Below are 72,089 nucleotides of genomic sequence, written 5' to 3' on the forward strand. Positions count from 1 at the left end.
GGGAGGAGGGAAGGCTGGTCCGTGAGCTTCTGACCAAGGGGGCAAGAACACGTACTCGTGGAGACGGGCTGCTGTCCCAGCAATGGGTGTCACCACCATGTGCAGATGGACTCCAGGGACAGACATGAATTTCCAACAGTTCACACCTAAGGAGGGAGCACCCTCTGCCAGCTCTTGTGCAAACCTGTCAGGACTGGGAGACAGGACTCCCTTTTCTGGGCAAGCGGATGAGTGGCCTTGCTGCCCTTTTGTGCATCTCATTCCCTCTGTCTGGTACTCTCCCCCTGCAGTCTCCACTTGTTCCCTGTGCCCTGTCCTCTGCTGGGAGATTAAATGCCACCTCTCCCAGGAGGCCCTCCTTGATGCCCCAGGAGCAGGGCAGAGCCCTTGTGTCTGGTCTCCATAGGGCTCCTCCTGGTTGACTCCTTCCCCTCACAGTGGCCTTCACACTTGGTTGGCTCTGTCTGTATACTTGACCAGAAGCTCCATGAGGGTGACGACCATGACCATCAGCTTCATGGGGTGCCCCCAGCGCTGGCACAGAGCCAGGCACAGAGGATGCACTCAATAAATATTTGCCAAACGTACAGGAAATGAATGAATGAATGAATGAATGAACAGACCGAGCAACAAATGCTGCAGGCCTGGTGCACAGCCTCTCTCCTTGAGGAGAGAAGGGGACCCAGGGGAGAAAGAGACCACAGGCCACTTCTGGGCCACCGGGGCAGTCCACGCTCTCCGCTCCTCAGGGCACAAGCCAGGTGAGAAGTTTGCTCCGTGAAGACTTATGTCAAATGTCACTGTCTATGCAGCCACCCCCAACACCACCCTTCACACCGTCCACGAAGAACTAATCCCACTCCGTCTCATGGTGGATTACCTGGGTCCCTGTCTCACCCCCACCACCCTGTCTGGGACCTCCAGGGACCCATATCTGACCCAAACCGAAGGCTTTGCACAGAACATGCAGCTACAGATTCTGTGAATGGACTCCAGGCCCCCCATCCTGCCCTCTGTAAACCCACATTCCTTTCGACTGCTCTGCCTATTTGGTATATTCATACCTGCTCATGCAAACATCCAGCCAGCCATCCATTCATTCATCGGCATTTCCCGACTACCCACTGTATGCCAGGTACTGTGCCAGGCTCTGCAGGGAAGGCTCAGACTGTTCACCATCAAAGGGGCAGATGGACCCAACACGTCAGCCACAGAGATTGTGATAACATCTGTGTACTCTTCACTCACAAAAGCGTCAGGAGACCAGGAGGCTTCTGAGGGCAACGACCACATCTCCCTCGAGGCAGGACTATTGTCTGGAGGTCACTACCACTCCTTCCCTGGGCCTCCTCCACTCTGAACCTCTGCTGACACCTCTCTCCCCGACCCCAAGATCCCATCACCCCACAGTAAGGAGTGAGGGGGCCAACTAGAGCAGAACAGAATGCCTCCTCTCGGCAACATGCACCTCACGGAGCAGCCTTCCCACGCCTAGAACAGTGCTCACACAGCAGGCCTGGGGGGTGTGTGGGTGTGTGTGTGCATGACTCCCCCAGGGCAGGGGCACTGGCCTGCTCTCCCAGCGGGCACCTGCCATGCAGCAGGGCTGGGCACCACAGACAACAGCCCATCCTGCCTGTTAGGGCAGGGTCACCACCCCCTCCACTGCCTGGGACCACACCTGCATCCCAGCCCAGACAGCTCCTGACCTGGAGGGCCCTGGCCCCTCTTGGAATCACAGCTTCCCACGTGTCAACCAAGGAGGTGGCCAGGCTGGCCACTACCCTCGGCTACTGTCTCTCCTCCTGCGTCCTCATTTACGCTGCTGTGGCCCACCTGACAGGGAAAGGACCTCCCAGCCAAGCCCTGTACCTGCACTATTCCCCAACCACAGAGAACGGCTGGAGTTGAAGACGAAGCTCACACTTTCTGCTCTACCCAGAGGAACCTGTTAGAGAGCAGCCGAGTTCTGCCAAGGAAGCCAGGCTGCTGGGCAGCAGCTTGTGTACAGCAGGTACAGCTGGACCCAGCCAACCAGCTCCACTTACTGGGGGACCGTGGACCCAAGCCTGATGCCAGCCTGTGTCTACCTGCTCTTCCTGACCCCATGGGCTATCTCCACTTAAGTACAGTAGGCAAAGATCAAACGGCACTGTTTTCCCTGTGCCACAAATAAGAGTGCAGGCCGAAGATTTCCACTGAATGGCCACTCCAGCCCCCAGCCAATCTCACTTCCCACCACTCTCCTCCACCTTCTCCTCGATTGCTTGGGGAGCACATCTCCACTCCATGAATGAGATTTGTGCCTCCCTTCTCTCTTTTCACAGGCATGCTTTTAGAGGGAAGAGATGCATAGACAGTAGGAGGGTGGCAAAGCTGGAGAAACCTCAGAGATCATCTAGCTCCTGGTCACTCAGCCTGATGTGCCCATTTTATAGATAGGTAAACTGAGGACAGAAGATAGGTGATGACCCCCCTAAAGTTACATAGCAAATTAGTAGATATGTGTCTGTATCTTACTGCCCTTGGTTACCTCCTAAACACTCAAGAAATTTAGTAGAAGCTAAGTAAATGCTGGCTGGCTGGCTGGCTGGCTGGTTGGCTGGCTGGCTGGGTGGATGAAAGAAAAAATAATGCACAACTAAATAGATGTATAGTGTAACCAACAAATTCTGGAATGTCCTTGCCTCTACCCCCTCAGCAGCCAAATGGGGACCAGCAGCTACCAAAAGACTTCAACAATATAGCTTCCTCCACCAGACCCCAAACTCACCAATCTCTCTTTTTGTTCATAATTCCTTCTCCAATCAGATAATATAAAATTAGACGCTTGATTATATCATGTCCTGTGTGTATTGACCCACCTTGGGGTCCTCACAATAAGGAAGTCTGTTAGCCTGGAGCCCGGCGTGAAGCTCATGAACCAGCTGCTGCTGAGTCTCTGCCCGCCTCAGGGATGTGAGATCCTCCCAGGAGGCACATGCAGGGCGGTCAGAGGCTGCAGCCAGCGGCACCCAGGACTGCAGAAGTTCAGGATCCCCCCACGTCTTTCCTGAGAAAGCAAGAAGAGCAAAGGTGGAGTGGGGCCCAAAATGCTTCCATTTAGAAACACTCTTCAGGAGGCAGGAGAGAATGTTTCCATTCGCTCGTTCGTGTGTTCGATTTGCATCAAATTACATCAAGCTGATGTGATGTAACATGACATCCCCCCATGAAATGCATAAATCAAGGCACCCCATAAATTTAAAGGAATAGAGCTCTTTTTCAGAAGTGGCTAATTACTCATAAACAGCAGATATTTTATTGCTGTTAAAGTCAGTAGCAGGTTTTTAATAGCCAGAGCGTTTTGTAACTCAAGCTTTTCATAACACAGGCCTGCGGAAGCCAAGTATTACCTGTTTGTAGCTCCCTCAAGTGTGACAAAGATCTTGCTGAGGTAGACCACCTGTGGAGGGGGTTTCCCCACAGCCACGCCCAGCTGGGTGTGTTACCAGCTCCTGCCACCACAGCTCTGCTAGGCGGGGGACCTGGCACTGAAGCCAGCCCTCTGTCTGGGAAGGGGCTTCCCGTAAATACCACTCCCATGCTCAGGACTTTTATTGGGATCTGGGACATCTGCACACTCATGGGGACGGTTTCCTGCCCGTACCACTGGGGAGCAGAGTTAACCTGGTGCAGACTCTTCCACCAACTGCAGACGCTCGTATGGACACTAATCTCTCTCCACCCACACTCACCACTCTCCCTGCATGAGGGAAGCCCTCTCTTCCTCCTCCATCCTGGGGTTTGGGTGGGATGTAGCCAACCCTCAGATCCCGATTGTGGGATTCATGTGAGCGAATCAGAATATTCCCAACCCAGGCCTTGGTGATAGGTTCAAGGCTCAGCACAAGACCTAATTCAAGCCAATGAGAGTGAGAGCTAGGGCTTGTTAGTGAGCTACAGGCACTTCAGACACACTCCAATGAGGTCTGGAGCTTGGGCAGCCATTTTGCTACCAAGAGTCTGAAGCTGCTGGAGGCGGGGTTGTAGCACCCTGGGACAAGGCCAGGAAGGAGGCAGAGGAGAGAAGTCAGCTGCTAAGTGATATAATTTGAGCTCCTGGATTGAATGACACCTGAAGCTGAACCATTTACATACTTTGCAGTTACATCTCCTGGTGCTTTAAGCTGGTTAGGGTTGGATTTCCTCTCACGTGAAACCAAAGGAGTTTGGGCTGATAAAAGACTCTATCCTCTCTTCCAGAACCCCCCACCCCCACCCCTGGCACCTCTCAGCTTCTATTCTGCTCATCCAGCCTCCTCCTGCCCAGGATCATGACAATTCATTCCCATCTTTGCTCTCTTCCATTGAGTTCATTCAAATCTAGACCAGCCAGGTCCAGGAGGCTCCACTCGCACCCCAGAGTCCTGAGCCACACACTGGCTTGGGCTCTTGTAGAAGTGTCTGGTGTGAAGGGAAGAGGAAAACTGAGCCTTCTCCTGTGTGCCCTGGATACAGACTAAGCCTCCACAGTGGGCACCAAGCATGCATTTCTCACCCTGCCCAACCATCTCCTTGCCATTTGCTGAGGGATCTGGAATTCCACCACTGGGTCTTTCCCATAGGGTTTTTCTTGTTTGCTTCAAGGAAAAGTGATTTTATGTGTTTATTCATGATAGTCCAGAAGTCTTCAGAAGGTTTGCGTGGATTTAACAGGCTCTCTCTCGGCAGAGCGCCTTTGAGCGTGTTATTCCTTCTGTACCAATCCTCCTCTCCCCATCCTCACCTTGGCTAACCTTTTCTTCAGATCTACAGCCAAATGTCACTTTCCCAGGGATGCCCCCCAAATTCCTTAGATTCCAAAGATGCCCTGTAATGGGGCAGAACTCTGAGTGCTCAGCCAACTGTAAAGTGCTCAGTAAAGATGCCTACTGGCTATGGGGCTTCCCCGGTGGCGCAGTGGTTAAGAGTCCGCCTGCCGATGCAGGGGACACGGGTTCGTGCCCCGGTCCGGGAAGATCCCACATGCCGTGGAGCGGCTGGGCCCGTGAGCCATGGCCGCTGAGCCTGCGCGTCCGACGCCTGTGCTCCGCAACGGGAGAGGCCACAACAGTGAGAGGCCCGCGTACCGCAAAAAAAAAAAAAAAAAAAAAAAAATGTCTACTGGCTGATGAAGGAAAGCGAAGCCCTAGAGTATTCCATGTTTTGTGGTTTACAAAGCACCTCCTCACCCACCATTCCTCTTGCTCACTCTGCTCACCCTGCACTGTAAGGATCCCTGGCCCCCTCTTCACTGTACAGAGAGCCCCAGAGGGACCAGGCTCCCACCCACTGCTCCTGTTCCAAATGCAGGCCCCTTGCAGCCCACGGCACACATGTCAGGGATGCAAGGGCATCCGGACATGTGGGGTCTGAAACGGGGCACCCCGGAGCAGGCGGAGTAGTAAAGGGAGAATGAAAATGAGCTGTGGCCAGGCCTCATCTCCAGCCATCCCTGTGGCCTGAAGACAGTGCCCCTGGGCTGGCATTAGCTAAGCTCCAGAGTGGCCACCAGGAGCCAGCCTTCCCCATCCCCAGCGTGTACTCAAGCAAGCAAGGAGGCAGCCCAGGCCCCGGCAAAGCACATGGGCCTAGGTGAAGAATGTGTTGCCCAGGCCCTGGGAAACTTGCCCCACTGTGTCTGGCTTCCAGAGGCCACACTCAGTTGGCTGGCAGGGAGTCTGACACCACAAGCGCCTGGCCTCCCCTGGAATCCCAGTCATGTTACTGCTTGTCTGCCCGCCCACCTGCCCCCACCTCCCCGCCGTCCTTTGCAGCGACCACTCCCCTGCCCTGTGCCCTGCCACAGCTGCTGTGGCTGCCAGCCTTGCTGCTGCTGGAGCCCCCGGGAGGGAGCCCTGCCCCTGCGTACCCTTCACACAGGCTGGGCAAGCCCTCGGTGGCTGGGGACAGATGAGCAGGCTCTGCAGCGCCTGTCATCTCACTCCAAGAAACCCAGCTGGCCAGGGACCCGCGTGTGCAACCTCTGATCTACGAAACTGCTTGTTCACCCCCAGCATCCCTCGACTCCACAAGCTCCAATGCCCAGCAGTGAGAGAGAAAAGGGATTTCCAGATCCACTTGTTCACTCGTTCATTCATTTAACCTGGCACAGAAGAGCCACTGGTTCAATTTCTACCTCCCCCATTAGACATAAACTCTGTAAGGGTAGAAGCAATGTCTTCTGCAGTTATTGCTATATCCCTGATGCCCACCTGAGTGCTGGGGGCACCCAGAAGACCTTTTGTTTTGTTTAACTTTTTACTGTGAAATATACAGAATACTCTTAATAAACATTTATTGAGTGGATGGAAGAACAAAAACATGGGTGAATGGATGGATGGAGGATGGAATAATGGATGGATGTTTGGGTGGATGGATGGATGGATAGAAGGATGGATGGATGTTTGGGTGGATGGATAGAAGGATGAATAGATGGATGGATGGATGGAGTGAATGAGCATCTTTCATGTATTAGGTAATATGAGGACTGTGGAGATGAGCCTGGACAGGTCTCCTCTAGAAAAGAACAGAGTCTTGGCCTGCTACCAAGCTGAGAGCAGGAAGAGTACAGTAAGTGTCCCAAGGGATACTTGTCCCAAGTGTCATACAAGGAGGTGTCAAGAGAATTCAGAGAAAGGTGAGGGGGGAAAATATCAGAATCCATCATATTGCTTGACATCTAGTAAACCTCTCTGGCAATAGGGCCCTTAGGTTTACCAGGCATCCTTAGTCCTTTCTAGGAAAACTAATAGTCCTAATGAGGAGAGGGGCTGCTCTCTCAGGGATCTTTGGTGTACCTTCCTGAGGCTTGGATCCATTTTAAACCTCTGGGATCAATGTGTCTGTCTTCAGGGCTTTTTCCTCAGAGCTCTGTTTCCTAAAATCCTAAACTCTCCAGTAGCTCAGGGTCCGCTCACCTGTTTCAGAAAATAAGTAAAACGAAAACAGCTTAAAAGGGCTTTCAGCAGTGCCCCAATTGCAGGTACCACATACCCCTTCCCGACGCTTTTCGCCACAGAGCTGCACTGCAATAAACCACCTTCTCATTTTTGCTGTGTATTTGTACCCTTGCTAATATTTTTTTAATTAATTCACTATTTTTTACTTTAATGCATTTAAAAGGAAACTATATCATTACCCTAAATGGAAATTTGTATCACTTGCTCTAAATTAAAGGTAATTATAAAAATAAATAAAATGAGAACAATGTTATTACATTCTGGCTAAACACTGCTGCCTGCAGCAGGCTCCGGCCTGAGGCCTGCTCTCTCTTCCAGAGGGAGCTGACAAAGGTAGAGGGTGTTAGGGAGGCACAGGAGCCAGCAGGGCTTCCCCCTGGAGAGCTGGGGGGCAGAGAAGTGGAGGCCTCTCACCCTGGGACCCCAGTTAGTTAACGTGGTGGTCCCTACATCTCCCGAAGTTGCCATGGACATCCCAATGGTTGGTTTCTCCCAGGTCAGCACAGCCCTTCCTTTAGCCAGTGAGGACCTTCTGATCAGCGTGGATAAGGACTCCCTTAAGAAGTTCTGTATTGGGAATAAATTGACCTTTCCTCCCCATTCAAAAAAAACCCTTAATTTGAAAACATACTCTTCCCTTCCCTGCCTCCTGGGCCCTCCCCATGCCCGCCTTTGACCTTTATTACCTCCAAAGCCCACAGAATGCCATCAGGGTCAGAGGTCTGCCTTATCTTCCTGGGAGGACGGGGTGCTCTCACTCCCCTGAGACCTCGGGCCTTCCCGCTGCCCTTCCCTGGGGACCTCATCACACGCGATCCCTGCTCCCCTTCAAGTTCACGGGAGAGAAGAGTCCTGTCTGTTGCAAACACCAGCTTCAGCTCACAAGGGAAGGAGAGACAGTGAAACCAACCAAAAAACAAACACATATGATTGACATATTTGTATTAAGCATGGTCAAAATCTCCTGGCACCCAGAACCTGGCCCAAATGGGTTAGCCACAGACTTTCCTCCGAAAAAGCAGATAAAGACTGAAAATAGCAAAGCAGTTCTGGAACTGGATCCTGAAAATCTACCTTCGTTTTCCTCTTTCAAGAGAGGAACATTTCAAATATCGATGAAATCTTTATAAGAACAACTAAATAGATGAGGTTTAGCTTCACAATGAACCGCACTTTTTTCCTCAAAGGCTGAAAGAGAGAATTCAGGATGTTTTTTTTAAAAGATTTTGTTTTTCCTGATTTTGCCCGAGCTGATGCTTCTGACGCTGGAGATTATCTGTGCAGCAGCCGGGCCTGTTGTAATTAACACACAAGTAGCAGCTCCACTTCCTAGTAATATATTTTCCTAAGACTTTGATGATGCTGAGAGATTTTGAATCCCACATTGCAGACTTTGAAGAAAATGCATTGGATAAAGACACCTTAGATGAAATTGAAAATAACTCGAGTTTAATATGCTGCCCCAAGAGCCTTGTGGAAAGAACGGGTTAAAGATATCTGAGTGCGCTGTGGATCAGGCTGTAGGAAAGTTGGTCTTGCGGGTCCTGCCAAGGCGTAGAGCTGTGTGATTGGGTCTTCTTCTTTGGGGGAGTTTTGGCCCCTGAGTGTCTTCTTTGGTCTCAAACATAAATGACTTCCTTAAAGGAGTTAATTAATTCTTAAATGTGCACAGAGCCCATGAGCACAAACATTAACTTGTTAAAAGCATTAAGCCAGATTCTGTTCTCAGCCGCTCACAAGCAGTTCCCCGTGACATCTCGGGGAGTGTCACATGCAGGCTGGGTGCCCAGCACACTTGGTGCCCAGCTCCTTCGAGCACCAGGCCATGACTCATCTTGGGGCCGGCATCACAGTCTGGCCTCTGCTCCAGCCCCAATAAGAAGCATCTGGGGAGAACTCTGTCCCCTCCCTGCTCTGCTTTCTTTCGTCTTCACTGAGCTCACCGGGCCACCGATGGCTTCTCCGTGCCTGGCAAGGACACGGAGGAACAGAGGACACGTTGGGAGTCCTGCTTGGATGGGGCGAGCTGCGCTGAGCGCGCCTCAAGCCAAAGCCTCCCCAGATGTGAGCACGTCAGGAGAGGGAACACATCGCCTCTTCTCGGACCCCGGCCAACGGCGCCTTCCCCAGGACGCCCCTGCCCTCCTCCTACCCAAACCTCACACTGTTGACTCACTTACACAGCCAGCTCTCATCTTATCTTGTTCACCCAAGTTTCCTTTATGTTGTCTGTCTTGGGTGCAATGTGACTTAGAACAGCAGAAACAACATTTATCGCTTAAAAAATAGGCCACATACACAGTACACATACACACGCACACACATGTGTATGTGTACATATGTGTGCATCTTTCATGACAATATCTGCTGCTGGTAACAGAAAAGGAACATTCTTATATATACTACTGGAAAGGGTGTAAGTTGGTAGTATTTTTTGGAAAGCAGTTTGGCATTATATATCAAAAGTCTCAAAAATATTTATAACCTATGACTCAGTTTTCCACTCCTAGAACAAACCTACAATGCTATCAGTGACGAAGACAAAACTGTGCTGAAGTGCTACTTATCGCAACAAAAGACAGAGTTGACCCAAATGTCCAAGAGTGGGAGGATGTTTAAATTAACACTGCTACAAATACTGTGCATTGAAATCATGCTTTCAAAAAATATTTCAGAGGTTGGGAAAATGCTCAGGCCATAATTTTAAGTGAAACAGAAAACTACAATTAAAGCTTGATTCCAATTCTGAAAAAGAAGAATATATATGTATATAAAACAACAAAAGGAAATGTAAGAAAATATTAACAAATTATTATCTCTGAGGGGGGTGGGATTATTTGTCTTCTGATGACTATTGTATATTTTCCAAATTATTTCATGGGCATGCATTGTTTCTCTAATTAGAAAAATATAAAAGTTATTTTTGAAGAGAAAGCTGAAATGAAAGAAAGCCCCCCTCCATTCAGCAGATACCAATCTTCAACACCTTTTTAAAATTTGGGGGGTAACTGGCCATAGATATTTAGTTAGGTTGGAATGAAATGAATGAGATGGAAGTGTTTTAATTGCATACTTTTGATTAAAATGTGATTCCCAGAAGCGGTACCATAGTGGTGGTAGTATGAAGGAAACAGGTAGTTTTCGAGTTGGTCCACTGTCACAGAAAGCCTTTCCTACCCATGCCACCCCCCTCAGAGGAGCACCCCCTCTGTCTCCCATCTCTGCCAGTCCCCAGCCGCAGTGCCTAGCGCAAAGTGATGTTCCAAAACATAACAGAAGTGAACAAACAAAGATGCATTCTCCTGAAGCAGTGGACACACACTTTCCCTTCTGGGATATTTGGTGGTTCTGTAGGTCTGGTACACCTTGTTGTAAGTCTTGCTCTAGGACTGGAAAACTGAGTCATGGGTTATAAATATTTTCGAAGTATCTTCTCTCATGGGATATTTGGAGTTTTACAACAAACCCCAGAAGACTAAATAAATAGTTCCCTTAAGTTCAACAATCATTTACTAGAAGTGTCCACCATTTAGATTCAATGGAGTAAAGGGCATTAGGTTGATTTCCTCTCATCCATGATACACCCACAACACAATGTGAATATATGAAGGCATATCACCAGGAAAGGCTGCCTTCTCCAGAGAAGGGAAGAAATTATACGGTGAGTAGGTCGAGGATGGTGTCTTCATTTTAGGAAGGATTATCTCCCAGGAACACTTCATAGGCATCAGAAAGGATGACACAATATTCAGAAATCTATTGTAATAGGCCAGAGAACAAAAACATTTTGGCAGATGGCAAAAAGGCCTCTAACAAAGTTGGGTATTCATTTCTGATTTTTTAAACAAATGCTTGGTAATACAAAACTAAGTTCATCAAAATACGTATCTCAAAACAACCCCAAAACATGGCTTATGGTAAAACGCTAGCAGCATTTTCATCAAAATCTAAAACAAACTAAAGATGTAAAGATGCCCCGTCACCACAGTTCTTAAATATTCTTATGGAAGTTCTAGTCAATGCAACTAGCAAAGAAAATCAAGTAAGAACTATAAATATTGGAAATAAGTAAAAATTATCATACTTTCCAATAATATGTTTGACTCTCTAGAAAACTCCACTCAATATTAAAACCAGAGAGTCAATATTTTTAAAAAAATATCAGTAGTGGATTGTACCAAGGTGGCAAACAGTCACATCTACTCTCCTTCTCTGCTACTTCAAAGCCCTGGAAACGGCATACATTTTTTTCATGCAGAACAATTCCCTCAGGGCGTTAGAAAATAAGAAAAGGGGTCATCAGCATGCCGGAAATTTTGACGTATTCCCGGAAGATGGAAAATAGATGGGATCATATTGATAGGAGGACACCAAACACACTACAGGGAAACAACTTGAAAGAAATGAATTGATCCAGAGAAACTCAGGACTCTGAGTGAAAATACAGTGGCAGAAGAGAGCCTCATCCCCAAAGCCAAGAACCAAATGCTACCCTATAAAGGCATGAAGCTCCTGGCCTTAAAATTGTCCTAGAGTGAGGACAGGGGCTTGAAAAGAAGCAGAGAAGAGCTTCATTTCTGATAGAATAAAGAAGAAAATAACAGGGCAGCCCTGCTAGAAAGGCAAGGACTCCACGTCTCGCACTGCCAGAGTGAACACGCGCTTCCTTGCCAGTGGATGGGGACAGGGTGGGGAGGAAGGCAGGCAAGTCCCAGGCTGCCCACTTTCCTGCCTGCCTACCCCACAGTGCACATCCTTATGGGGGGTTCCACTGTCCTGGAGTCCTCCTCACTAAGAAGCCAGAAAGCATCCCTCCCATTCCACGGTGAGGCCTGTGGAATACCAGACCTACAGAGCCTACAGAACCACCTGCCAGCTGCCTACACTAAGTCATTAGTCCTCTTCTCATAAACACAAGTGACAAAAAGCTTACTAGACACATGAGAGAAGCTCAAAACACACAAAAGGAAAAATCAAGATGAACCCAAAAGAAACGAAAATAATTTAGAGAACAGGAAGAATTTAATTAAAAATTCTCATTAATATATTTAGAAAAAATAAAGAGAATATTTCACCCTTTAAGAGAGAAATGACTGCCTGGAAACAGAGCAATCAGAGAAGAAAAAAATAAAGGTGCTGGAAATACAAATTTTAATTGCATATATTATTTTAAAAGTCAACTGAAGTTCTGAAAAAACAAATATACTTGGTCCAGGCCATATTTCTAACATGGAAGATAATACTGAAAGCACACACACACACACACACACACAAACAAAAAACAAAGAAAGAAATGGAAAGTGAAGGAGAAAAATTAAGAGACATGGAGGTACAATCCAGAAGGTCTAATATCCATCTAATAGAAATTCTGGAAAGAAAATAAGCCAATAAAGAGTTAAGAAATGATGATGATGATGATGATGATGATGATAGTAGAAAAAGAAAATGTCTGTAGACTGAAAAAATAAAAAAAGAAAATTAACTTTGAAAGAATCCCTCAGGCACTGGGAAATTTTCTGAAGAAAAAAAAAAGTTTACATACTGTCACATCCAAAGAAACTTCCAGACTCAGAGAAGAAGACAAAAATTGGAAAAATAAAAAGAGAAAGACAGAAAGAAAGAAGGAAGGAAGGAAGGAAGGAAGGAAGGAAAGAAAGAAAGAAAGAAAGAAAGAAAGAAAGAAAGAAAGAAAAGAAGAGAAGAGAAGAGAAAAGAAAAGAAAGGGAAAAGAAATAGCTCATCCAGAAAGGAGTGAGAATTGGTTTGTCATCAGACCTATCATCAACATTAGATGTCTCAAAACCATCAAGGAATATTATCAAGGGGCTGAGGAAGTTATTTTGAACCTAGACTTCTATACACAGCATCGAGTGAAAGATAAAATTAACACATTTTCAGACATGAAAGGACTCAGACACCTCTGAAGGAATTAATACAACAGAAGAAGGAAAATTTTAAAAGAGGGGTGAACCAAATGTCAGTCAACTTTTATATTTAAGTCTAAATAATGCATAGTGCATAATGTTTAAGAAAAAGTCTAGAATTAAAATCATAGATCATTTTAACATAAAAGGAAGGGGGAAAGAGGTGGGACTGGGACCAGATGACAGATCAGATAAAAAGTAAAAGCATGCAAAACTTCTTGTTTTGTTGAAAGGAGGCTCTGGATGCTGAATGTCCACATACATGCACACACACACACACACACACACGTTTAAATGTACATATTAGAAATCAAGTGTTACCACTATATGACTAGATCTCAGGTATACAATTTCTAAATCAGAAAATAAAAGAAAATATAACAAAAAGAATTTGATCCATACAATAAGAGGGAGAAAAGAATTAAAATAAAAAATTTGATGTGACATGGTAACAGACAACATAAAATAAGGTAGCAGGAATAAAACCACATGTCAGTAAACTTAATAAAAATGTTAATGGGTTAAAATCATAAAAGAGAGGGAATATCAGATATTGGATTAGGTTAAATATATGTCCACAATTCCCCAATTTTATACTCTTTATGTGAGAACCAGCTTACACATGAAGGTTGAAAATATAGGAATAGAAAAAACACATATGAAACAATGTTAGCAAAATAAAAATAGGTATTGCAATATTATCAAATAGGTATTACAATATATCAAAAATATATAATTTAAAGCAAAAATACTAAACAGGTAACAGAGGATTCTTATGTCAAAAAAGGGGTACAATCTCCTAGAAAACTGCAAGAAATCATCATGGTTAAAACTTCTGTGCACTTAACAACAAAGCTTTATGCATGATGCAAAAACTGGAATAATTTAATGCAACTCTAACAAATCCATCAAGGGAAATTTTCCAATATCTTCCTCAAATATTCATATGAAAAGTAGATATTTTTCAATAAATTTAAAAATAAGAGTAGAGTGACAGAATTCCATACCCAAAAGAAAATGTGAAATCTTTACAAATACCCATGAAACATTTCAAAGATGTTACATGTATTAGAACACACATACTTCAATAAGGTTCCATAACATAGAAATCATATTAACCACATTAATTAAAAGTAAAAACAAAGTGATGACAAAAAATTTTTTTCTAGGTGGTGGCTAAAGCAGTTCTCAAAAGAAATTCTGTAACTTTAAATGTAATGAATAGAAAATGAAAAGAATTGAAAAATGGACTAAGTCTTCAATTCAAGAAGCTGAGGGAAAAAAGTAAAAATAAACCCAAAGAAAATAGAAGGAAGGGATTAGTAAAAATAACAGTAGAAACTAATTAAATAGAACATCCTCCTCCCCTTGCCCTCTGGGGGGGTTGGGGGAAGTCTCACTAAAGGCTGGTTCTTTGAAAAGACCAAGAAAACAAACTTGACAAAGTGGATAGGAATAAAGAGAGAATATACAAATAAACATTAGTACTGAGAAAGGGGAAATAAATTCAGATACAAAGCAGACTTAAAAATTATAAAAGAATACAGAACTTTATATCTTTAATTTGAAAATCTCCATTAAAATGAATGATTTATCTATAAAAATGATCAGATATAACTCAAGGAGAAGTTAAATACCTGAATAAAATAATAAAAATAGCAGAAATTTAAGATAATGAATAGCTACATCAAAAAAGAAAGAAAATAAAAGGCCCAGTTTTATGCTCATAGTTTACTAGACCTTCAAAGGAAGGTTATCTCTATGTTTATAAACTGTCCCAGAGCACAGAAAAACAGAAAACTCCGCATTTCATTCTCTGAGACTAGGATAGTGCTACTAGGTATAGCATAGAAGAAAAAGAGAAAGAGAAGTAGAAGGATGAGGAAGAAGAGGAGAAAGAGGAGGAAGGAGAAAAAAGAAAAGGAGGAGGAATAAGCCCCCAGACTTGCTGGGCACTCATTGAGCAGTAGGAGGATGAGAAGGAGAAGGAAAGGGGGGATGGGGAGGAACAGGAGAGAGAGAAGGGAGAGGAGGGAGAGGAGGAGAGAGGAGAGGAAAGAGGAGGGGGAGGAGGAATAAGAACTACTACTAACACAATTACTACCTATAGAAGCTATAGGACAATCTCATTTATAAACATCAATGTAAATACCCTAAATACAATATCAGTGAAATGAACCTGGTAGTACATTAAGATAAAATAGTAATTCATCAAAGAACAACCACAGTTTACTCCAATAATTCAAGAATCCTTCAACAACAGGAAACCTATCAATTCACCATATTAACATCTTACAGGAGAATAACCATATTATATCAACAATGTCCCAAACACTTGATAAAACTTAACATTCCTTCCTAATTTATAAAGAGATACATGGCCTACATCACACATTATGTTTGATGGCAAAATATTGGAAGCATTTCTGTTAAAGCTAGCAACAAGACACTGTGTCCTGGAAGTCTTAGCCAATGCAAACAATGTGATTTTTATAGAGGAAAAAGAAACTATGAGATAAAATTATTGACAAGGAACAGACAAAACAGTCACTGTTAACAGCTCAAAATGACTATATGCAAAAAATCCAAAGAATGAAGTACAAAACTGTTGGTACTAATAAATGTTCAATTAGAGGTCAAAGATAAGATCAATACACTGAAAATTATTGTTTTCTTATACATTAAAAACCAATTATAAATTATCAGAGGAAAATTTTAAACATACAAAAATAAATATAATAAGAAATGGGCAAGACCTATATGAAGTAAAACATAAAACTTTATGGAAGTGCATAAAATAAGACCTGAATAAATGAAGAGATATACCATGTTCATGGATGGAAAGATGATATTGTAAATATGTAAATTTTTATGAAATTAATCTATAAATCAAGCCAAATTGCTGAAAGGATCATCTATCAAACTTAGCAAGTGAAATCTAAAACTCATCTGAAAAAAACAATGTGATAACTGCCAAGTACACTGTAAGAAAGGAGAATAAGGAGAGGGCATGCAAACTATCAAGTCAAAATATAATAAAACTATAGTAATTGAAATAATAGGGTCATATACAGGAGTAGATAAATAAGTCAAGAGACCAGATAGAGAACTCCCAAAGAGACACGTGGTTTAGATAAAGTTAATGACTCATATGCAGTGAAAGAACAGAATGATGAGTAAATGTACTGGGACAATGGGCTACCATTTAGACAAATACGTCACATGAAATACTTCACACAAAAATACTTTTAAAACTAAGAAGTCGTCTACAGATATAGAGAACAGATAGTGGTTGCCAAGGGTGAAGGGGGTGGGGGAGAGAAGGGCTGGGAGTTTGGGATTAACAGATGCAAACTATTATATATAGGATGGATAAACAACAAGGTTCTACTGTATAGCACAGGGAACTATATTCAATATCCTGTGATAAACCATAATGGAAAAGAATATGAAAAAGAATATATATATATATAACTAAGTCACTATGCTGTACAGCAGACATTAAACACAACATTGTAAATCAACTATACTTCAATAAAATTTTTTTAAAAACTAAGAAGTCATTGATAAAAATGTAGAATTTTTTTCATAATCTTTAGTAAAGAGGACTCAAATGCCATTATTCAAAAGACAGCAAAATTTTTTACACCTTCTTCTGCCACACACATACGCACAAAATATGGAGATTGATATATAAAGCGCTCCTTTATATCATGAAGGCAAAGAACAAATATACAATAAAATATATAAAAATATAAAGAGGACATTTATAAAGGAAGTCATATAAGTGGGAAGTATATCTTTATGAAAAAGATAAGGAAAATTCATATAAAATTAAAATAGTTTTGGTGTATCATATTGCCCAAAACTAGAGCTTTATTTCCCCACTGTTAGCAAGACCACTCTCACTCACTATCTACAGAAAAGTAAATTGGTGCTCCTTTTTTAGAAAGCAATTCAGCAATATGCATGAAAATTTAACTTAATACCACCTATAGTCATCTCTAACATAGAAATACACATGTATGTTCCAGAACGTTTACTGTAGCATTTCTCTAACTGGAGAAAGAATGAGAACAAGAACTCCTTTATATTTGATGTGTATTTATGTATATACAGACAGAGATACATCAAGCCACTCATAATCATTATCTGGGGAAGGGCGAGGAACTGGAGTGGAGATGAGAGATTTAAATAAGACTTTCACTTTTCATTCTATATTTCTCTAATGTAATTCTTAAAACTTGTTTTATTTATGTAAAAACAAAATAAAATAAAAATAGTTTTCCTATATAGTCTTATATATTATTTGGAAAATATAATTTTAAAATCTCATTCGTAATAGCAAATCCTGAATATGTATATATGTGTGTAGGGTACAGATACAAAATTTTGCCCTAATAATATAAATACTTGATGGATTAAAGATTTATATTAGAAAAGAAGACCATAAATACATGAGAAGGTAAACTTAGGAGTATATTAGTATACTAACATAATAATGGGGTAGGAAATTATTTTCAAAGCATGACACCAAAGACAGCAAAGGAATAGATTAAAAGGTTTGATTACTTAAATCCCTTCATCTCATTAAAAAGCACCATGTACAAAATTAAAAGGCACATGAAAAACTTGGAAGAAACAATTACAAGATATGTAAAAGACAAAGGGTTAATATCTTTGATGTATGAAGAGATCCTACAGTTCAAAAGAAAATTCAACTACCCAGAAGGAAACCACACAGAGGGCGTGAACAGGTAAATCACCAAATATAGACATTTCATTAAACATCTATCTATCTATATACAGATACAGACATAAAGGTATATAGATTAATAACTACCTAAAATATAGATATACATATATATTAAGCTCAAGAAATGAAAAGTAAAATGAGACATTTTCCATATCAAATCGATACTACTTTGCTAAATAATACTCAGTATTGGTATTGGTATAATAATATAAGTATTGGTAGAATATAAGGAAAGAGGCACTGTTATAATTTGTGTATGTTGGAGGGGGGAGGTACTAATTTGATATAACATGACTGAAAGCAGGGCAATTTGGCAACAGGTATTAAAATCTTTAAATGTGTATTCCCTTTCACCAACAATTCCACATCTAGCAATTAAACCTAAGGAAATAATTAAGAATGTGTACAAAGATTTAGCTAAAATAATGTTCATCAAAGTGTGATTTATAAAAGTGCAAGTCGATTGTCCTTCTTCCTGGCCTGCTGCCAAGGGAAGGAGAGGAAAGGGTGGGGAGACCAGGGATTAGGAAGGAGAAAATTAGGCAGGATGCCTCCCAAGTATGACTACATTAGAAAAGAGAGCTCTGCAAGATTAGGAGGTCTCAATATGCCCTTTCAGCAAAACAAGGTATAAAAGTTATGCTTGCAGGGTAATTTGAACCTGATTGGTGGACCTGTTGCAGGCTGTTCATAGGAAATAAACTCTACAAGTTCAAAACTTCTGACTTTTATATTATTCATTCATTCACTCATCCAGTCAACAAATGTTAATTGAGCAGCTACTCTATGCCAGATACCATTCTAGCTATCACAGATGGAAGGATAGATAGAAAGATATGGATGTATGTATGGACGGATGGATAGTTAACAAATAACAAAGAAAACAAAAACAGATTGCAATTCAGATATGAGGCCACACTGATGTCCGTCCTTCACTTCCTTCCTCCACCCTACCAGTATCCCTCTCTGCTGCTGAAATTGGTAGAAGAGAGAGCATCTCCCAGCTCTCATCAGAGGTCAAGAAGATTTTGATGGCATTAGAAGAGGGTGGTGAAGTTTTAATTCCTGTAGAAAAGGCCACAGCCTGGAAAAGGAATAGAGATGGGGTATTGGAGAGAAGGAGGTAAAAGGATGAAGGTGTGACGGGATGGGGATGGAAGGGAGAAGAAAAGGTGGAGGATTGGCCCACATGGGCACACTCTAAACTGGATACCATGCATTCATCAAAAATGGTACAGAAGAGTGTTTAACACCCAGAGAGAGTTGGGGCAGTGAAGACCTTGAGGGGCCAATTATACTAGGGTGTGGACTTTCACCCTCTCCCTCATGGTCTGGATGGTTTGGATTCAATCATTGGAAACCTAGAGTGAAGAACAGATTTAACTTCCTCTAAACCTGTGTGCACGCATGTGTATGTGCACATGTACACACACCCACTCACAAGAAAAAGGACACAGTCCACCTCTCTTGTATCCCCACCTCTAACCCAAAGGCATGCACCTGAGACCCCGCCAGGGCTGGTAATGAGTCTGCTGAGGCAAGCATTCACAGTGCACACCAGGTCAGGCAAAACAATGCCACTGATTCCATGACTGTCACTTTCCTTCCCCCAAAGAAAGAAAACTCCGGTCACCCTTCTAGGAGCCAAAGACAAGGAGCCCAGTCTTCACTTCAAATGAGAAGAAAAAATGAAAACCACCTAAATGTCCACCCACAGGATTCAATTAAATAAATAAATCATGGTAAAGTTATGCAATTGTGTTTGCACTCATCAGAAAGGGTATATAGAAGAATGTATTAAATTAAACAGCTGATTATAAAATGGCATAGGGAGTACAATCCCACCTTGTGTACAACAGCAAAAGAAAATAGGCATGCATAAAATAGTCTAGGAGGACACACAGCGAAGAGCCAACATGGGTGATCACAAGGGATTCCATCCTCTTCCTGCTGCTCGTCTCTATCTTCTGATTTTTCAAAGTAAGCTTGCATGTAAGGATAAGAAAAATTAGCAAAATGTATACAGAAATGAAAAGAAAGAACACCCTCTGTAGACGTTCAGCATCCAAGCCTCCACATAATTCATCTGTTGGTCACACAGGGCATGCTAGGCCAGGAAGATACAGAGTGGGGGGTGTTCCAGTGGTTCTTTATCCAGTCACCTGCTGTGTTCTAGGTTATAAGTGAGTCAAGTGACAGGCGCAAGAGTGGCAACAACTGCTGCGAAAGCCAAGTCCTTTCTCACCTAGGACACTGGCAGGTCTGACATGATGGTTCCCCAGCAGAGACCCCGGGGGTGGTAAAGCCCTCTGTCTTCTCCATCAGGCTCCTGTTGGCCACCACCTCTTTCTAGATGATTTAGGAGACATGTGTTTTTTTCCAAGGTTCTCACCATGAGGAACCTAGTAGCAATTTATGGGGAAACACCTACAAATTGTGGTGGTCCCTGATTTAAGTAAGCACATTCAGTACAAAACCTTGTTTGTTGGAGACAGTCATGCAGTCATTCAACAGTCATTTACCAAGGGTCACTGCATCAGGTGCCGAACCCTGAAACCTGTGCTGGCCCTGGCACATGGCCCAGTCCTGAAAAGGAAAACTGGCAGCATAGTTCCTTTGTGTAGAGACAGATCTAGGAAATGACCTCTGTTACCACTAGATAATCCAAGTTTCCTCAATGATCAGAGCTACAAATATGCACTTCCTATCTCAGGTATTTATAGCCTTACAAATTATCCTTCTCCAAGAGCAGAGCTCTCCTACATCAGTCTGCTGTCTCCTGGCCTGGAGCAAAGGGGTGTGGATTTCACAGAAAATGCATTTGAGAGGCCATCCCAGCCCCAGCAGCCCAACGCCAGTTGTAACTTGTGCCCCTGGCATCTGCTCCCTGATTCTTCCCTGATCCTCTAACCACTTAAGGCTCTCCTGCCTCCCACTCCCTTCTGTTTGGGCTGTTTTTCTCCCAGCCCAGATCAACCGCACCCATCGTGGTCGATCGGTTGTCCACTTTCCTCCAAGCTTCCATGAGGTTATAAATTCACATGTTAGAAATGTTTGTTCTCTTCCCATGAGCCCTGCGCATCACACATGTTTCTCATGTAGCAAGTGCTCAATAGCTCCTGACTCTCTCCGACAGGGATTCTCCAGGGATCTGACTGAAGCGTGCCTCTTGGTGGGCATCTGCACATCCTCCCATAAGTAGTGCCAATTTCCAGGGGCACAGGTGGAACCCACTTTGGGAGAACTCTGATGATGCTGGTTCTGAAGAATCTGCCTTCTAGACTAGAACACCACACCCAGGAGCAGCACCACGAGGAAGGCTGGCAAGAGGCACGCGAGAGAGAAGCATAGTCTCGATGGCTCAGTGCCCTTCAGGAAGCTTCCCAGAAGGCACTGGTCTGCAGGCTCATCAGCCTGTCCAGCCTGAGCTAGGACATGGTTTCCCGAAGTTCCTTTCAGTCCCATGACCTTAGGAGTTCACATCACTAGAAAGACTTCAAGGTCAGGGATCAGCAATGAGGATGACATAACAGGGACGGCAATAAAGGTAACTAACAACACTTCTTTTATTGCACTTAGTGCTGTTCTAAGTGTCTTCAATTAATTCTCATTACTCAATGAGATAATTTTACTATCGCCATACCCATTTTATAAATGAGGAAACTGAGACATGGTTAAAAAACTTGCCTAAAGCCATGGATCTGATAATGGTATCACTGGACCCATCTCCGTGCGCCATGAATCTACCCTCTAAGCTGCCACTACTCAAGTGGCCCTGCAGTTGAGGCAGCTGGAAGTGAAGGAAACCAGTGGATCCCTCCAGCCTGCCGCCAGTAAGGAATCCGCACCTGGGCTTGTCTCCACCTTTTCTCAGAGAGTTGGGGCTCCCCAACCAGACTGGGAGCCCCTGGAGGGCAAGGCAGCCTCCCAGGCGCTCAGACCCAGGTCTGTGCACATGGTAAGCTGGCCCTCCACAAGGCAGTGCTGGCCTGGAAGTCATTCCACAGACCTTTTTTTCTGCAAGACTAGCAGCAAGGAATGTAGGAGAGAATAAATAGTACGTCATGGTAAGGAGATTTTAGATGAACAGCCAAAAAAAGGGAAGCCTGGGCCACTGGAGGGAAAGGCTGAAAAGGATTAAGTTGCCTGAATTCACCCTTAAATTCCCATGAGTTCTTCAGCCAAGTGAAGATTCCATTTACGTTAAACAGCAGATGTTCATTGAGAGCCTACTACGGACCATCGCAAAGGCACCAGCAGGCTCCCATCAAAGGCCTAGTGCAGACCCTTGCCGTCAGGAAAGCGCTGCGAGCCAGGGACAATCAGAGATGGACCCAGAGCCAGGAGACTCTGGCCATGAGAAGTGCAGCCAAATTCAGAGCCAGACGAGGCTGCAGGAAGCAGTAAGTAGCCTTCTTCCTGGGGCTTCAACTTTGCATCACGCAATCCTTTCATGAACTTCAGTGAAGTGGAGAGTAACTCACTTGAATGTACATGCACCAACCCTGGACCAGCCTAATAGTCTGGTTTTCAGCAGCAAGAAGAAGGAAGTCCCCATACTCTGCAAGGTCTCCCTCCTGGACCTGACCAAAGATGGTCCTGATTCCCGAAATGCTGTAACTGGGAGAGTTTCCTCTCTGCTTAAGAAACAGAAAAAATAGAGAAACACATTCTTGCTCAGCCTTTGACCTTTGGCTCTCACTTTCCTTCTTTCAGCATTTTTTTGGGAAAGAGTTTGTATTTTCAAAGAGCTGCCTTGTCTTCTTTGCACATTTTCATGAAATGACGTAAAGAGGCAACTTCTAAAAAATATTGTAATGCCGGAAAACGCAGGCCCCCTGAATGAGCCCGGCTGTTTGTCTATAATCACTTCAACGTCTGAGATGCCCAGACCACATATGCTTCAGAGGCTGGAACTAACAATATGTTCTTGATGCCATTTTAAGCAACTGCCAGAGAGCATCTCCCAGCGCCGCTCGTCAGCGGAGGTGCACGCCCGCCTTCCCTCCTCCCTCCCACCCTCTCTGTATTGAGCACCCACAGAGCTGCCAGCAGTCCGACCAGAGGCCAGAGGAGGCAACACCGAATGTAAACATTTATCCCTGGACTGCATGGAGTCTGCCACGTCAGGCTTCGGATTTGGGCCTCACAATAAAACCTTTGTGTCTGCAATCAGCAAAGGGGTGAGGGTTCCCTCCAACCCTGTCTGCAGGAGGGTAGGTCAGCGTAGATCAGATGTTTAAACATTTTTTAAAATTATTTTTTAATTTTCAAAAATTAACAGTCACACACACACACACACACACATATTTGTAGTAAGTGATCAAACTGGTGGAGTGATGTGAGTTGGTATGTTTTTGGAAAAGGCAGCATGAGAACGTCATTTTCAAACTCACATCTACAGTGGTTTGCATGTGTTTGTAAAGTAACACAGGAGACTGTTGAGGCTTCCTCGTGAGAAGGGGAAAAGAGAAGGCAGCTGAGAGAACAGGTTGTTTCAAATGACCATAGTCCCCACACACTTTAAGGACGAGCACTACCTCCTAGAAGAGTAAAACGAAATATTCTTCTAGCCATGTTGAGGCTGCCTTAGAAGTATTATGCTGTTACAGATTTCAAAAGGTTAGCTTCAATGAACCTGACATCAGTATAACCCAAAATAACCCATTCAAGAGAAAAGTAAGAAATAATTGCTGTTTTCTCTTTTTTTTCCCCTCCGCTATATTGCTATAATGATTTTGCATAACAGATTGAACAAAGCGCTGTTGTGACAGGTGGTAGAATTCAGCTAGTAAGCACCGAGACAGGGTTCAATTTAGTTTGTGAATCCTTTAATTGTTGTGCAGCTAATTAAAGAAGGTTCTTTACACTCGCAAGTGTTTACCGTTGCTAGTATGCATACATGAAAAATTAAATTGTGCCTTCAAGGGCTGAGAACTATAGAAAAATCATGGCTGAGGCTGCAACATGCTTACCAGCTCAAAATAGCTGCTTTTCACAATTGGAATTTGTAAAACTTTTTGCTAAGCAAATATAGAGCTAATTAGAAGTGTTCGTTGGACCAATTAACATTTAAATAAATAAGCCATATTGCACATTTCACAGTCTTTATTTAATGATGCTTCTAACTCCTTGGAAAGCTTCTCTTAAGTACAAATAAGTTGTCATAAAAATGAAAGATAAAAATAACCCCATAACAGTATATGCTATTTTTTTCCTTTTGCCTTGAAGTCTTTTACAAAAACTCTGTACCTATTATTGAAGAAGAAAAGGGGAAAAAACACACACACCTACCACCCACAAATCTAGATCTTCCTTTCATCTTCTCTAGCTACCTTTCTCCTTCTCTGAATAGAAACAGAAAAACATATTTTATTACTATTTAAATTGTTATGATAATTCTGTTTATTTACAGTTTTTACCCCATGATAGAAAAATCTGCTTTAGAAAATCCCACTTTAATCTGAGAACATGCGTTAAGCAAGGAAAGGAAGGAAAAGGAGACCAAAAACAGCAATGTCTGGGGAGTGCGGCAGAGAAGGTGGTCTGGGGAGTCCCTCACACATGCTCACGTGCAGGGCAATCCCCCATGGGGTGCTGCACCCAGTTCTGGGGCCCACATCCATTCCTAGGGGAGGCCAGAGGCCCTGGGAGCCTAACCCGGACCCTGGAGTCCTTCTTTCTTACTCTCAAAGACAAAGATACAGAGATCAATGGAACAGAATAGAAAACCCAGGAGTTGCCCCAACATTTTCCATTTTTTACAAAGATGCAAAAGCAATTCAGTGAAGGATAGATAGTGTTTTCAACAAATGGTGCTGGAACAATTGGATATCGATAAGCAGAAAAAAAAAAAAAATACTTTGACCTAAATCTCACATCTAATACAAAAATTAACTTGAAGCACATCACAGATTTCAATGTAAAACATGAAACTATAAAACTTTTAGAAGATAATATAAGAAAGAAATCATCAGGACCTAGGCCTTGGGCAATAGCTCTCAGATATGTCACCAAACGGAGGATTCATAAAAAGTAAAATTGATAAACTGGATCTCATCAAAATTAAAAGTTTTGTTCTGTAGCAGACCCTGCTAAGAAGATGAAAAGACAAGCTACAGACTGGAAGAAAATATTTGCAAACCATGTATCTGACAAAGGACTCACATCTAATATATATAAAGAACTCTCAAAACTCAACAGTAAAAAACAAATAATAGAATGAGAAAATGGGCAAAAGACATGACCAGGCGTTTCATGAAAAAGGATATAAAGATGGCAAATAAACCAAGAAAAGATGTTCAAAATCACTAGCCATTAGGGAAATACAAACTAAAATCACAAAAATATACCACAACACACCTACTAGAACAGTTAAAATTAAAAACAGTGACAATACCAAATACTGGCCAGGGTGCAAAGAAACTGGATCTCTCACACACTGCTGGCCCACATGTAAAATGGTACAGCCCCTCTGGAAAACAGTTTGGTAGTTTCTTACAAAATGAAACATACACTCACCATACAACCCAGCAACTGCACTTCTGAGTGTCTGTCTTACAGAAATGAAAATCTATTTCGACGCAAAATCCTATACTCTGTTGTTCATAGCAGCTTTACTTGTAAGAGCTAAAAGCTGGAAACGACCAAAATGTCCCACCAGAGGTGAATGTTAAACAAATGGTGGGTCATGCATAGCAAGGAGCACGACTCCTTGGGGTAGGGGTAGCACGAGGGAGATCTGTGTGATGATGGAACAGTTCCGTATCTTGATTGAGGTGGTGGTTACAGAGCCTACAGATGTGATCAAATGGCATAGAACTATGTGCACATTGCAGCAATGTCAATTTCCTGGTTTTGCTATTTTAGGACAGTTACACAGGAAATAAGCAATGGGGGAAACTGAGTAAGGGTACATAGGACTTCTCTGTACTATCTTTGCAACTTCTTGTAAATCTATAATTATTTCAAGAGAAAACTAAAGAATGATTTTTTTAAATCATGTGCTATTTTCTGTTTATACTTTCTAACACCGTAGACCTGGTCTATTTGTAAACTCTTAAATCCATGTTGAGAGCCAGTCATCTACTCTCTCCACTGGGGGATTCTTCTCTCTCATGTCCACTTATTTCTGAACATAGGTTACCCTCTTGCGAGGATGAGGGTCTTCTCAGACCCCTTTCTCCAAGCCCTAATACCTTGGTCTTACTGTTGAGTGGCTTCTAGTACAGAAACCAAATAAACAAAGGTCAATTAACACTTAAATAAATGAAGCAGATTAGTAAAGAATACAGAGAACACCAAAATCTAAGGAGTCAGATGGAAATGACAATATAAAACAAAGAACTGAAAGCTGGTTTTTCTTAACTTTTTGTTTGGGGATAACGGTAGATCATAGGCAGTTATAAGATATAATACAGAGGGGTCCTGCATACCCTTCCCCTAGTTCCTCCTCCTGGTGACATCGGGCAAAACGGTAATACAGCATCACAGCCAGGAAACTGACATTGATACAACCCCCCAACTTTATTCAGATTTCACCAGTTTTTCATACACCCATTTGGGGGGGGTGTATATGTGTGTGTGTATTTAGTTCTATGCAATTTTATCACGTGCGGTTTTGCTCGACAAAACAGACAAGAGATGAAGCTAGCTGGAGAGCCCCGAGCCAATGAGAGTTCTTTCCAGCAAAACCCTCCCATTTATGGTGCAAAAGATGAGTTTAGACATTGTGAGCATGATGTGCTCATGGATCATGAGATTTAGGAGAAACTCGGGGACAGGAGCAGTCCTTCTAATCATCTAAGTCTCAAACCCCAATTGTCAGCCCAGTCTGTTAGCCAAGCGCTGAAGTAACAAGTTCTAACGAACTTTAAATGCTCAAGTTTTCAACCTTAGGGCCCTGGGCGGTGGAATGGCCACCCGGGACCTCTGGCTTCTGACAACAAGCTGAGGAGTAAGAAGCAGGCTTGCAGGAAGGCCAAGGCTCCCATCTGGCTGAGAGTCCTGAAGCCCTTTAAAGATTGCCCCCCACAGAGCAGAAGGGAGGCAGGACACATCCTGTGAAAACTTTCCCTTTTCCCTGGAACCACTTCTAGATTCTCTTCTCAGAAACTGCTGCTCTGTGACAATTGGCAGTCTACATAGAGCTTCGAAATGAAAGATGGATGGAAGAGAAGAATCTGAAGACACTGCCAAAATAAAGTAAACCACAAATTTCTAGAACTTCAAAATGATCCAAAAAATGTAAGTCAAATTGGACATTTTCTTTCAAACTGGTTATTTTATGAACCCTAGAACACAGATCATGTGATCTCTCACTTGGAAGAAATCTGACAGTCCAAATTCCCTCCTACAGATAAAATCACCCTCCTGGGTGAGGGTGAGGGCAGTTACCCAGCATCTTTCTGAATAACAGGCTGGCATTTTTTGTGACTGCCATTTTTCGCTTGATGAGAAGTCGTTTTTAAAAACATAATGAAATAGGCAGAGCAGAGAAGATATTTAGGGCAGTGAAACTGCTGTATGACAGTTTGTAGTGTACTGTACTGCAATGGTGGATACATTCATCTAAACCCATAGGATGTACAACACCAAGAGCGAACCCTAATGGAAACGATGGACTTTGGGCGATAAGGATGTGTCAGTGTAGGTGCCTCAACTGTAACAAATGTACCACTCGGGTGTGGGATGTCCCAAGAGCGGGAGACTGTGGCTGTTGGGGGGACAGGGGGTATACGGGAACTCTGTACTTGCCGCTCAGTTTTTTCCCGTGAAGCTAAAACCGCTCTAAAAAGTAAAATCAGTTAACAAAAAAAAACATAATGAGAACAAAAATGTTAAGTGATCTTAAATCTTACACTCCAAATAAACTTGAACTTGCATTAAAATAATAAAAGGTTCCGGGCTTCCCTGGTGGCGCAGTGGTTGAGAGTCCGCCTGCCGATGCAGGGGACACAGGTTCGTGCCCCGGTCCAGGAAGATCCCACATGCCGCGGAGCGGCTGCGCCTGTGAGCCATGGCCGCTGAGCCTGCGCGTCCGGAGCCTGTGCTCCGCAACGGGAGAGGCCACAACAGTGAGAGGCTCGTGTACCGCAAAAAAAAAAAAAAATAAATAATAAAAAGTTCCCAATAAACTACAATGGAGAGAGGCAGATCCTTTAGTGCATCTGAGACTCAGCAAAACGCAGAGACACAACTGTTCAGGAAGCATCTCATCACGGCAGAGGCAAGGCTTGATGTCAGAAAGAACATAGTACGAAAACGTCATCACCAGTGTCACTGAGGGGAACTTGCGGGCTTTCCCAGCAAAGGGTGCTGGGCAGGAGCAGCCCTCCTCAGACAGATAAACCAAAGGTCTGGGTGACAGGCCTAGGACTAGAACCTTCATTCAGGTCAATAACATCAATACAAGTAACAGTCTCACCGTCGGCCAACTTTGCACCAGGCCCTAACCGTTCATGTGCTTTATCTTTATTTTTAGGGGCAGCAGAGCTCATGAGCGGCTGAGCTGAAATGAGGACCAGATGTGTGTGACCCCACAGCCAGTGCCCTTTCCTCCAAGTCGCAGTGTCTCCCCAGCACTGGCGTGTGCGTGTCCAGTGCATTAATGAACCGTGATTCTCTTGTGGGAAGGTAGGGCTGATGTGGAGAGAAGTGACTTCTCACGTGTACTTTCCAGGCCATACTATTTATAGGCAGAGCTAACAATTACCACCCAACATGGCAGAAGAGGAAATGTTGTGTTTTCCTTTCTCTTGGAGGGGTGGGATGGCGTGTGGTGGTACATAGGGGCCTGGGGGCAGGATGTTGAAGATGGCATTTCTGCTGGTGCAGTGGAGCAGACCTAAGAGATACACCTGGGCCCGTCACACACCTGGGGATACATGTGATGTGGGGCAGGGAGGTAGCAGAGAAGTAGGGGTGGGAGGGGGGTTATTTAAGGAAATGAGCATTTACAAATGCAACTCTAGTAATGACATACCCACACACACCTAACCACCCATTTGCACACACAATTACCCAATTTGCACAGGTTCATAATAGATAAGTAGGCGATAGGTGGGCACACCTGTGGGACTGGCTTCAGAAAATGAAAGTAATCCTCTCATATACAAAGGAGGAGATTAAAGTCCTTTAGGGAAAGGTCTTGGACCACCAATTAGATAGATATCCAAGGGCGTCTGGTGTGTTGAAGGCCCTTGTTATGTGCGGTGACCTCCAGTAAGAGTCACCGAGCCTAAGAGGTGTTTGCCCATCTGATGGCTGGGCTGCTGCACTCTCATCTGTGCCGACCTTCCCTGGCCTGCACCTCCTGGCCCCAGCCAGCTCGCCTGCAGACCCCTATTCAGCTTTCACCTCCAAACCGCAGGCTTTGTCTCCTCCACCACTGCCCCATACAAACGGCCACCACACACCCAGGCTTCCACTGGTTTCCCTGCCTACATCCTGCCTACGTGAGCCCTTAAACAACCCTTCACACGGCACAACAGCCACCCAATGCTCTGCAGATAGAGACCAAAATCCTGAACATGTCTGCAAGGTCTATGGGCTGCCTCCACCTCTCTCCAGCTCAGCGCACAATTCCTCCTTCCTCTCTGCCCCCCAGCCCCACTGCCCACCTTTCAGTCCTCAGATTCACCCAGTTCCCTCTGTCACAGGGCCTTTGCACTGGCCAGTCTGTCTGCCTGAAATTCTCTTCCCTGTGCTGTGCCTATTTAGCCCCTACCCAAGAGATACCGCTCCCTGAGGCACCTGCCAGAGTTGTGATTTTGCATTTCTTCATGTGATTATCAGATGAATATCTGTCCCTTCCTCCAGCCTGTAAGCTCCATGAAGACAGGGACTGAGGCACATTCCCAGTGTTTGAGGATGAATGAACTGCTGAGTGAGCATATGCATGAATGAATGAATGAATGGGACCCTCTTCCTTGAGGCTTTTGCCTGTGCTTCTCATGTACCACCTGTGTATTTGCCATGATAATTGTTCTCATTGCTTCCTCTCTGATAAACTGTGAACGTGGTGTGAGCAGGAACCTGGGCCAAGGGATGAAGTTCCATCTATGCTTGTTGAATGAATGAATGAATGAATGAGAGAATGGTGAACTGTTGTGAGCCTCAGAATTGGTCCTGTTGCTCCGTGCCTATGACTGATGTGATGCTCTCGTGTACAGTACTTCTCCCCAGAGACACCTTCGCATGGTAGGTGTCCCATATATTTGTTGACTAGGTAAAGGAATTAATGCTATCACGCTGTGCCACACAGATAATACAAAAGCGGTTTCCAATATGTCACTGAATGTTTAGCACTTACACAATAACTGACATAACCACTGCAGTAGTTTTATTTGAAGTTACCAAGCAATTTAAAAATTAAATGAGCATGCACCCTGTCATATTTTGATCTAACTATGCACTAGTTTTCAGGACAGAGGAAAAATAGTTAATTACTATTTGGTACCACAGCCCTCTCCTTCCTTCTACTGTAATGTAATGTAGTCAAATAAAGAAGTTACTCTAGTGCAATTTTCATCTCTAGAAATAAAACAGCACTTATAACTCTTTGGGAGTTTAATCTTAGCTCACTTAAGAGCATGTATCTGATGTACTGGTAAGAACAGAGATACCCTGGAAAAATGGGAAATCACACAGAGGCAGAGGGTAGGCTGGGAAGCAGCCATGGCCGGGCTCCTCACGGAGCAACCGGATAACCACAGGTAATTACTGCCTGCAGTAGCTCAGGGCATGACTTTTACATCTCAGCCCTCCCAACCCTTCGTTACTACCCTGAAATGGGGCCTTGCACTGTCTCCACATGGGCGTGAACTTCTTAAGGCTAAATTCTGTGGTCTCCTTAATGAAATCCCTGTGTGGCTGCTTCTACCCTCCCTTTGTATTTTAGATTCAACCGCAAAATCTTTCTGCCCCCTCCTCTCCTGCCCCCCGTGGATTTGTGGTTTCCTTCTGGTTTCCCTGCAAATTCTGGATGACACCCATCGGGTCCCTGGGGCTCCTCAAGGGAAGACTCGAATTCCCTGAGCATGGGCATGGCTAAGACATACCCGGGCTGTGGGAGTGGAGACATCCCCCAACCCCCGCCCCAGGTCAGGAAGCCGGAACCTCCTTCCTCCCCAGCCTCCAGACAGCTGAGAACCGCAGCCTGAAAACGACACGCACTTGCTCATCTCTCCTGGTATATACACTTTTTTGGGAAATCCTTAACCAAATAGAGGCTAGAGGGAGAACACAGGATTTATAAGATATGCCACATCAGCTAAATTAATACTGATTTGTCCTGGGGCACAATTACAAGGTTTAAGGTTACAATGAGACAATTACGTTCTAAGACAGCTTGAGAAGGGCTGGCAGAGTTGAAATCAGAATAAGGGAAAGTTTGGTGGAAGATTCCGTTTCTAAGTGAATTAGAAGAGGTGTTTCTTCTTCCTCTGAGTTCCTTAAGCTTTTTCTCTCTTCCTCTTGATCTTTCTCAGACCTTGGTCTGTTCTGTGTTTTATCATTCTCTACAATTAAGCCCTGATTTGGGGGCCAGGGGCCCCTCTGCACCTGGGATCAGAGATGGGGGAGACATTGCATGGCCACCCGTGTAGGAGTTCCTTGGGGACGAAAGGGCAGAGACACGACTGTGGGGAAGGGATTCCAAGACTGATCAGAACGACCTGTCCGGGTACATGCAGGGGCCATGGCTGGAACCCTGCTCCGGTAGAGCTTGACAGGGACTCCTGGGTCCCCAGCATGTGCTTCTGAAGACACAAACGTGGTACCTAGTGAATAAACATTAATGCCGCCAGTGCCCAAGGTCATACAGTGCCTGAGGTTTACAAAGCACTCTGTTGAGAAGACTTACAAAGCTCACAGAGTAGGGACTTCTGTTTATTCTGACAGGGGGATGGGTGCTCCCAGGGGTCCAGAGCCCCACTGGTGCAAAGGGGGACAGGTGTAAGTACTGGGTGTGGGGAGGAAAAAGAGCTTCGGTTTCCCTGTACCACAATTAGAATCTTCCAGGAAAAGCCCACATCTGCCTGCTCGTCCTGTCCTGTCTGTGGGGATCTCCGGCTCTCCCTGGGTGTTTTTAAGGCCGGGAAAGACACCAGGCCCAATGGGACTGGAAGCATGACAGCCCCCTCGAACGACAGGGAGGCTAGTCTCCGGCTCAGGCGCAGAGTGTGGGATTCTCTCTCCACGGGCCCAGCTGGTGAGTTGGGAACAGCGAGGGGGAGACAGGGGCAGGGGCCGGGGAGTGTGCAGCCTTGGGACGCACCCAGGTCCTGAACCTCGTCCCCTCAGGCCTTTCCCTTTGTAGAGTCAAACTCCAATGTTCCACTTGCTGGCATTTAAAAATCCTGCGAAGGCACCGCACGCCCCGTGACCCTTAAAGAGTATTTTATTTAATGCCCTTACTCCTACGGACTCAGGCTGCCTTTCTTCTCATACAAGCCTTTTTCAGCTTGAGAGCTTATTAAAAGGGAGAGAAGAGAAGTCTCCTAGCAGTTTTCACTTTATAAGTTCCAGGGTACACTAAAGACAGCTGAACTGAGGAGTAAAGTAGAGAAAAAAGCAAATTAGCCAGATTCCCTCCTCTCATTTCTGCTCAACACAATCTCAGCCCCTGCTCGGCCACGCATAGGAAACGGAGTCAGTGGACAGTAAATGCTTAGTGATGAGTCAACTCCCACAGGGCAGGGACCGCGGTGAGGAAGGTCCCTCACGGAGAATCCCTGAGGCCCTGAGCTGGCTGTCTGGGAAGACAGCTCAGAAAAGGAGTGGGGGTACCCAGGGGAGCCGGGACCACAGCAGCCGTTTGAGAAATCTCAGGGAGAACAGCAGAACTGTGTGCCGTGTGCCCTGGCCAACCTTGTTTCCTCTCTGATTCTGCCGGAAACATCTTTTCCTAGACACCTTTACAGCTCAACTTGGAAAACATCACAGCAATGCTCTCAGCAGCCAAGTGGTCCTCCTGGAAAGCAGAGTCGGAGGAACCCACGGAACTACGTGCTGTCTGAATGGGCCGGCAGCACCCCCTTGGGCAGGGCACGGGGGGCGGCAGGGAGGGAATCCATGGGGACTCAGGAGCCAAGGGCACCGTCACTCATCCACTGTACAGGACGTTTACGAGCCCACACCTTCAGTGATCCAGTCCTGTGCCCGGCTTAGCCCAGTCTGGAACGCCCACATCAGTGAAAAAGGCAGAGAGCCCATCTGTGATGAATTTCACCGTAATACAGCCCTCAGGGGCAAGTCATTACTCATTTGATTTGTACTGGACAGGTAAGAGATTTCTGAGCTGGGGAGTGTGGACAAAATAAAAAACCACCCATGGGAAACATGCATCTTGGGACAAAAGTAATTTTCTTTACAATGATCTTGTGCCCAGAGTAGAGGAGGGGCAGGACCCCCCTCCAAGATACCCAGATCCAGCAGGGGCCCCGCGTTCACCCTCGGAGCAAGCGTTCACCCTCCAAGGCAGCCCTTCCCAAAAGGTTCCACACACCAGAGCATCAACAACTGCATGGGTGACCTTCCGACAAGTCCTTTTGAGTGGAACTTCTGCACAAACCAACCCTCCGCCTGGGAGTCGTAAAGCGGGGCACACAGAGCACAGGCACACCGGGTGGTCCCACATCAGAGGAAGGGAAACAGGAGCTCCCGTGCAGTCCTGCGTTCCTGGCTCACAGTGGGGGACCCCGACTCCCTCCTTCGCCACAGCACTACCCCACCAAGCCCTCAGACCTCCTCAAGGGGCCACGTTTGTTTCAAGGGGAGACTTCCAGGAAGCGGAGCCCCGCAGTCCATCACTCACTACATAATGTCCAACCGCCAGCTGTCCTAAGGAGGCCCGGAAGGGCCCAGCACAGGATTTTAATCACGGAATGTGGGGAAACCCATGATGGAATCTCTGTCTTCCCATCCGTGACTACAGACTAACCAGGAGGAAAAAGCACCTCCGCTCCACCCCAAGCCTGAACAAACCTGGAAGCACAGCCCTCTGCTTCGAAAGAACTGGTCTCTGGAAAGCAGCCCCCTCACCTCCCCACAGTGCCCTCACACACAAGCACACACCTTGAGAGCCCGGACGCCTTAGCTGGCTGGTTCCCAGGAGTGAAGAAGCTGGAGCAGCCCCACCACGGATGGAGATGGAGGGAGGAGCCCAGGGTGTCAGGGACTGCACCCACCGCATACAGCACCCGATGGCAGGACTGCAAGAGGCCACAGCCACAGGCCACGACTGGATGCTGCACGCCACAGAGTGGGACCTCTCCATCCAATGGACCCTGTGGGCCTGGGCAGTCAGCACCACGGGGGTGACTGGAGGGCTGGGGACCCCAGCAAGACTCTGCTGGGTGCCCCTAGGACGCCTCTCTGACCCCACTGAGCATCCACAATCGTAGAGAGCTTTAACTTGACGTTTCTCGCACCCAAGCCTTGCAGAGGAAATCCACACGTGCGCTTTCCCTGAGGCCCCTGGGTAGGTGATCTGTTGGCTAGTGTGTCTTCCTTTGGGTTGAACAAAAGCGGCCGCCGTGTGCTCTCGCTCACTCCTCCAGAATCTTATAGCCACTTCCCTGTCCTCACTTCCCCACCTTCTCTCTCCCACAGCACCTACTATCTGGCCCAATCAGCGCCGTTGCAGGCTCACGGGCCTTGAGACCTGACAGCCACGGGTCGGGGGAGAAATGGGGAGAGGGAAGGGGACCCCTCAAGGGTGCAGCCTACTGACCACCTGCCCACGCCCAGCCGGTACCTGCCCCACCCCGCCACAGTCCCCTCCGGGCCCAAAACCTTCTCAAGGCAGGGTCTGCGGGGCCTCCAGCCCGGTGTGCCCGGCAGGAGATGAATAGTGTCCGTGTGAGCGTAAGGCGGGGAGGCCCGGGCCCTGGACCCCGGCCCTCGGGGACGTGGATGGCACATCCCAGCAGCCATTAGTGTCTGCAGCTTCTCTGCAATCAGGGATTAAGCAACAGAGGCACCAAATGTCCCTTTCTGTGAGCATTTGACCTTATCTGGAGTGTGTCATCAGCTTTGAGAGTCATGGCTTATGTCAGTGTGGGTGAAAAACGACCTCCACGACTTCCAAATTGGGATCACTCTGCTCTCAGCAGCAGATGTAAACCAAGCCTGTGGTAAGTGGCAATAAATGGTTTGGAAAAAAGTGGTGGGTCCCTCACTTCCATCAGCCACGGGAGGGCAGAAAACAGGCTCTCTCAAGAGCCTCCCTACGCCAGCCTCGATAAAGCGGTCTTCTGGGCTCACCTGCGTCAATCAGAGGCTGGGGGGCCTCAGGCTCTACCGTGCAGAGCACAGATCAAGCCCGGCTGCAGCCAGCGGCAGTCCCTTCCCGGGTGCCAGGCTGTTCCCTTCTGCAGTGCACAGCTGAGCACCTGCTTTCTCCCACTTCCCGGGTTCCTCTCAGGCTTCCCTTGGCTACCATCCCAAGACTGAGGCAGGCTCTGACCACAGGGCCTAGGGGCCTACGAGTGAGGGCATGGCTTGTGCCATGAGTAGGTGGGGGGGTTGTGTCTCCCCTGACGCTTCAATCACACGTCAAACTGACCAACTCCTGACGGCACACTGCTTCCTCTAGCATCTTTTTTTTTTTTTTTTTTTGCGGTACGCGGGCCTCTCACTGCTGTGGCCTCTCCCGCTGCGGAGCACAGGCTCCGGACGCGCAGGCTCAGAGGCCATGGCTCACGGGCCCAGCCGCTCCATGGCATGTGGGATCTTCCTGGACCGGGGCAGGAACCCGTGTCCCCTGCATCGGCAGGCAGACTCCCAACCACTGCGCCACCAGGGAAGCCCTCTAGCATCTTTTTATCAGAATCTTAACACACACATGTCGACATGCTACCTTAAAAATTGTTGATAGAATGTGACTTTGCATGAGCCCTTGGAAGCAGTCCCCTGCTGCACATGCCACCAAGCCTCAGACAAGCTCTGTCTCTGTTCCACTGTGATAGAAGTGTTCAGTGAGATGCAAGATGAATTTCCAAGTTTCTTCCATCAAAAACTCTTCCTGAGAGCCTAAAAATAAATACCTATTGCCCTGGCTGTGCGCCAGGCACTGCTCTGAGTGTCTACAAATATTAATGTTGGCAAACGTTGACTGAGGACCTACTATGTGCCCGGCAGAGACAAGAACAGGAGGGGCAGATGTTTATATAAAGACTCTAGTCTGGTCACAGATAACAGAAACCTGAAGGCTCAGCTGAGGGAGGGGCTGACTCCACCCACTGCTTTCGTAGTGAGGTGACTTTTCAGCTGGGTCTTGGAGGATGAATAGGAGTTTTCTGGGGGGTGGGGGGAAGATAAGTGGCTGGCTTTCTAAGACAAGGAAATAGCATATGCAGAGGCATAGAGAATTCAAGAGCCTGGTGTATCTGAGGAATGGCGAGGTGCTCAGTGAAAAAGAAAAGAGGTGCCAATGAGGAGGGGAAGGGCAAGGGGTGGGAGAATACCATATGAGATGAAGCTGGGAAGGCAGAATGGGATCAGGTAGCAAGGGGCCTTGGATGCAACGCCAGCTGACAACAAAACGCTCTGGGTCATATTTTTATCAAAGTCTAAGTTAGGAATGGGACAGAGGGACAATTCCACATGATCTCTGGACACCACCTGCCAGTTCAGTGACTGGGGACTGCCATTCAGTAGGGCATCCATTGGGGTCCCACTAAGCACACAGTGCTCTCTAGGGTTCCGGTCCTACCCAGCTGGAGAACAAAGCGATAACACAAAGCATGTGCCAAGGCAGTGAGTCAGACAACAGGGGAGGTTGATGATGGAGGTGGAATTGCATCTGGGCCTGAACAGTGGGTCTGAAAATCTGCGGAGAAGTGAGTGGAATACAGGCAGAAGGAACAGTATAAGTCCAGGTGTGAGGGCGGACAGTGTGTGGTGTGCTCATTCCCAGGGAGAAGGCAGCTTGCCATGAAGGGTCTGTAAGAAGTTTAAGGATGCCAAGTGAGGACTGGGGCAGAGATGGCCTCGAATGCCAAGTTCAGATGGTAGAACACTATCTTGCAGGTAACAAGGGGCCACCACCACATTAGGAGCTGCAAACAGCTGGTGGTGGAGTTGGGAGACTCATGATGACAACACAACAGCTACAGCCAAGAATGACCAGCGGAGGAATTCAACATCATAACCAGGGTAATGGCCAAGTTACCCAGCTCACGGGGCATCCATCAGGGCACCCAACAAGAGCCTGTCCCCTCCCCAGAACTGGCACTGCTTCTTAGGACACATGATACCAGAGACAGGTTGCCCCTAGCTCCTCCAGTCATCTCAACCACCATGACCCCCACCCACCAGACCACTGTCTCCCTCAGTCTCTGGATGGTCTGCAAACTCAACAACCCTCTCTTCCCTCCTCCAGTCCCCTTCCCTCCCGGCTCTGGCTGGCCCTGCAAGGCCCTCCCCTCCTTCTCCCAACTCCAGCTGGAGAGCACCCCTTTTCTAAACACCATCTCTGCCCCTCCATCCTAAGGCACTGTATGTGGACAACCCTTTGACCTTCACAGTCCACTTGGGTATCATGGGTTCCGTGCACATCCCATGGGCAAGGCTCCCCAGAATCAGGACCTCCATCCATGATGGAAGACTCCCATGACGCCCAAGGCAGAGCCTCGCCCGTGAGATCATTTGATAGAAAAAGCACTGGGCATCCACTTCATGCCATCCACTAGCATGGGGCGTCTATGAGATGTCCTTAGCCTGTCCCCTGTTCCCCGCCAGGCCCCCATCACATGCACAGTAGGTGGCCCCCCCATGGATACTCAGTCAACATTTTGGGAAAGAAAGAAAGAAGGGTGGGGGAAGAGAATAAAATGAAGAAGCGTGTGTGAGTGGCCGTGGGCACTGGGGCTGCAGGAGAGCACGTGGCTGAGGCCACACCCGTGTCCAGCTCCCAGAGCGGCCAGCAGGGCTACAGCTACCTCCACCATGTCCCCTCAGGCTGTTCACGCCCCACACGAGGCACACCCCAGGCTCGAGCCAGGAGGGGCTCTACCTGCTTGATGAAGTAAGTACAGTCCTGAAAACTTGAGTCACATTCATTGTTTTTAGGGGGAAAAAAACTGCATTTTATTCCAGATGCACAAGAGTAAGTTGGCTAATTTTGAGGATTTCTATGGGGAATTCTTTTGAACAAAGAAGAATGGCTCCCTGATTTATGTTTGATAAATGATGATTTCCTATACCAAATTTCCTTAACACGGTGAGCACCCATATGTTCTGAAGTCAGAGGGACTTGCACGTCTGTCATTACGTCCATCCCCACCAGCACCACTCGGGTCGCACGTGACCCAGTGCATTCCCACCTCTGCCACAGTTGCTACCCAAGCAGGCGCACTTCTTCCCCTCACCAGGGATCCCTGTCTGTGCGATGCATTAGTAACTTATGTGGGGGGTCTAGAAACATGGATGCTTCTAGCTTCCACACAGGACTTCCTTCTTAGAAAAAAAATTTCCCTGCCCACATCCCATCCACCAAAAGAATGCTTAATCAATGAAAAAATTAACTGTATCCCTAAATAAAGAAGTGCAGATATTTTCTTTACAGTGCTTTATTAATTTGTAAATACCATTATTGAATTTTTGAAAGTTCTAATTTAAATGTATTGATCTATTATTGTTTTGTAGATTTTTCCACCCGGATGTCTTAGAGGAAATGAATGGCTAACACTGGACCACTGCAGTTGCAGCAACTTGGCCAAACCATAAAAGAAGAGCTTTGCACACATGATGCTGAAGGTATTACGTAGTGTCTAGTCAACAAAGCGGACGTGTTCATACTCAATCCAAATCGGACAACTTTCTTGTAATAACTGTGTCGGTAGCCCTCACACGGGAAGCGGGATAGGAGCATGACTGTCCCTATGCCAGCGACCAGGGGGCAGTGAGTAACACATCAGCCAGTGTGAACAGAAGAAAGTCTGCTTTACTCAAAATGTCTCACATGGCCATTCTGATGAGATCTAAACCAGGGGGAAAAAAGCATTTTCTCCTCCCTGCTTGCTCCCTTCCAACAAAAGAATTTAAATAAGAAATATATGCTGGTTTTCCCTGTAGTAAACTTCATGGGAATTCATTTAGCAATGCTTTGATACATTAAAGCTATTTGGATGGGGGCTAAAGGGCCCAGAGACGGAATAAAAGGGCCTGGGTATCGTCAGGTCAGCTCTGTCTCCCTATAGACCTTGACTGTTTCCATCCCTCTCCTGTCCCCACCATCGTCCTCTCTCACCCAGTCCCCTGTCATCCGCACAGCAAACTGATTACAACGTAAGTCACATCACGAGGCTCCCCTGTCCAAACCCTTCAAGGCTTCCCATTGCCCTGGGAATTAGCCCCTTGCCCCGGCCCGCAAGTCCCATGTGACCTGGGCACCACCATGGCCTCATCTCACTGCATCTCTCCTCCCTGGCCCTCACGCTCTGGCCCAGCTCCTCCGGCACGCAGTCCTGCTGCCACCTCAAGACCTGGGTCCCCAAGGGCTCCCGTCCGTCTGGATGCCTAGCTTCATCTTACTCTGCAAGTCTGCCATCAAAGGTCACTTCCTCAGGGAGGCCTCCCAAGACCACCACCATTGCATCAGGCACCCCTCCCCGTCATACCACCCGCTCTTCCTCTGCTCGTGGATTTGTTGGCTACGTATCCTCTGTCATTCCCCCATTCCTTGTCCGCTCACTCCTCTCCCTGCCCAGAATTTAAACAATGACCTCGTCTGGCATTCAGTCCCTAGCACAGTGCCAGACACACAGCAAGCGCAAAAAAGCATTGATCTAATCAAGAGAAATGGGCTCACTATGGGGGCATGACCGGTGTCGGTGATGTAGAAGCATGTGTTGGGCACCTAGGTGACCACAGGGCAGGTTCCTGCTGAGCAGCAGTCAGATGTGAGCCTTCTGGAAAATGGCCCACCCCCGCCTCAAGAAGCTGCACTTCCAAGGGAGGCACAGGACTGTGATGCTCACCCCAGGTGCCTTAAGGTGAAACATCTGTGGCCGCAAGACTCCTTCTGGTCTAAGAGCACTCACATCTGAGGCCACAGCTAAGTTTTCCTGCAGAGTTTGAGACAAATCAGTTGAGTCACTTTTGAATTATAGAGTGCTAAAAAAATTAATATTTATGATTCTTCAATATCTCACCTCTTTTTGGCCACTCATAACTCAGACTCACTTGGCCTCGAAGCTTCTTAGGGCCGAGTCACCACGCTCTTGGGGGGATGGACAGGCCTGGCTGGGGAGGGTAACAGTGTCCAGGCCAGACTTCACAGCATGGGCCCATCTCCAACGCTTACATGCACCTCCAGTGTCATGGACAAAGTTTCCTGCCAACGTTCAAGCCCGTGTGCAAATTTCTATGCAGGCAACAAAGAGGGCCTTAGGCTGGCTAATTAGGGGCGCGATTGCCTAATTGGGCCACGTAAAGACAGGACAAAAGGCTGACTGCTGGCAAAAAAATTCTGTTTTTGGAAAAAGGCCCTCCCCAAAGAATGCCCCCCTACCTGGGGCTGGGGCTTTCCATCATTTTGTGTTTACTTCCATTTTGGGGGTCTTCGGCACAGCCCCCCGCTGGAGCTGCCCAACGTGGGAGGCATAGAGAGTAACACGTCCTCCCTGGCACTGGGCCGTGCTCTGAAGGCCCCCCGCCACAGCTCACCAGTTCAGTGACCCTCTAGTCTGAGCTCCCTCATCCACAGAATGCCATCCTCAAGTCCTTCCTCAGGGCTGCTGTGGAGCAGAAATCAGGCAGGGCTAGAAGGCCCTTAGCACAGTGTTCAGTCACCAACTGTCACTATTAGTCCAGGAAGGCTGCACAGCTCGGCGAAGTCGAATTCAGTATCAGCTGACTTACCCCTGTCCCTTGCAGTGTCTGCTGTGGCCACTGCAATGACAGCCCCCCCGCCCAGGGCCTCTCTGCCCTGCCCTCGCCCTGTTCAGTCCCTGGACAGCCAGCCTGGCTACCCGTGACCTGCTGTGCCCAGCCCTTCCCCTCTCTCCTCCCAAACCCTCCTTTTCAGGTCCTCACCCCAAAACCTCTCCACCCTTCACCCTCTCCAGATCTTAGACCTCCTGGCAATGACCACATGTACCTGTCATCCTCCTTCCATTTCATTCGAACAAGAATCAACTCAATAGAAAGTACTTAACAAATTTATTTAATTACATTCAAGTATCCCCATGACCTACTCAGGCTGCAAAGGGCTCCGTGGAGAAGACAGCGGCCAGAAATGCATTTTGCCAGACAGGGGGCCATCACTGCCTTAAGGAGAATCAAGTCCTACCCCACTGTTATAATGACACACAGGGCACAGCTCGGGCTAGCCATTCCCCCTAGGACTGGACTGGGGCTCCCCACCCCAGGGACATTTAATAGGTAGACCCGTGACCAGCTAGACCAAGGAGGAGTGGGGACGTTTTATTCATACCTTTCCCCAATATTGTGTCGGCTCCAGCCAAAAGAATACATAAACTTCAAAATAGCTCATGTTTGGGAAAGAAAAATAAAAGCAACATTCTTAATGTCTCAAATCATATTTATAGGAAGTTTTCAAAGTACTGCACATACATTATTTCCAACTGGTCCTCCCTGCATGCCAGGCATTTGATGGGGCTGGAGTCATTACCCCCTCCCCACACTCCTCACCCCCAGGACTCAGAAGTTCAGAGACACACCAAGGTCACTTGGGGTCAATGAGACAAGGGCCCAAAGCACCTGGCACAGCGTTTCACACACAGCAGGCCCTTAAAAGTCAGGGCAGTTGGAGTGAACCACGTCAGAGGAACTCTGCCCCCTGGGAGGTCCCGAGTGGAGACAGGCTATTCCGACCCTTTTAACAGGCACTGGAGATGTCCTTCTTTTCTTTCCATCAGAAACTTGTCAGTGGGGGTTCCTTTCAGCTGTGCCCCCTATGCCCCACTTTATTTGCTGCTCACTGAGAGCAGAAGGGACCAAGGCTGGGCAATGTAGAAGACAGAAAGAGGAAGGAACAGGGCATGGACCTCGGGGAACAGGGCAGGGACCTGGGGGGAACAGTATTGAATCTAAAGGGGAGCCTCCCAGAGTGGCCAGGAGTTTCCCACCATCTCAGAAGGAGCCAAACCGCCCCAATTCAGTGCCCAGAGCATCACTTCAGGAGAGTCAGAAGACAAAAAAATGTCAGAAGTGGTGTCAAGGTGGGGACAATAACAGGGTCGGGAAACACTGCTCTGTTCTCTTTTAGAAGACACCACCCATATTAGGAAGGCAGGACAGGCACTCAGACCACCTCAAAGACGAGACCGAGTTACAGCAAGGTCAAACCCCTTGTTCAAGGGCACATCAAGGTCAGGGACAGAGCTGAAGTTAGACTCCAGTGGTCTTCTGGCCCTCTGAGGACGCAGTTGAAGGCGGGTGGCCAAGGGGGCCTGCTGGGCACCTAAGAACCCGCACAAACAGTTCTATAAGTGAGGCCCAAACGGGGACCTGCCAGGACTCTGGCCACTTCCCGAGGCTGCAGGGGACTGCAGCTCCATCAGGGACTGAGACTGTCCCCTGTGGGCACCACCACATGTCCCTCACATCTCTGGCCCAGAGTTGTGCCATATCAGGTCTCTCGGTGATGGTCTCTCAGAGAACCTTCCAGAGCCTCCATCCCAGGGTGGCTGTGGACTCCAGCCCACAGGGCAGACACTGGCTACCTTGGGCTTCCCCAGGACCCCAGAGATGGCCAGGTAGCAGATGCCTGTTCCCCCAGCACCCACTGTGCACCAGCCACTATACCAGGTGCTGACGCAGCAGCAAACATGCCAGCAAGGCCTGGCCCCAGGGAGCGAGGGCTTTAATGAGGGAGGAGGCAATAATCAAGGGAGCGGGTGAAGTGGCAATTTCAGCAAGAAGCGCTATGAAGACACAAAACATGACAAGAGAGTGGCTGATGGGGACCTAGGATGGGCAGAGTGGTCCAGAGGGGAGGGGACTGTTGAGCTGAAAGCCACATGAAGATCCAAAGGAAGAGCATTTCAGACAGGAAAACAAATGCAAAGTCGCTGAGTGAGCTGTCACTAGGATGGCATCTCTCCCCCACCCGTCTCTGGACCCTCACCCATTCTGTTTTCTAAAGTGAGAATCTGTCTGGCCTTCAAGAGCTAAATTGAAGAGCATCCAGTAGGTGCTCAATATGGGCTAAGTTGAAATGGGGCTGTGGCGCCTGGGCAGGTCATTATCTGCTCTAGAGTCATGGGGGATCCAGATGGCGAGGCACACGTGTCCTGACCCCCCCACTGCCTCTGGAAGCAGGCCCTTCTGAAGGGGCTGACCAGGGTGGAGCCTACAGACACAGGTCCACAGTGGGGAGGACACGTAAATGGAGGTCAGGAGATGGGGAGCCACCCATGCCATCAACATATAGGCACACATGGTGGGGGAATACCAGGTGTGGACCACAGACACACAGCATATGGCACTTGGCCCACAAGGAAACCTAGGCATCCAAGGAGCCACCGGAGAGCAAGGGACTGGAGGAGGGGCCACAACACCCACCCCCCAGCACACAAGCCCACACTCACATGGAGTCACACACACGTTTAGGCTCATGTACGTACACCCACATGCACACACTCATTATCCACGCTCACACAGACACATACATTCAGCTCTCACTTAGGCTGCCTACACACACAATGCTCAAACGCACACACAGAATCATACTCACCTGCAAATACACATGCTCCACACATGGACACATGCTTATCCACATACACTCACGGATGTGCAGAGAGCTCTCACATACATGCACGTGCACACTCACACTGCCATAAGCACTGGAATACACCCATTCACGTACACATGATGCAAACACTCATGCACACTCACACACACACATTCACCTCCTCATACCCACACACTCATGCACACCGTCACACACCCACACATTCAAGCTCACACAGTGTCACACTTACACGCACCTTCAGGGCATAGTCACGCGTGGACACCCACCCACACATGTCCGCGCAGGCATGCACACATGCACAAGTGCAGGCGCCAGTCCAGGACCCTCCCACGGGGTGGGCCGGCGGCGCGGGGCAGCCTAGAGGTGAGTTCCCCGGCAGAGGATGCGAGCAGGGCGCAGGCCCCGGTTGGGCTGGGGCCCGGGTGGGCCGGCGCGTGCTGGTGCCCGGCGCAGGTAGCAGTAGCGGGGCGCCCCTGCGCAGCGGTGATTACTATGCGCCAGCAGCTGTCTCGGCGCGGTGACGGCGCCTCTAATTGATCTCATTATCTCTCCTCCGTAAGGTGAAGTGTGGCGCTCGGCGGGGCCCGGCCGGCTGGCAGGCGGCGGGCCGGCGGGGGCAGCGCTCGGCCCGGGGCCGCTGCACCACCGGGCGCGCCGCCAGCGAACGCGGGCGGCGGGCTGCCCTGTGGCCGGCTCCCATCCCCGACTAGTGATTTCGCCAGGAAACAGCGCGGGCCCAGACAGCGGCGGCGGCGGCGTCCTGCGTTCCTTTGTCACTCCCACCGTCTTTGGAAATTGTTAAGAACCCTGTTTGGTCGGATTTCCCCTCACCTTCCTCCCGCCCAGAGCCGCGCGAGCGCGGCCCGATCTCCGGGACGCTTCGCTCCTTCTGGAGCCAACAACAGTGCTCCCCGATGAGCCCTCTGCCGTGGGCAGCCTGCGCCTGAACGGGCGCCCTTCCGGCCAGCCCAACCGGGGACCAGCCCCGCTCCTCCAGGCCGCCTGCCCGCCGCACCGCCGGGTGGCTGCTCCCCCTTTCTCCCTCCCGAGTCAAACTCTCCCTCACTGGAAGAGAGAGTACAGAAGCAGCCTAAGGAGTTGCAGGAGGGGGGGGTGGGGGTGGGAAGGAAACATTCAGTTTGTTGTGCTTTCCTCGGGTTTGTTTTCTTGCCAAAAAAATTACCCCCTTTGTCTTTGCGCAAAAGAGGCAACGCGGGCACCTTTTCCTGGGCTCCCAGACGGTGCCAATGCGCCTTCGTTAAGGGCAGCTCCTGTTCCCTTTCTAGCCTCATCAAATATATTTTTAACATAGAAAACACTATATTTAATTGGTTATGGATCTCTGTTCTCTTAGCACTACTGGATATCACAGAAAAACACATTAGTACAGAGTAATTAGTGCGATGGCAGTAAACAACTAAGGCACTATTAAGCTGTGGGTGATTAAATAGTATTACTTTTTATTTTTTACGGTGCTAGACTAAAAGATGGAGGAGATTTAAAATATATATGTCCGTTAATATTAATATAAAATGTAAATAACAGGTGTCTTCCACTTCTTAAGGTACAATATATACTCAGCACTTCACTCTAGAGAGCATCTTTTTTTTTTAAATGAAAAGATCTCTTTCTTTATACACTCGAGGGCAATATTTCTTATCTTCATGCACCCGGATATTTAAGCAGAAATATCTTTTAATTGGACTTATGGAGTCAGGCAAAATAATACCAATACCTATAACACCATAAAAAAAAAAAGCTTCCTCCCAATTGAAATATAGTCCATCATTTCTATCTTTTCAAAGAGCGCACCAAGCATTCTGTGATAAATCGACTGCAGGCTGGAGCAAATGGGCAGGCAGTGGGTAGGCTGGGCCAGCCCGACTGCACCTTGCTCCAGGCCCATCCTCGCCCAGCGGCCATGGCAGCCCAGGCCGCTCTCCCTCCGTGTATGTAGATCATCCTCGCGGTTCTGGCACATCTTTTCCTCGGCATCTGATTAAGTTAACAATGTGCTGCTATTTGCATGCAGATTTGCCGGGGCTTTCTCTCCAGCTGCTCCCGGAGACTTGGTCTTTCTCTGCGTTGTGATAGCACAGCAGTCCCTAAATGCAATCTTTGTCAGACCCAGGTGTGCTCTCATTGAGGACGCCTTCGTTCCAAGCAATTTTTCTTTCTGTAGCATTTATAAGGCTCTATTATAGTATAGCCACATCTGGAGGAAAATTCTCCTATTAATTATATACTTTTACCACTAGGAAGACAAATTCTAAAAGATACCAACATTTTTGTTGTTGTTGTTCTTATCTCTTTGACAGCCTGCGTTTTATTTTATTTTGTTTTCTTTTTCCAGGCATTTCAATATTTAAAGAGCCATTAACCAAGGGGGGATGCGGTGAGTTTCCAGGAAAAGAGAAACAACAGGCCTAAAATCTTAGTGTCAGTCCTGCCCTACCTCAGCCAGGCAAGTCTGAGCAAAGACACCAACTGAGGCCTCTCCGAAGGCTGTGGAGTTGGACATGGGACTCAGGATAGGGGCCAGGCACGTGTAAAAGAGTTCTGTTCTGCTGGAATTAAAAAAAAGAAAAAAAGCAAGTGCTATTAACCTTTAACCTCATCTGCTCCCAGATGGACACTCGCTCACGTCACCTAAACGCCAGACCATTTGATTCCTCCACAGTCCGAAAGCAGAACCAAATTGGATCAGCATGGTGACCCAGATGCTGTGTTTTCTCTATGGGGTGGAGGTAATTTTTCGATCAGCTTTGAGGTAGATTAAAAGAAAAATCTTGAGCTAAGTATTCATTCTCATTTTTCAGAAAGAGACAACAAGAAGCTTTTGCCCACAGAGTCTGAAAGTTCCTTTAGAGCTGATGGGGTTGTTTTGGTTGGTTTGGTTTGGTTTGGTTTTGGTTATTTGGGGTTTTTTTTTCTTTTTAAAAATCTCCTTTGGTATAGTCAGATCAGATGGTGATAGGGGATGGATAAAATTAATCTGAAATGTAGGAAAACTTTTAACAACTGGGTAGTCCCTATTTGAATTTATAATACATTTAAAGTGCTAGAAAATGTAATTTTTGATTCAAAAAATATTTTGCAAAGGGATACGTACTTCATGAACAAGAGTATGTATGAGCGTGTGTGTGTGTGTGTGTGTGTGTGTAAGTGTCCTGTGCTGGGGATGCTGCACATACACTCATACAAAGAAAGCTGAATTACTTTGAAACCAGGGAAAATTGAAATGGAACCATGTTCGCTTTTCAAGCTAAATGCTATCAGGTAAAAATCCAAGCAGGTTTTGGCAACTTAGTCAAGCTCCTGTGACAACAACGCTGAAACCCAGTCTTCTCCTGCCACCAAAACTGGTTATCAGAAAGAACCCAGGGCCATGTTCCGGCAGTACCAGGGGCGGCTCCCAGTCAGCCACACGTGAGCAGAAGATCACGCAAGAGGGGTCTTTCTGAGTCCTGCCTCTGAAGTCCCCAGTTACTGCTCCCAGCCACTGGCTGCCTCCGCTCACTGGTACTAACCCCTTTGCCTCAAAACGACCAATCATTTTCACTCTCTGCTGCCATCCATTGTCTGCGTGCAGACAGAGGTCAGAAAGCCCCTGCAATTAGAGTCCATCTTTGGGCCATGCTTCAGCCTCAGTTTCTTCAGCTCTGAAATGGGAAGAACACACCCCACCCCAAGTGGGTATTACATGCATGAAGGACTGTGAATCAGGTTCGAAATATAGATGATAAATAAGGGTAAAGTTTACTGAGATTCTTTTTCCTTATGAATTAGCTGCCTCCCCCTCCCCTTCCCCGCAGGGAAACAAGCAGCGGATTCTGGGTCCCTGATACTTAAAAATCTATGCATTTAAAAAAAATATTTTTAGACAAATAATGCAAAAAGAAAGAACTGATTTTTAAATTTGACCCTTCTAGGGCCACTTGCCTTTTAAATCCTCCTGCTTGCTGGCATCCCAGCCCCCTCAGATACCCTCCTGCAAAAATAGAGCAGGGAGGCAGATGCAGTGATACTGGATTACATCACTGGACAGCATGTGGCATTGAGGGGAGAAAAAAAAATAAGAAAAGACAAATGACATTTTGCTTCTATAGTGTGCTATTTTAGTGGTGATGGCTTGACTTTTGGCCCAAACGCATATGCCAATGGCAAGGCTAACTCCAGGGACTCACAAAAAAGAATGTGTGTTCACAGCTGTACTGTACACCAATACAGATTACATGTTTTCAGTGTTGCGGCCACAACAGAATGCTAATTAACATACTGGAGTGATGAGAACGGCTGCAAGGGCCTTATTGTTCCATTATTTCATGAAGCCCAGCTGCCTTTGTTTATGTCACTTATCCTCTCGTGCCACAGGTTTTTACTCCAAAAATACTATCCCAATACAACGTTAATATTTAAAAAACAAAGAGGTGGCAGATTGTCATTTTTGTGTCAGTCTCAAACTGCAGAACTGTTAAGCTGTTCTGGTTCGGTATTTAGAAATAATTTAACAGCCATATTCAGACACTGCCTGCATTCTAACATAATGGCTGAATACTTGAACCAAGCAAATGCATAACTATCCTGACATCACTTATGAGATTTAGATTGGTCAGTTAATGGAAGTCTTTACCAGAATCAATACCATAACAGCTTCTTGAAATGAACGTGATTTTTTACACGGAGTGCTGCAAACAATAACTACAGAAATATACTACCTTTGTACCCGGCACAAAGAAGCTAAGATGCAAAATTAAGAAGAAATTACATTTTTGCAAACTAATATTACAGTCGATTATTAAAAACACCTTCAAAAATATGTACTTATCGTTAAATAATTGGAGAGCATTAATATCACCTGTGCCTGATTAATCTTTTTTTACACTTTTTAATAGCTGTTTCACCTACTGGCTACATTATCAGGTTGCTATTAAGTATTGATATTGATGATTGATGTAATAATGATTAAATAAAAAGCCATATTTAGAGCTTGTTTTTTGGTAAATATTTTTTTCATAATCCTCATTCGAAAGAATACTGTCTGCTGGCTAAATTAGTTTTTTTTTTCTTTTGCCTGGATTGTGCATAAAAGTGACATTCTATAAAATACAGGTTTCCTCAAATAGTGTTCCACTGGCAATCTATACATACTACAGTAATTTGCAGTCACGGTCAGGGAAAGCTGTTGGCTCAAGCCCAAAATGTTTATGGTGCATTGCTTCCCCAAAGAACAAAAACGCCCTGGAGTTTTATTTCAGATTTCCCTAAATGCACCTTTATTGACGCCAGGTACAATAGTTGGGGAAATACGTAATGCCCCAGCACAGACGCCATCAACCAGGGTCATAAATTAAGTTAGCAAAGGTCTCCCCTAAAAAGTATAGCACTCCACTAATCAAAGCCACACTGTCGCTCAAGAACACGAAATCTTCCCCACAGCCAATTGAGTGAACAAGCCAGAGTTGCTTTTTAACGAGTTTAACTGGTAATCTCAGATAAATGGAGAACTGCTTGAAGTGTCTGTCATCTATAAGGCAGTAATGAGAGGATTTAGAGCGTTCTACATCCCAAACAGCATAGAACCAAGAGAATGCCACAGGTGTGTCTCCATGTACGACAGAGGGCTTTTGCAGCTATGGCCATCTCCCCACCGTGGACACAACATAGATTTTTTAAAATTGGATCCAGGAGCTAGTGAAATTTTCCAACTGCTCTGTGCTTAAGACCCCAGCGAGCTTATATATCAATTATAATAAACTTTTCATAATAGCAGCTCAGCCTATTACTGTTTATTTTTTTTTCTCTTAACCTAAAAGTGGAACCACTTTATTCTGATTGCAGCCAATGAAGAGACTCCTGAATTGGCTTCTCCTAAAAAAAATTGCTCAAGAATTACAGAAGGGATCCAGGTAAATAATATTCAATTACACATGCACGTATTTTCATAGAAGAACCTGCGTATCTTATGGTACCGGGAGAAAATAATATCATAACTCATCCTTTTGTAATCTGTGGGAGAATTTTCCCTCTTTCTTTATGATGTTTATTTACCAGGTCAAAGCAACAGCCAGTCCTAGCTGCACCCTGGGACAGGGGAACCAACATCTCGGGCTGCACAGTCACCAACGGGTCCAGCTCCATTTGCTACAGCTTCAGTTTGATCCTCTACATTTAATGCATTCATGTGTCATGTGCAATATAAAATTCGAGCCCTGTGCTGCCATTCTGAACATCAGAAAAGTGTTAAATTTATAAATAAGAGATCAAAATCTCTTAGTGGGCAGAAATAATATCTTGAAAATAAACACATGGACCCACCATTTGGACACATTTTTAACAATCTTAATCCCACTCAAACTTTGCAAAAACTCTACTGAAAATTTAACCTTGTGTTCTTGAAGCTGAAACTGACAAAACTTAATAGCAACAAGGCAGTGAAACACTAATAAACTCATTATAGGTCACATAAATGGGCTGTCTGCGGGGCTGCCAGACAGCACACATAAGCAGCTTCAGTTGCAAATAGCATAGGCAAGCAAGGTGGTGCAGGTGTATGTGTGGACAGTTGGAGGGAGAGGATTTGGTAGCACTTCACAATAAGTTTACTAAATTTACTTGATTAGGCAGTTCATTTAGAAATTTCAGATGCTAATTATAGGTGGATGCAGACAAGCTGATATGGAAGAATGAGTTTTCCCGAGGCCTGAAAGCCACATCAGGGCCCACTCTTGCAGAATGGATTCTGAGTCCTCAGAGCCCTTTCCACCCAACTCCCCTTCCCCAGGCAAGGTGAGCTGCTGAGGAGACATCTCCCACCAGGCCACCGCCTTCAGACCCCCTCGCTTCTCCCAGCAGGATCTATGGAATCATCCCCGGAATTGATGGGCACCAGACACTGCACCCTGAGGCCTACTTGCCAAAATCCACTGACACACATGTTCAGTTTGGCTTATGTGACGATTTAAGAAAATCACGTAAGAGTTTTCCACTTGCAGAAACTGGCTGAGTTCCATCTGAAAATCCAGACTTCTGACCTCTCTAGAAAAATCCAAAGGTCTAGCAACACTGGACCCATTGCCATGGGCAACCACTGGGGCGTGCACCTCCGAGTGGTCGCACCCTGTTCACTGACGAGGATGCTCTCACCCCTGCAGCATTGGAGCCCTGCCTCCCTCGTCTATGCCGTTAGGAGGCTGCTGCTCAGAGGAAAGGGAAGACGCAGTCCAGAGAAGCCTCAGCAGAGGAAAGCTGGAGGGTAGACAGGAGAGCGTGACCTCACATTCCAGGCCCTGCCTACCAAGCTCAGCCAACACACAGCTGCTGAGGCCAGTTCTACCCCATGCGAGTCCCTGTTTACAGAGGGTCAGGAAGTGCATCCCCCTCCTTGCCATCTGGAGAAGCACTCGCCTGGAGGCACAGAAGTAAGATGCTGGAATGGAGGCTCTGCCCTTGAGCTGTTCCAAGTCTGGGTAGGGCAATCAGACAAGGCAAATGGTGGAAGATTGGGTCAAACCCTGCATGAAGACTTTCACTACCTGAAGGAATCACCCCGTTCTTGGCCTTGGGAGAGCGACAACAAGGCTGGGACAGGAAGGAGGAGTAGGAAGGTCTGGGATAAAGAAAGGAGGAAGGAGAGATGGAGGGGGTGGGCGAGACCAGTATAGTGGGAGACTCCACACAGGGCTGTCACTCCCTGTGAGCAGTGGTGCCAGGAACTCACCCTGGTCTGTTCTAGACTCTTACTACTCACCGTGCAGCTGGACCAGCATCATCAGCATTTCCTGGGACCTGGTTAAAAACGAGCAGCCTGGGCCCCACCCAGACCTCCTGAACCAAATCCACATTAAAGGCGCTGACCTCTGCATCCGGCAGAGAAAGCTGCAGGGGCGGCTCTGGGGTCCCACCCACATGTGCTTCGCCACGCGTGGGGTGTGCGAGCCTGAAATGCAGGAGTTCCGGGACTTGAAGGTATGTTTCTAGTGGAGACACGTTCCCAGTCTACCCACCTCCATGATGTTCTTTTAGACCATCAATAAATATGGCTTCAGTAGTCAGATGATATTTAATTAGCATTAAACTCTTTTATTTCATGTAAGTTAGAGCCTTGCCTGAGACACTTCATTTGGAAAGTAACCTGGCACTCAAGATTAAAATGAAATATTAGCATGTCAGCAGTCGCCTCATCATGGCGTGCTCCCCTTCAGCCCTCCAACCCTGCAGAGGACAACACGGCACTGCCTCCAAAGCTCCCCAGCAGAAGGGATTTGACACAGGGGCTTTTAGAGCTGAGGGGTTGGACTCTCTTACATGGAAAAGGGACTGTAGCCCCTAGGAAGTGAGAAATGGAAAAACTTTATCCTTGTCAAAGTCAGAATCAAATACAGTTTCATTCTTCTATCTGAATTTTCTCTCTGCACCTCAGTCGTCAAGCCTGCCCCTGCCTCACGGCCTCTATATGAGCTCTGCCCTCTGTCCAGGTGCTGCCCCATCCTGTCCTTCAGCGTTTAGACCCAATGTAACCTCCCCAGAGGGACCCTCCCCGATCGCTCAGCCTCAGCTTGTCCTGGTCTCTCTGCTTCATATCCCCCTGTTTCAATACTCTGTATGGCATGTGTCCCTAAAGATGGGTCTCTGATTTCTTCATCTATTCGGTTATTTGTTTATTGCCTGACTTCTCCAACTAGAATGTCAGCTACATGAGGGCAGGGACTTTGTTTTGTTCTCTGCTGTATTCCCAGGGCCTAAAGCAGTGCCTGGCTCATCAAAGAGGATGAAAGAAAGTGGGGGTGGGGGGAGAATAGGAGATGATAGATAGATATCGGTCATAGACACAAGGACGATAGATACATAGATACAGAGAGGGGCAGTGGATAGGACGGATAAATGGACAGAGAGATGCATAGATGTATACACAGAACTGACAGAGAGACTGGCACAGCTAGCTCAGTTGACCAGACACTCTGGCCATCAAAAAGGGAAGGGACAGAGTCAGAAAGCATGGCCCAGCAACTGCTCACAGCATTGTCAAATGTGACCTGAGCAGTGCATGATTAAATGACAATTAGGGATTCTGAGGGCAGGGCCATGAGGTCAAGGAGGAGTCAAGGAGAACTTTCTGGAGGGGTTAGGAAGGGGCTTCTCCAGGGGCTGGGGAGGCAGTGCCTTCATGGAGTAACTTGAACTAGATTCTAGGAAGCTGGCTGGCTGCAAACATTCCAATGGATCCCCAAAGGCTTGCACGCTGACACACAAGACGGTTTTAGGTGATACACAAAAAAACTCCTCTTTAAAAAACAATTAATACTTAAATAATTATTTTACTGTCTGATATGAAAAAATATATAGAGGGTACATCAAACCAGAGATTTCACAGAGATTATTATTTAGGACAAAGCTAAATATAATATTTAATTAAAAGAAGTGTGTCTCAAAAAATAACAAATCTAGGAGCATGTGGTACTCGGTATGGGGCTGGCTTAGAGCTAAGGAGTCATTCTGGGTATAAACCGTGCCCCCCCCCCGCCCATTGGGGAGGGCCTGGGAAGGTCCCATCCACAGGCCACCTTGCTGTCTGGATCTGGTCCCCAGCTGGGCTGTCAGAGGCAGGTGTGGGCTTCACGGCCCTTCCCTGGATTTGTGGAAGTGGCAAGGATGCGTCCAAGCACACCAGGCCCTCCCTGGGCACCCATCCCTCCTCTGCCAAAGCTGTGAGGGAAGCAGGAAGGGCTCCAAGAAAGAAATCCACAGGCTGATCCTGCCTCTTCCAAGGGCAGCCACAGCAGGTCCAACAAGTCCCTCCCCTTCTGAGGAGAGAAGGGGAAAGAGAGAGAAGGAAGGGAGAGGGGGAAAGAGGGAGGGGGGAGGAATGGGGGCGAGAGGAAGAGAGAGAGAGAGAGAGGAAGAGAGGATTGGGGAGAGGGGGAGAGAGAGAGGGAGGGATGGAGGGAGAGGGGGAAATAGAGGAAGAAGGGTAGGGAGGGGGCAGGGAGGGAAGAAGAAAGGGAGGAGGGAGGGGGAGAGAAGAGAGAGCACAGTAAGGAGAGAGGCTATCTAAAGACTAAATGCTGGCTAAAGTCCTTATCAGGAAGAAAAATTTTTAAATGCATGAACTCTATTTATACCCTGAATAAACAAGATAATTATGTGTTCGTTTTATAAGTTGTGCCTTGATTTCAAGATCACCAGTGGCCATGAATGTTTGGATTTCATATAAGCATGTTTAAAAGCCATGGGTCTCGACCCTCTGACCAGGAAGCTAAGCTTAGTCAACACTTTCACACTGTGATCAAGGCATAAAGCAGAGAGTTGAACAAACTAACATTTCACTCTTGGAATTGAAGTATAAGCAGAAGAACTGATGAATCTGCTAATTGTTCCATTGTTCTTGTCTGCTCTTGACATTGGCATATACCCCTTGTATAACCCAAAGTTCATCCTTTGTATATGTATGGAAAGAAAAATGAGTATGACCCTGATGAATACAAAGTGGGGGAGGGATGGTTAAAGGGCAATCCCTTTTTTATTGTTTTTTAAAGGCCAACGTACTGTGCACAGTTCACGGGCCTGGCCTGGGACGTGGGCAAACTGCCTACAGCTGAGCACCAGGGCAGGCTGCACAGCCTGGACACCCCAGCTCCAGCACTGTCACTGCGGTGCCTCTCTCTCTGAGGTCACTGTGAGTCTTAAACAAGAGAAGGGCACCATCCAGTCCGGTTCTTTCTCCCCACTCCCACGTCCACTGCCCCAGGTCAGCGTCAGATAGCGCAAACAGTCTTCCCAATGTCCATTTCTAGGGTACGTCCCAACTCATCACAAATACCCTTACCTGGCAGGCAGCCTCTCTCCCACTGGGCTCTGACCCACACTTCCACTCACACCTAATATATCCTAAGTTCCAACAAAATGGAGCTACTCGTCACCCCCAACACCAAGCCCAACCCCAGTTTTCCCACATCTCCCCCCTTTCCTGCCCCCACCTGGAATGGTCACCTCAGCCCAAAACACCCCTCCCCCCAGCCCCAAATGCATTGGCAGGTTCCTGCCATCTGCAAGCAACTTCCCTCTGGCCTTCCCCTTGCCTCAACTTATGACAGTCTTCCTGGTCCCCAAGGCCAAGCTCCAACGCCAGCTTCTCCATGAAGCTCCTTGAGAGCCACAGGACAGGTCTGGTTTTCCTTTCCTAAAATGATGTGCAGTGCTAAGCACAGAGAACGCACACAACAATCATTAGCTCCCTTATCATTGGTCAACTCTCATTCGTATTGCTCTTATCCACAGATCTCTCCCACAAGTCTGGATCCATGGCTCTCTGTTTAATCTCTGAGGTGGCCCAGGCCACACTCGCTTGTGGTCAGTGCCCTGTGCAGCCTCTCCACTCTGTATTTGTACCCATGCGTACTTAGGATGGCGGCAGGGCTCTCACATTTCTGTTGACTTAAACGTACTGAAGAATGATACGCCTTAACTCTGTACAGGCGCATCCTTTCAGGCCCAGTGTCAGTGAATTCTCAGGGACAGGGCTCGGAGCCCTGTTAACTCACAGCCCTGGTTAGAGCTGTCTCCTGGGGAAGCAGAGCCCTCCAGGTCCAAATCCTGACTGAATACACCTGCCCCCATGCTAGCTCCACAGAAAAGCTGGACTCCGAGGAAGTCTGCTCCACCGTCGCCCCAGCTCACCAGGTAATAGATGGACCCCAGAGGCACCACAACCAAATCAGTCTTTAGTTGACTTCAGCCCCCAATTTCTTTCTGACTCTAAAACAAGAACCAATAATGGCCAAACAGTCCATTTTAAGGAGAATAAAAGCATAATTTGGCCTTGCTGGAGGTCAAACCTCAAATACAGAATCTGCTTTAAAGTTCTATTTCAATTGCCCTCCTAAAAGCAGGAAGGGCATGGCGGCCCTTGGCCTCTCTTTGTATTTTTCTTCAAGGCACTGGATCCTTTTAGCCCAACTTCCTGAGCTGGGGCCAACGTGAGGACCATCCCAGACTGTGAGAGCCTGCACCTGCACCACTACCTGGCAATCGCTGTCACACACACACACACACACACACACACACACACACACACGCACACACGCCTGGTCTCCCCAGTAGGTTACAAATATGGAGAGCTACAAAAGGAAAAACAAGACTTTTCAACCCCCCTTTCCTTTACCACCTGGCCCATACCTTGCACATAAAGACCATCTGGGTCAGTGAAAGAGAAAAGCCATTTTGTCCTTATTTTACTTATCGCACACCATTGTGTACACAGATCTTTATTTCCTACATAAAGTTAAAAGGTTTGTGTCCATTTTACTTTTTGTGAGTAATTCTCCTTTTTTGTTTTAGTCAGAACATCTCAAAACAATGACAATTTCAAAAAAAAATAAAGCAACACTGCGAAACCATCAAAATAAATAGCTGTTCTTGACTTTTCCACCCTTTTCAGAAGGAAGAAAAGGAACCAGCGATGGGATGCTTGGGACTACAGAAAGGAAAAAAATCTCCCTTAGAGAGCAGCTGTTTCCTCAGTTTACCCACAGTGCCCAGAGAGATGGAGAGAACCCAGGTTCTAGAAAGGGGAGGCCTGGCGAAGAAAACTCCCGAATGAAAGAATCATCCTGGGAGCGGCTGGGACAAGACAGACATGGCAGGCCCACCCAGGACCTTGGTCTGCAGGCCTGGACCCAGGGGCATCAGAACAGCAGGGAAGAAGCTAGCACATCCGCCCATGGGCAGTGGATCCAGGCCCATCTGGAGTCCTTGTGCTTCCCTGGGCCAAGCCTGGTACTCCCTGAAGAGCTGGCTCCAGAGAACCAGGCTTGTTGCCTTGCCCCCAGCAGACTGCCTTTATAAGAGCGCCCTGGAAACCTGCCTGCCTGGCCCCTAGGACGGACGCACTCTGCTCCAGGCCTGTAGCTGCAGGAGTCAAAGGAGCACTTAGCCCAGGGGCTCCAGGGCCCTCCTGAGTGTGGCAGCTCACACGCTTGGGATGTGCTGTGCTCATGGGGAGACCAGGCATGGGCAACAGTGAAATCGAACTTTTTTGAACTGAGATCCAACCCAGATCCCTCTTACTGAGCTTCTTCAGCCGCCCAAGCCACACTGCGGGGGACGGGCCGATGTACACAGAAGGCCTGCAGCACAAGTGAGGCGCCATGGGTTAATGAGCCACTTTTTTTTTTAATTTTGTGGTGTCTATTTGCAAAGCTGACCTAATGCACAGCATCACAGCTCTCAACCTCTGAAGGGCCAAGAGGGACACAGGAGCCTTTGTCTGGTGGCAAACAAAGGCCAAGTCATGGCAGAGTGGACCCTGAGGTGACGTGGGCCGCCTGCCCCCCGCGAGGACGCCTGCCCTACAAGCCCGCGCGCTGGGCAGATTCAGAGGGAAGAGGCAGAAGATGTGTGTCCCCCCTCTTGGGAAGGGCTCACTCCAAGGGCTCATCCCAAACCCAGGCAGAGCAGGCATTTCGCTGCCCCGCGAGCTCGCCCAAAGAGAAGCACCTCCAGAAAGAAAGACCAAATTCACATTCTGAACCTTAATTGAAGCTGGTCATTTTGACTTCACTAGGCTTCTCCCCTGACTCCCTCACTCCAGAGGAAAACCCCCCAAAAGGTCTTTCAGCGCCATTATTAGCTCCATAAACTAATCAAGTACCATTAAAGGGAAAGAATATGACATAAAGCTTTTGTTTTCAGAAATGAAAGACAGAAAGGAAAAAGCAGGAGAGAGAAAGAAAGAAAGAAAGAAAGAAGAGAAGAAACCCAGCAGCAGCAGGAGAATCACAGGGAAGGAGAAACCGTCACCCAGACACCAGGGAGGGTGGCTCAGGCTGGTGCCGGATGGCAAGAAGGGTTAAATTTATGTTCCATTACAAGTCCCCTTTTTTTTTGGTTTCATCTTCTCAGTAAAACACATAACTTAAAATGAAATCAAATATTAAAAATGACAGACTATATAAGTGCTGTGAGTAACTTCAGGTCACGGAGGGAGGGAAAAGCCGGCAAGTTGTCAGGCACTATCTGTCAGAGTGAATTAGAAACAATCAACAGAGACTGAAAGGGAAGGTGATTGTTATTAAGCAGCGGGGCTGTGAGCAGGCTACCCAGATGTGGTCATGCATATAAAGGACAGGAAACAGCAGTTTAATTCAGGAAGCCCTGGCGAACAGGGCAGCAGAGAGGAGAAAAGTCCTTTGTCGCTAATAAGCTGGAAGTTACTTTGATAACAGCAGGGTTAGACTCGAGAATAAAACACATTTCTTTCACTACCACACACCATTAATATCACAGAAATGTGGTCGGAAGAAATGCCCGGCACAGGCGGATTAGCCACTGGCCTCCCTGGCAGCGGCCTGGGAAAGCCGGTCCCCATCTCCGTCCAGGGCCAGGCTCTCTCTGACCACCTCGGACCAACTGTCACCCTCCAGCAATGTCATATGACCAAAAAGAAAAACGATAGTATTTCATTATTTCCCAGTGTTGGGCCCTCTCGTTGCCATGGCCTGTAAGGAAGGTATGAGCCCGGTAAACAGCCTGGATATAATGAAGTCCATGTATGCAGCAACGACAAACAATTTTATATGCAGACAAGGCCCGATTTCATAAGAAATTACTTATGCAGGCGTTCTGCAATTATCCTGTGATACTTTCAGGCAACAGTCTGACAGCAGTTGTGCAAACAATAAAGGGATTACAGAAATAAAAACAAATAATATTACACACACAGAAACTCCATGTTGCATGTGGACGGGTGAAGGGAGTATATGGGGATGAGCAGAGCCAGGCAGGGGCCAACAGGAGGTGAGGCCCGGAGACCAGCGACCCCTTCCCAGCACGCAGACGATGCTGGTCCACTGCACCCTGATGGAGCTACCACAGGCAGCTGTATGGGGTCTGCCCCCATCTCTGGGAATGCTGGGCCACCTGCCTGCCTCTCAGGGGAGCTGAGTACCTGGGTCACCTTTGCTGGATGGAGCAGATTCACAGGACCAGGACATGCACTGGGTGGGCTGAGCAGCCTCGCCATTTCTCTCCCATACCAGGTAGCCTCCCAGGACAAAAAGTATCTTCTTCTTCAGCTCATCCCAGGATCAACACAGGCCACCCATATCCAGCGGCAGCCAGAGCTTCCGGTCAGCTTGCTGCAGCATCAGGACCGCCCCATCCCAAACACAGGTGAGCAGAGCACGTGGATTAGCCACACTTGAGGCCCGAGGCGTCTGTCCAAGCAGCCCCACTACTGGCATGAGGAGGGGTCGTTCTATCGCCTGCTCCCTGGGGGCAGGATCACATGCCGTCCATCACCGTGTCCCCATATTAGACACGGGCAGGCACCCTTATAACTCAGGTGTTGGGGAGACACAGAATGAGGTGGGATGTGGAGGCCTGCAGACAGGCATCCTGACCACCTTTCCCAGAAGGTGGGTGTCTTCCCACTGCTGCACCTCTTCCAGGCATCGTCCCATCCCATGCAGCCAGGGACATTCCCCGGCCTCCCTGCAGTAAGAGAACGCAGGGCAGAAGCGTGAGGCCCGGGGCCTGCAAATGCTGCCTTCCCTTCCCACTTCACGTGCTTCCAAAGCTTGGGCTGTGCTGCGGGCAGCTCGGGTCAGCACTGGCAGATCCGCATCGCGTGCCCACTGTGTGTACGAGCCTGCGCTCAGCACGAGTCACACCGTGCGGGCTGAAGCTCTGTCCAGTCCACAGATATACTTGCGTTTGCAGAAAGTTTTTTTAAACTTAATTAGCTGTCAACGTTGAAGGAAAAGAAAAGAACCAGTTTTTTTTAAATTTCTTTTTTCCTTAAAAACTATGCAGACCTGGAAAAATTCTGCCCGCGTTACCAAATGCAATTGATGAGAGCTGAGAGGCCCCCTGCCATGGAATAAGCTCTCCCCAGTCTGCTCTGTACACATCCAGCTTCCTGCATTTCCCACCTGAACCCTGAATTTGGTTTTAGGACAACTCCCCAGAGACAGATGCCCAGGCTGGGCCAAAGCCTATCTAGGTGCCTCCCCGCAGCACACTCTGGGGCAGAGTCCAAGCCCTCCCCTGGCCAAGCTTCCTTCAGCACTGACCATCTTTGTCCAAAACTTTCAGCATTTTATATTCTGAAAACGGGCCTACTGGAATACCTGAGGGGCACCTTCAAATTACCTGTGCAGGTATCAGGAAGTCACTACCAGAGTCCTGGCCTCGTTGTGTCCTGGATGTTGGCATAAATCAGACCTAGGGAGGTCTTGGGCTTTGCAATCCCTACATTCCAGAAAATTTGGAAAGAAATGTGGATTTGATATATATTGAGTTTGCTGAAACCAAGGTACAACAAATTCTAATGATTACAAAATGCGGAGGTGAGGGGCTGGTCAATCACTACATCAGTGAATGATTGTTGGCCACTCACAGCGTTCCAGGACTGTGCTGTGTGCTGTGCAAGCTCCTGAGGTGACTAGGACACCAGCCCCTCCCCCTGTTGGTGCCTCCTTTCAGCTAAGAGGGGCCCCCAAGCTGTCCGGAACTGCCTGAGGGGTGGCCTGTTGTGCCCAGGTGAGAATGGCTCTGCCTATGACTCGCCATGTGATCTTGAGCAAATTCCTTGCCCTCCCTGAGCCTCTCTTCACCTATAAAATAAAGGTGTCTTTGACTGCAAAAGTTTCTGCCAGCCCTAGGGCTCTATGGGTCTAGGAATTACCTAGAATTTCTAAACAGGGTCCTGCCTAACAATAGCACCTGCCCAAGGGAAAAGAGGTTTAAACTATAACCACCAAGAATCTTTACTCTTAAGCTCATTCAGAATGTTATTAGATGACCCACGAATCATCATTGACAAGGAAGTGATCACAGTCAATTTGGAGTTAACACTTCCTGGTAGTGGATGGAACGTGCTTACACATCCCTGAGGCTGCACAGACTTAGGCAGACCTGATCACAGGGAGCCCCAAGCCTTCCACCTGCAACTCTGCCCAAGCCCACAGCTGCGGGGGCTCAGCTGGGTCCAGAGGAGCAGCCAAAGGGCACTGTGGCCCCCATGTGACTGGCCACCTTTCCTACACCCATGGGCCTGAAATCCCTGACTCCCAGTTTTAGACAAGTCACAAGGACATCCCTCTGGTAGAACATTAATGTCGCAGCGAACAGCCCACCAAGAGTTGGTTCAAGCCACTTGCAGAATTCTGGCACCTAGGAGCATTCCCACACCTGGAAAGGTGGGTTTCTCAAGACACACTCTCTGGTTAAAAGCAACATAAACATAGGCTTCCCTGGTGGCGCAGTGGTTGAGAGTCCGCCTGCCGATGCAGGGGACACGGGTTCGTGCCCCGGTCCGGGAAGATCCCACGTGCCTCAGAGCGACTGGGCCCGTGAGCCATGGCCACTGAACCCGCACGTCTGGAGCCCTGTGCTCCGCAACGGGAGAGGCCACAACAGTGAGAGGCCCGTGTACCGGAAAAAAAAAAAAGCAACAAAAACATAAAAGAAAGGCAATAGTCCTCACCACGGTCTACAAAGGCGTGTCTATCCAGGCCCTACAACCCACCCACCCTCTCCCCAGAGCTCATGTGCTCCAGCCTCATTGGCCTACACTCTGTCCCCCATACATGCTGGGTTCTTCCCCACCACAGGGCCTTTGCACGTGCTACTCCCTCGGCCAGGAATGCTCTTCCTCCAGGCCTTCACTGGCTGGCTCCTCCGTGTCCTTCAGACCTCTCACTTCCAATGTGCCATCCTCAAGAGGGCCATCCCTGGGCTTCCCTGGTGGCACAGTGGTTAAGAATCCACCTGCCAATGCAGGGGACACAGGTTCAAACCCTGGTCGGGGAAGATCCCACATGCCACGGAGCAACTAAGCCTGTGTGCCACAACTACTGAGCCTGCGCTCTAGAGCCCGTGAGCCACAACTACTGAAGGCCGTGTGCCTAGGACCCGTGCTCCGCAACAAGAGAAGCCACCACAATGAGAAGCCCGTGCACCACAACGAAGAGTAGCCCCCACTCACCGCAACTAGAGAAAGCCCACGTGCAGCAACGAAGACCCAATGCAGCCAAAAATAAATATAGTAAATAAATTTATAGAAAAAAGAAAAGAGGGCCATCCCTGATCACCCAAGTACAGGTATTCCCCCTGGCCCTCTTCTCACCCCAGACATTTCCTCATAGCCTTTATCACTATCTGACACCATCTTATCCATGGTCATCTTGTTTACTGTGTCCCAGCCCCACAATATAAGCTCCCTGAGGGCAGGGAGCTTGTCTGTCTTGTCCAAGGCTGTATCCAGGGCTGCTTCATGGCCAAGGGATCAGGCTCCAAAATCAGAAAGAAGCATGCACAAACCTTGGCCTCACCATCCAGCAGCTGTGTGACCTGGCGGAAGCCACTCAACTTCTCTGACCTCAGTTTCCACATCTGGAAAATGGAACTAGCAAAAGCATCTACCTGCAAGGGAGCTAATGAGGACTAAGATAATCCCAAGAAGCTCTTAGACCAGAATTGGTTCACTCTGCCTTCCCTCTGGAGTTAAAATTATCTCTGATTTTATTTTTCTCTCAGGCAAAATGAGAGGAATGTGATCTTACTTTCCTACCTCATTCAGTGGCTACAGAGGAGTTTGCAGGGATCCTTACCTCCATGAGCCTGGAGGTCTCCCAGTGAAGATCAAATACGACGCAAAGCCACACACACACATGCAGGGCTTATCATCATTAGCACACAGAAATTACAATTATTCACTCCCTCCTCTGTGCTCCTAAAGTACGGCTCCTGCAGCATTTAACTAAGGTAATTACTGCCACGGGAAGGCTGTTGACTCACACGTCTGTACCAGGACACGGGGATGCCTCGGGACAGCACCCTGCGTTCAGGGTCCTGCACATGCCCCGGGGACAGTGGGAGCCACTCTGTGTCTGCCCGATGGAGGGAAGGTCCTATGGTCTCTGAGAGCCAATTCCTTCTAGAAGTCACTGGGCCTCGAGACCAAGCATGGGGTCTTTCTGAAGGATAAAGCTGTGGAGAGCTGGACAGACACGGCTTCAGACTCTGCCTCCAATCCGTTTTGGGGTTGCTCTGGAAATCCATGTTGTGGCAGAACAGTAAATCATTCTCTGATGTGTACAAGGGGTTCCGTTACCGACAGGTTGCTTAGGGTTTCTAAGTAATAGTGCTTCAGTTGTCCCAAAGCTGTATTTATATAATATTTGACTTTAAAAAGTCAAGTGTCCGTTTCAAAGGATGGGGAGGGCATTGGGGGAGAGGAATGGGAACAAGATGTCCCCAACAGGTACCTTCAGAAGTCCAGAAATGTCTCAACCAGCTCATCATAATTCCGGGCTCTAGGGCCTGAGAATCCTGTGTGCCGGGGCTGGGGAGTCAGCAAGAGGCTGGAAAGGAGATGCCCACATGCTCTCCGCCTGTTTCTAAAGCCCGTCCCCTTTCTTGGTCTCCAGGGCACAGAATATGCTCTTAGATATAAAGTTCTAACCCTACTCCAGTTCACACGACCCCTAATTATTCCAAGATGTACATTTTCCATGCAGAAAAATCTCCCCACCTGCTCATGGCCAATCCCTAGAACATCTCATCATCCTTCCTTATCTTCTATGAGGTCCAAACCACACCAAGTGTTTAACTTTTTAAAACGCATGCCTCGGGGGCAGAAAACCTGGCGAGGCCGGTGCCTCGGCCTATCCCACCGGGTCTCGGGAACCACATGCAGGACGGCGCTTCTTGTTCAGAGAAGAAGCCCAAGTCACTCCAGCTCCTGCCCTCGGTCACCCCACCTGTCAGTCACAGTGGTTCATCCTCCTCTTGGCTTCTCATCCTGATGTGGATCAAGGGGAAAAGGCAGCACCCTTGCAGTACCTCCTCGCCCCCCTCAAGAGGCACAGAGGGTGCAACGTTCCAGAGCCAGCTGGCAGTGCTCACTCCCAGGGGAAAGCCAGCCCCACCCATCTCCCCTACCTGAGGCCCTCGGCAGTGATGATAAGCTAGGCCTTCGGAAACTGTGAGCATCCACGCGGCAGAATCCCTACCATCAATGTAGCAGCTAAATATTGTAAGACTCCTAACTCCCCCATCTGTGTTTTGCCTCCCAAGAGGGAAAATAGTCTTCACAGACATTCCCTGATCTGGCAGGCGAATTCTAAACCTTACTGGCAACCGCAGGCTTGTTTTCCCAACCAAACAGCTATGGAACCAAAAACTGTTCTGCCTGTGTTATGCTGAGGAGGGGACAGCCAAACAGCTCAGTCCGGAGGCCCAGGAAGCCCGTGGCTGTCTCCATCGTCAGAGGGGTCCCGGTGCTCAGAGGTCCCGGAGCCACTGGAGGCCGCCCGCCCTCCGCTGACGGAAGTTACAACTGCTGGTGTTCGCTGTTCCTTTTCCTAACACGGAATACACCCACCAAGAAGCTGATGGAAAACACTCACCACAGTGTGAAATCAACACTTTCTGACTCAAAGGAAAGGGGTAAAAAAGGGAAACCTTCCAACCCTTTGGCTGCAGACATTTCCTCCCACAAGATTCCAGGAGGGAGTGGGCACCGCCATTGCCCTGGGCTCTGCCACTGAGCCGACCTTGGCATCCCAGCCCCTCACTTCCCATTTTATGGTATTTCCCGCATTTTTCCTAGCCCTTCCCAGTCTCGATACCAGAACCCTGCACCTGTGCAATTGCTAATACACCAAATCTGATGATGACTGTGGAAGCCTAATTGATAGGGGCCTTTATCGACTGGCCTTGATGTCTATCTGAGGTTCTCAACAGCCAAGATTTAAATGTTTCATTTTATTTTTAACTTTCACTTTTCCACATTTCAGCAATGTCAGGCAGAGAGGTATGGTTTTACTATCAGAAAGAATCATGGTGCAGAATAATTTATGACTTCAGCTTGGGCTTTCAGAAAAGCTATTTCAAATCTTCACTTTGATTTGGTTGTATCAAAACTACTCAAAATAACAGCGGCACTTTCTTGGAACCAGAATATGTTAGCAGCACCTCAGGATTTCGAACTGAAGCCTTGTATTCATCCCAGAAGAAAACTTGAGAAAGGAATTAAGCCACAGAGAGGAAAATAACATTTTTTCATGATTCCTTTGTTCCCCCTCCCCACCCATCCCCAAACACACCCAAACCACAAAGGAATGCCTCGCCCATGGCAAAAGGTCCTGCCAGCCACCACTCACCCAGAGCTATGGGCAGGTAGAGGAATCCTACTTGGGTCGAGGAGAGGCTGGGAGGAAGCCCCCGGCCAGGGGGGAGAGAGAGGAGGCTATTTGGTTGGCATTTGCGTTAGGTCAATGCGACAAAGCAGGAGGAAATGATGTGTGTCTAGGGCAAAGAGTTCTTATATAGTAAGACTTACCTTAGCAGCTTAACTGCATACTTGTCTTAAGGACTGTCAGTGTGGTGAGAAAATACCCCAGAAAGGATGCGGCTGATCCGGGCACTGACAGATTGCCGGGGGGCGTCCCAGTTCCCTAGCACAAAAGGAAACAGAGAAAGAAGTGATGTAAAGTGAAATGTAACAAATTCGCCAAATCACAGCAATATGCAGAGGTCAAGGAAATTCAGCTGAAAAGGTTAAAGATGAAATCAAACCCGCTGTATGAGAATGAAAATCTATCCCAATGCAAGGCCACTGGTGACGCTCTGTAGACAAGAAGCTAAATACTGCCTAGTGCTGGGATCTTTCATTTTCATCAGATCAATAAAAGCTTATATTTATCAGGATTCCAAGCAGCTGCCACTTCTGACAACCTCCACTTTATTTTCTCACTCCTTGCGCCGTATTGGGGCAAAGAGGAGAGGGGAAGCAGCTTTTAATGCTATTTACACCTGAAGACACAATTCCATTAAGAGGTCCTGTTTTGTTAAAGAAACAGGGAATGATATGATTATATTGGCAGGAGCGGGAAGTCTCTTTGTTCTTCCCCCGATGTTTTCCCTTTGCAACCCAGACCCAGCACGAAGATTTCCTGACATGAAGTCCATGTGCGAGCACTTTTTTGTTCAAACTTACCATTTACAAAGAGAGAAAGGCTTTCTGCTAAAACAGTTACCATTCTAATCATCTGTACAACAATATTTGCTATCAGGCATTCTAAATAGATTATCACCAGTCCATCTGTGTCATTATTGATTTATAAGGCTTTAAGCAGCTTTAGAATGGAAGCTTTCCCACTGAAGGGTTTCTTGTATAAATCAGAGCCATGCTCAAATATAGCAGCCATCACTCAAGATATTGTTCTTAAAATCATCACAAGAAGGAGAAAATGATAAATTGCTTGTAATATACTGATCCGAACTGATATGCAAATCTTGTTTTTTAAATATATTACTTGAGTAAAAAGAGGCATCATTAACATATGAATGCTATATGCAAATGATAGTGACAGAGCAGATGTTGGCGCATGTAATTGACCTATATGTGAATTGCATCAGAACCCTTAACTCTATTAATTCACTACCCAGTAACTAGATATTGTCCAAAAAGTACATTCTTTGAAACCATATACTGGAAGCAAAGCTGACAGGGTTCCAAGGATTCTGAAACAAGGTCACTGTCACTAGTATTTTGCTGTCATCTGCATTCCCCTTCTTATAGATGACATCATCACGGGGCCGTGTAAATCGATCACTTAATAGCATTTAGAAAATACTGCAGTGGGGAACAGGTTATAAAAAAAATGCCCCAGTTTTATTCTTTTTCTTGGCAGAAATGTCATACCTCTTAAACTGAGGGTTTGTGCATGAGTGCACTGTGAAACACACAGATGCCATTTTATTCCCCGTCTTTATTTTTCCACTTCTTCTCAGAATGACATTAAATTGTATTAAATAGCCTTTTGTCCACAGGGCACAGACCACCCCGCATATGATAATGTATTAATGCCCCACGTTCCAGCCACTGAGCTGAAACATTCTGAGACTTGGAGGATAAGTATGAAGCACTATTGTGTGTATAGCCTGCTAACAACTGTGACACATACTAATAGAAACATACCTAATAAATTACTGCTTTCAGGTCTAGCAAGCTGACATTTCTCTGCAAGGGACAATTTTATATTTGTGGCACAGAACAAAATTGCTTCATATGAAGCCACTGTGGATTAGCATAAAAATTAACACTTAAATTTCAGCTTATTTTCCACCCTCTCCTCCTGCCACAACAATCAATTCCTCTTATAAATCTGATTAGATTTTATGATGCTTATTATTCAGAGCATGTCTCAACACAGCATTCACAGGCTTGAAGACTATTTGTTTAAATAGAAAAAAGAAGCAGATAAATCTATAGGTATTTTTTATTACCCCATTCCCCACCAGTTTTTTCCTCATATTGTAACATCAGTAATTGATTGCACACATTAATTAACATGTAAGGTAGAAATTCTGCATTCTGCATGATTTATTTTCCTATCTGGTGAGTAGGTTTGTCTGCTGCCCTTGTGTTTCTAGGACATTGGGCTCGATTCTGGTCCAGACATAAATGCCAATGCTCATTCCCCTTGAAAGTTATTAATGTCAGATATGAAATGAGATTTTTGATTTCACCTGCTTACTAGTCCACAAAAGCTGTTTTGAGGGATGTAGGCTTAAACGCCAAAATTTGAAATGATACATTGCTATATCTGATAACATGCAAATATGTTCATTAGACATAATTCAGCAGGAGAGAATAGCAACACTTTTGTAACTAGTCTAGGTCAAAAATGGTTGTTAATTAAACAAGTCATGAAAAATGGCATTACAAGGAGACGTCCAGCAGACACCAGACTTTCTAATGATATGCCGCTGATAGGTACCCAATGCTTTCTGCTAAAACAGAGGGGGAAAAAACTTTCTGAGCATTTCACATAATCTACAGCAACGTTAACAAAACTATACCCACATTAAGAACCCCAAATTGATCACAAATTCTTCTTAGGTTTTAATGGTAACACACTACACTTCTTCATTTGAAGATGTGCTTTCATTCTCTGTCTTAGTGGCTTAAGGTGATTTATATGGTTGACTCCTTCACAAATAAACCAGAAAAGAAATTAATATTATATCCAGTCATGCTGCTGGCTGCCCTGAGTGTTTATGGCTGTGTATTCTAAATCAAGTAGAGCAGTACGCAAAAGGATGGTTGGACGGTGAAAGCAGAGACGGGGCTGAGGTGGATGGAGGATAAAAGCAAGGGAGGAACGTGCGGGTGGATCTTCCCTTTCCTGTGATCCTTCTCAGGTGCAGGCTTCTGTTCCCTACGGAACCAGGGTATAGGAAGAACTCTGGCCATGAGTTGAGATTCAGTGTGGGCGGGGTTCTGATACACAGGTAAAACAGGCCACCTGAGTTTGTCTTGGGGTGAGGCTTCATGAATACCTGGGGAAAGGAGAGTATCTCAGGAGTTAAGTACAGTCTGAATGAGGGCAGAATGAGTTTCCAAATGGCCACCCATGCCGCCTTCGCTGCAGAGAGGAAAGTATTCATAGAGCGGTAAAGGCTGAACACATCTTCCAGAGCCAACTGGTACCCTCTACAGCTTGCTGGTATGAAAGCCCTTTGTCGATGTTCTACTTATCAAAAGCATCCTTGCAGCCAGACACTTAAAAGCACCGTCTGGAAAACAGAAAGGGCACGTATATGCATTTGGAGTCACGCACGATAAGCAAGGTTGAGGGCAAGCTTAAATTACCATCTCAATAAACCAAAAGAAGTCTACATTTAGGCCATGGAAACAATCGATCTATATTCCCAACACCAACTCAGAGCTTGATGGAAAAGTAATTTCTAATCCCTACTCACTTGGTGGAGGCAGGTCCTTCCCCAAATACTTCATGTGCAAGGCTAAAACATTCTCATTCTTAGCTTGGCTTGCAGTTAATGTTACTACTAATCAAAACAAGCACCATAGTTTTCATCCTGCCTATCTTTCAGGGATAATGTGAAGTTCAAAAAAAGAAAATAGATGGAAACTCTTTGGTGGAGGAAGAGAAGGAAACGTAGTTCTGCAGGACCCTTATTATTTTTCATTCCCACTATACCCTTCACTGCATTTCCTGCCCACTCCACGCGTGCCCCTCATGAGTTCATCTGGACAGAGAGCCCCTCCTTTCCAAACTGTCACACCACGGCCCTGGTTTCTAGACTCAACCGTCTATTGCTTCCCCATGGGGCATGCTGCCAGTTCTTACATCCCAGGAGCAACCCAACGATGGCTCGGGGTCATGAGGGGGTCTGGGGGGCCCCCACATATTCTCAGGCCATAGGGAAGACCTGAGGAGGGAAGACCCTAAGACCGCAGCACACAAGTGATATTTAGATCCCATGGTCACAGTAAATGGGTTTAGCCTGTTCTTCTCATGGGCCAATAATTCTCCCTCAGGGGCCCTGGCACTATTTATCCAACTTCATGTGCCTCTACACGCAACAATGAGAAAGATGCCCAGAATCTACCCTGGGTATGGTTAAACTACTCCACATTTCTCCAGGGAAATTAATGAACTTCAAAGTGTTCTATTTGTTGAAAGGATGAAATGAATGAGCAAACTAACAAATGTACACATGAAGAAAAATGTGAATAAGTGAATGAATGCATAAAGGCATGCACGAATAGATGGATGAAGAGGTAGAATGATGATTGAAAGAGTTAAAAAAGTAACAAACACATGACTTAATGTGCAAATGCAAAATACACATGTAAATGAAAAACATGCCTTATGGATGAATGAAAGAATACCATTGGTATCTTTTTAATAAAAAAGTATACACATGAGCTCTCATAGCATGCCTACCTAGTGGGTTGATGTAAGGTAGAAGAGAAGAAATAGTAAATAAGGTCTGGTTTATTGTCAAAGTGTTTGGTCACCCATCCTTGGCTTCCTTCCTGTATCTCAAAGAACACAAACTCCTAGAAAACCCTGTGGGGCAACCGAAAGGATTCTGCACAAACCCCCACAGACTCAGGAGAAGGGAGACAAACATTCCTGCCTCCTGTCTGAACCTTCAGGATGAGAGGGCTCAGAGAGGTGTTTGTGACCATGAGACACCTGCATCTGCTAGACACTGATGGACATCTCCTGGGAGGCAGGAGCCTCAGCCATCAGGAGCACAGACTCTAGACCAGAGCCCAGTAAGGCCCAGCACTGATATTGAGAATTCACGGCAACACAGAGCCTCCATTTCTTCATCTTTAGAATGGAGATAACACATCTGAAAGTGCTTAGCCCAGGGTCTGGCACTCAGTCACCACTCGACCACCAGCCGTCACTGTCTGATACTGCTCAGCCGTTTTGCCCTGTGACTTCCGGGCCCCCTGCCTGTGGGGAGCTTGCTCCCAGGTGGACATCCACCTCTACCAAACGTGCTGGTGGCCAGGCTACCGGAAGCAGGGGACGGGACTGTAGGAATCCTCACGACTCCGTTCAAGCGTATATTTTGCTTCTTCTACCAGCTCCACCGATCTGCCTAAATAAAGACACTTTCTATTTAAAATGACTGCAGAGAGTCAATCGTTGTGATTCTCTGCTCTTCTGTGGAATTTGGTTTCCCATCTACAGAATCAAGAACTTGGTCTAGATCATGTTTTTTCAGCATTTTCTAGCAGAGTCCTTTTCCAAGGAAATCTTTCCACATATGAGCTGATAAAAGCAGTTCCTCTAGCCAAAGCTGCAGAGGAGAGCCCTGAGGCCTCTCCTTCCCTTGGCTCCCAAGACGTCTTAGAACCCCTGAGGTCCCCTGGAAGCCAATTTGAGAACCGTTGCATTGGAGATTTCCTGATGGCCACCCTAACTGCATTGGGGACAATGTGGCCCACATTTCCATCATTTGCATGCCACCTTCACCTTATCGCCATATCTGCTTATACCTGTACCATTAACTCGTTAGGATCTTTCGTGAAATTGACTCATAGATTTCCTTAAATCAATTTGTTTTTAATGGAAATTTTATATAACATTGCCATAAACCAAAACCAATATTTATTCCCCATCTAAGTATGTAAAATAGATACTTAACTATATCAAAGAGAAAAATGCTCAGTCAGGTTGAATCTGAAGTCATCTCTTAGCACTGGGGAACAGTGCGGGACAGGGAGCTGAGAGCACCGACTTTGCGGTGAGTGGCCTGGGCTTGACCACTACACAGTTTCCTCATCTGTAAAATGGGGATGAAAGTAGTACCTACCTCATAAGGTTGTTGCAAGAATTAATTAAATTCAATGAGATGATTAGTAATTAACTAATTGACATAATGTGCCTGGAACGTTGTTGTTACGCTGAGCCAGCAGGAGGGAAAATTGCACGGAGCTGGCCGCCTCTTACGTGTCTCCCACAGAATGTTGGCTCACACACACTGAACCAGAGGAGGAGGGTGACACAGGGACAAGGTCATGGGTCTAGGCCTGTCCTCGCCCAGCCCTACCGCTAGCTCGCTGTCTGACCTCAGAGCCTCTTCCATTTGAGCCTTGGCTCTCCCAACTGTCCAACGAGAGCATTGAACATAGGAGTCTCCAAAGGACCTCCTGGCCATGGGGAACTTGAATTCCTGAAGCCACCACAAGCCGGGCCTGGGCAAATAAACCATCTTCCCCGTCTGCTTCGGCCCAGGAGAGGGACTCACTCCGCAAGTGGCTTCCAGGACGTGGCAGGTGCTGGTGGCAGAAAGTAAGCCATGGAGCTGGTAATAATTCCTGAGCCATAAGGCCCAGTGTGGGCACAAAGGTGGGAAGGAAGGAGGCACTCGGAGCACGGCTTCTGAGATGGGCTGCGGCCACGTCCAATCCCATCACTGGGGACAGGCCACAAGGACAGGAGGCTAGAGAGACGGCCCAGGGCAGGGGCCCCACCCTTGGACTGTTCCTCCCCACCCCAGGCCTCGGCTCACTCCCCCAGCCCTTGCTGCTTGTGCTCATCACAGCTGTCCCATCAACACACTACCTTAAAAAGTACAGAAACAGCCACACTCTGTATGATGCACTGGGTGGGGAGGGGACCGACCTCGTGCCTCCTGCCCCACATCCTACCCCGCGTCCTGTGGTTCAGACTTTCCCAGGAGCAGACGTTTGTATCTGTCCTGAAGCAGCACCCAGTTTCTCCAAAAAGAGGTTACCATCTCCTAGTTTTTCCATCTAAATTTATCTGTTTCTCAGGTACAGATGAGAAAGGCACTTCCTCAAAAATCTGATGGAAGCTATGGGACTTCTCCAGGCAAGATCACACATGCATGTTGGATTTTTAATCCCATTGCTCAGAAGCCCGGGGGTTGCTCTGGGACCCCGAGTCAGCAGCTCTCTGGGCACATCACCTCCTCCCACTGTATCCAGATGGGCCCTGGGCCTTCCCAGGTGAAGACCTTCTTGCGGGCACCCCCTGATGTGGGAGCCTCCCCCAGTCCCAGCCCCCTGCCTGGGGGAGGGAAGGGCTGAGACAGATGCTCCCCCACCCCAGGAATCCCTAGGTGTGGCTTCAGGACGAACATCCACACGCGCAGAGGTTCATTTTGTAGGCGTAAACACACTCTCTCTAAAATAGGCAATGTTGAGTCTCTGGTACAAAACGAGGGTATGAAGCTGACACTGTTTACAATCAGCTGGATCCCTTGGACTTGCAAGCCCTTTTTCCAGAAACATTCATGTGAAAGGCGCTTCCTTAAGAGTGGGTACTTGTCTTACGCCCAGGAGAGCCAGGATGATGCTACCATAGAAGGGCTTTTACTCCGGGGCTCGTATCTGT

This window comes from Lagenorhynchus albirostris, chromosome 19, assembly GCF_949774975.1.
Source record: "Lagenorhynchus albirostris chromosome 19, mLagAlb1.1, whole genome shotgun sequence".
Taxonomy (NCBI): Eukaryota; Metazoa; Chordata; class Mammalia; order Artiodactyla; family Delphinidae; genus Lagenorhynchus; species Lagenorhynchus albirostris.